Source organism: Eubalaena glacialis, chromosome 2 (assembly GCF_028564815.1).
Source record: "Eubalaena glacialis isolate mEubGla1 chromosome 2, mEubGla1.1.hap2.+ XY, whole genome shotgun sequence".
NCBI classification, from domain to species: Eukaryota; Metazoa; Chordata; class Mammalia; order Artiodactyla; family Balaenidae; genus Eubalaena; species Eubalaena glacialis.
In genome coordinates this window covers 149,235,306-149,303,225 of record NC_083717.1, presented here as the reverse complement: position 1 = coordinate 149,303,225, position 67,920 = coordinate 149,235,306, and the positions used below count along the sequence as shown (strand labels likewise).

The window sequence follows — 67,920 nt, the reverse complement described above, 5'->3', positions numbered from 1 at the left end:
CCTTTCTCTTCTTTGTTCACACAGCTCCTGGGGTTCAGCTTTGGAGTTGGCCCCGCCTCTGCGTGTAGGTCGCCTGAGGGCGTCTGTTCCCCGCCCAGAAAGGACGGGGTTAAAGGAGCAGCTGATTCAGGGGCTCTGGCTCACTCAGGCCTGGGGGAGGGAGGGGTACGGATGCGGGGCGAGCCTGCGGCGGCAGAGGCCAACGTGACATTACACCAGCCTGAGGCGCACTGTGTGTTCTCCCGGGGAAGTTGTCCCTGGATCACGGGACCCTGGCAGTGGCGGGCTGCACAGGCTCCTGGGAGGGGAGGTGTGGATAGTGACCTATGCTTGCACACAGGCTTCTTGGTGGCTGCAGCAGCAGCCTTAGCATTTCATGCCTGTCTCTGGGGTCCGCGCTGGTAGCCATGGCTTGCACCCATCCCTGGAGCTCGTTTAGGCGGTGCTCTGAATCCCCTCTCCTCACGCACCCCGAAACAATGGTCTATGGCCTCTTAGGCAGGTCCAGACTTTTTCCCGGACTACCCCCAGGCTAGCTGTGGCGCACTAGCCCCCTTCAGGCTGTGTTCACGCAGCCAACCCCAGTCCTCTCCCTGGAATCTGACCTCTGAAGCGGAGCCTCAGCTCCCAGCCCCCACCCGCCCCAGCGGGTGAGCAGACAAGCCTCTCAGGCTGGTGAGTGCTGGTCGGCTCCGATCCTCTGTGCGGGAATCTCTCCGCTTTGCCCTCCGCACCCCTGTTGCTGCGCTCTCCTCTGTGGCTCCGAAGCTTCCCCCCTCCGCCACCCGCTGTCTCCGCCCGTGAAGGGGCTTCCTAGTGTGTGGAAACCTTTCCTCCTTCACAGCTCTCTCCCCAAGGTGCAGGTCCCATCCCTATTCTTTTGGCTCTGTTTTTTCTTTTTTCTTTCATCCTACCCAGGTACGTGGGGAGTTTCTTGCCTTTTGGGAAGTCTGAGGTCTTCTGCCAGCGTTCAGTGTGTTCTGTAGGAGTTGTTCCACATGTAGATGTATTTCTGATGTATTTGTGGGGAGGAAGGTGATCTCCACGTCTTACTCCTCTGCCATCTTGAAGGTCTCCCTGTGCCCAGGCTTTTGACAAGGCTTGTTTCCTCAGCCCTCAGGGCTCAGCTCAATTGTAGGCTCTTCAGAGAGACCTCCACAGACACCGTCCTATCTAGTTACCTGCTAACTTGCTTTTTTTCTTCAGAGTATGCAGCATAAACAGTAGCATCTTATTTTTTTAATTTACTATTTATTGTTAGTCTTCTCCACTCATCCAAGTGAGTTCCACGAGCACAAAGATCTCACATGCCTTGTTCCTCTACCTCTAGCACCAAGCACAGCAGCTGATCCATATAAGACCTTCTAAGTATTTGTTGAATGAATGGATGGTGTTCCGGGGGTACAAACATGAATAAGACAGAGTCTTACCAGTTTTCCTGACTCACTTTACCCAAGCCAGACACCTAAGAGCTATCCTGGACTCCTCCTCTCCATGATCCAATTTGATGAAGTCCTTTGGTCCTTATTGTTTCTCAGCTGGATTACTGTAATAGTATCTTTATCCTGATTTTTCCACATTTAGTCTTCCCCACATTTCAAACTCCAGACCATCTTCCAAACTTATATATTTATTTATAAGTGATTGGCATTTTCTCCAGCTAATCCAAGATTAGTAAAATGTGATTTCTCATGCAGATAAAAATAAACATGAGTTCCAATATTTCCCCCACATTCCACTTTGTAGACTGCTACATTCAAAGCACCTCCAATACTGACATTTCCAAAATGCATATCTGATTATATTGCTCTGTTTTAAATTACTGCAGCAATTCTTCAGTACCTTTAAGATTTGATCGTATGAATTTTATCCTTTGTTTTGTTAATATGGTGTAGCACATTGATAGATGTGCATCTGTTGAACCATCCTTGCATCCCTGGAAAAATTCCACTTGATCGTGGTGTATGATTCTTTTAATGTATTGTTGAATTTGGTTTGCTAATATTTTGTTGAGGATTTCCACATGTAAAAGAATGAAGTTGAACCCCCTTCCTCACACCATATACAACATTTAACTAAAAATTGACTATAGACTTAAATGATAAAACTCTTAGAAAAAACATAAGAGTAAATCTTTGTGACCTTGAGTTAGGCAAAGCCTTCTTACACATGACAACAAAAGTGCAGTAACCGAAGAAAAAATAGGTAAGTTGGACTTCATCAATATTAAAAACTTTTATGCTTCAAAGGGCACCACCAAGAAAGTGAAAAGACAGCCCGTGGCATGGGAGCAAATATTTGTAAATCATATATCTGCTAAAGGCTTTGTATCTAGAATACAAACACTTACAAATCAATAACAAAAAGTCAACTCAATTTTAAAATGGGTCAAAGATCTGAATAAATATACAAATGGCTAATAAGCACATGAAAAGATGCTCAACATCATTAGCCATTAGGCAAGTGCAAATTAAAACCACAGTTACACAGTAGAATGGTAGTTACCAGGCACTGGGGTGAGGGGGAAATAGGGAGTTGTTATTTAATGAGAGTAGAGTTTCAGTTTTGCAAGATGAAAAATTCTGGAGATCTACTGTGCGACAATGTGATGTACTTAACACTACTAAACTATACATTTGTAAAGGGTTAGGATGGTAAATTTTATGTTATGTATTTTTTACCCAGTTAAAAAATTTTGATACCACCTTACACCCACTAGAAAACTGGAACACTATACATTGCTGGTAAGAATGTAAAATGGTGCAGCTGCTTTGAAAACAGTTGGGAAGTTCCTCAAAATGTTCATTGTAGAATTTTGATATGAACCAGCACTTCCACTTGTAGGTATATACCCAAGATTAATGAAAACATATGTCCACATAAAAACTTGTAGCCAATGTCCACAGCAGTATTTTTCATAATAGCCAAAAAGTGAAAAAAATCTAAATGTCCATAAACTGATGAATGGATAAACACAGTGTGGTATATCTATGCAATGGAATATTATTTGGCAATAAAAAGAAATAAAATACTGATTTATGCTATAACATGGATGAACCTTAAAAACATTATGCTAAGTAATGTTCTGTGGCCAGTCACAAAAGGCCACATATTGTGTGTGATTCCATTTGTGATTCTACATGTGATTCCATTCCATGCAATGTCCAGGACAGGCAAATCTATACTATAAAGAAAGTAAATCGGTGGTTGCGTAGGGTTGGGGAAACATGGCAGGGATTGGGGGTGATGGCTAATGCAGACAGGGTTTTTTGTGTGGGTAATCAAAATGTTCTAAAATTGACTGTAGGGGTGGTTGGAAAACTTTTTGAGTACATTAAACCCTTGAATGGGGGAATTGTATTGATATGATATTTAAACTATTATCTCTATTAAGCTGTTAAAAAGAAAAAAAAGGCAAAAACAAAAAAGGCCATGCAGCTTTTGCCTTGTTCACTAAAAACACTTACTCTTGGAATCCTGAGCCCCCATTTAAGAAATGACTATCCTAAGGCCACCTGGCTGTGACAAAGTCCAGGCCACATGGAGAGGCCACAAGTGTCCTAGCTTGGCCCGGCTTTCAAGTCATCACAGCCCAGGCACCAAATATGTAAATGAAGAGCCTTCAGATGATTTTAGTCCTCTGGACTTTGAGTCACTTTAGTCATTTGGGTCTTCCCAACTAAGGTCCCAGACAGGCCCATCCCTGCCATATCCTGTCCCAATACCTGACTACACAATCTGTGAGCATAATAAAATGGTGATGGTTTTATACAACTCCATTTTGGGATGGTTTGTAAAGCCCACGCTTCTGGTTTTCCTCCTATCTCACTATCTACTTCTCAGTGTACTTGTTTCCCCCAATCTCCCTGAATGCTGGAGTATCCCCTCAGTCCATGGACCACTTCTATTCCTGTGCTCACGTCGTCAGTGATCTCATGCAGACTCATGGCTTTAAATGCCATGCTGATGACATGGCATCAAGAAAAGATGAAATCTATCAGCCAGATCTTTCCCCTGAACTTCAGAGTACTATATTCACCTGCTTATTTGAGATCCCTACTTGGATTTCCAACTGACATCCAAAATGGAACAAAAACAAAATTGCTCTTTTCCTCCAAACCTACCTTTTCCCAATTGTTTCCATCTCAGTAAACTGCACCTCTCAGCCTTGCAGTGGTTAAGGTGTCTTTGTCTAGATATACATAGCTCACTTCCTGGCCTTCTACAGGTCTCTGTTATCCTGGTGAGGCCTTCCTTGACCATCGTATTTGAGGTAGATTCCTCACTTCCATCCTTCACATTCCCGACTCATTCATCCCAGCTTTGATTTTCTCCATAGCACTTAATCTCCACCTGATATATGATATTGCTTACTAATTTGTCTCTCTCTCTACTAGAATGTAAGGCCTATGAAGGCACGGGTTTTTGCCTATTTTTTTTTTTACTGCCGTATTCTCATGCCCACACAACGTGTAATGTCTTTGGCACTCGGTAATTATTCAATGACTGAATGAATAATTAAATGAGTTCAGGGAGCAAACAGAGATGAGATCAATAACACAAGCAGCGTTGGCCTCAGATGTATCAATATATATAATATACCTCCTCTTTCGAGGAAGAGAGAAAAGAATGTCTACTGGCTTTGAACATTTAAACATAAGAAAGCCCAGAGAAAAACAAAGTAGTAACAGTAATACCTGTCACACATAGAGCTTACTATACGCTATGCCCAGGTCTAAGCACTTCACATATATTAACTGGTATAAAACTCTCAACAGCCTATAGTTAGGTTCTATTATCACTATTTTTATAGATGAGGAAACTGATCAGAGTGAGTGAGGTTAAATAATTTGTCCAAGGGACAAGTGGCAGAGCTGGGAAAAAGCCCAAGATATATGACTTTGGGGGTCTATCATCTTAACCTACCTTTTGAAGCTTCTTTTCTGAAAGTGAGACAGCAGTGGTGGGGTACAAAACTTGACAAGAGTGGAAGAGAAATAGCTATTGGGAGTTCGGTAGGGGGTCCATTAGGAAAACAATAAAAGGATTGTTGAGCAGCAGTGAAGACCTGGAAGCAACTAAGCAGAGAGGCTTCATGGTGGACTCCATAAATTGGTTAGACCACTTGACCTTCTGTGGTAACAGCAGGAAAGAAACATAGTTGAGGTAAGCCAAGTGTGTGGGTTGCTGGGGCAGGTAGAGTGGAGAGGCCAAGAAAGCAAGCCAACATGGTAACACATTTGAAACAGTTGAGCCAGCAACCCAGGAGCAAGTTCATGAATTATTAGAATAGACTCAGGGACCCAGGAACTAGAGGTCATGATGACAAGAGAGAAACGATTCAGGAGAAATATAATATAGGGAGATATGAAAAGAGAGGGGAATTCAATGTTCAAAATCTAGGTAATGGAGTTAGGGAATTACCCAGTGGAATAGGGGCCATCTGAGGCAGGATTGAGTAGAAGAGGCTGAAATCACCTCCACCCACCCTTCCTAAACCCCAGATTACCTATATTGATGCTACAAATTCCCACAAGCCAAGACAAAATTTCATTCCACAATTAACGAGAAGGCTTAAAAAATACAATAGACCCAGTGGGAGACAATTCATGATTATCTGTGATGTGATGAGATGATTTGTGTTGTGTCCTTAAGCAAGTTTTTAAGTTCCTCCCCTAGAGCTGCTTTCGACATTAAGAACCCTCATAGGTACCAAGTTGGGAAGAAAGGGTCACTGAAGGAGGAGGTGGCTACTCACCTATCAGGTCTGCTTAATGTATCCCTGGTTGAGATTTTTGGAAAGTACCAACTACTCTACATAAAGCAAATGTTTTATCTAATGATCCATAAAATAAATTAAATAAAATGCTTTTGTAGATGTTCTCACAAGATGTCCCTTATTCACTGCTATTGGCAAATTCTGCCATAAGCCTCTAAGAGACACTGTACTTGTTTTTACTTGATTACTTACCAAATTCCTCATATTTATTACTACTGAGGTCAGGAAAAACAATTCCTTTAGTTGCAGCAAGGGGAGCTAAGGGCAAATCATCTTTAAGAGTTATGAAAAATAATGGGTGAATGGATAAACAAAATGTGGTATATACATATAATGGAATATTATTCAGCCTTAAAAAGGCAGGAAATTCTGATACATGCTGCAACACAGAGGAACCTTGAAAACATTATACTCAATGAAATAAGCCAGACACAAAAGGACAAATATTGTATGATTCCATGTATATGAAGTACCTAGAATAGTCAAATTCATAGAGACAGAAAGTAGAATGGTGGTTGCCCAGGGGCTGAAGGGAGGGGTAATGGGGAGTTACTGTTTGATGGGTATAGAGTTTCAGCCTGGGATGATGGAAAAATTCTGAAGACGGATACTGGTGGTGGTCACATAACAATGTGAAAGTACTTAATGCCACCAAATTGTATACTTAAGAATGGTTAAAATGGTAAATTTTATGTTATGTGTATTTTACTACAATAAAAAAAGTTATGAAAAATGGAATAAGATTGCAGGTGGAATCTATCTCAGATGAGAAAGCAACCATGTATCTAGGACAGTTTAGGTACAAACAGGTCTGTAAAGGGAAGCTGGATGGATAGGATGGGCAAAATGATCCCTGAGTATTCCCCCAACTGACCTACAAAGTGAATTTCCCAGATGAACTGCTATACAGCTAGCCAACTGCAGCAGGGGCTGTAGCTTTTGACCGCCCTGCTTCCAGGGATAGAATTAGAACAGGGCCTTAGGAATTACTAAGATAGGGATGTGCTTCTAATAAGCCATCAATGCTTCTGTTAAGGACAGATACTTTGAGGTCAGGAGCCTTGTCTGATTCTTTGTAGCCCAGACTCCCAAAAGGTATCTGGCCCCTCGAAGGTATTTATTACATAGCTATTGAACATAGATGAAATTTGATTTGGTTTATAAAATGGAGAATAGGTAATGTCTTTTTGAGAGTGCTATATTTGATGGGAATGAAATAGTATTACATAAACACAGTGATACAAAGATAAGGCATTATTCTTTTTTTTAAATTTTTATTTATTTATTTATTTATTTATTTATTTATGGCTGTGTTGGGTCTTCGTTTCTGTGCGAGGGCTTTCTCTTAGTTGTGGCAAGCGGGGGCCACTCTTCATCGCGGTGCGCGGGCCTCTCACTATCGCGGCCTCTCTTGTTGCGGAGCACAGGCTCCAGATGCGCAGGCTCAGTAGTTGTGGCTCACGGGCCCAGCTGCCCCGCGGCATGTGGGATCCTCCCAGACCAGGGCTCGAACCCGTGTCCCCTGCATCGGCAGGCAGACTCTCAACCACTGTGCCACCAGGGAAGCCCCAAGGCATTATTCTTAATACAAACAGGACAAATGAGGCTTGGAAATCTCCCTGCATGTCACAGTTTATTTGCCATGATCTAATTTCTTAGTGAGTTAAAGGTAATTTCCACTGAAGAAACAGGAAGCTCTGATTTACTTTTTTCTTCTTAGTCATCTTGGGAAAAGTGGGGAATGGGGCTTTTTTGACTATCAGGTTACTCAACTCTTAAGAGGATGTAACAAGGGATGAACAAAGTGATTTACTATTCAGAAGGACACGGGGTTTACTTAGAATAAAAAACACCCTAGAAGAAAAGAGTCACTTGTTTCTTTTAGTGATTTTTCTGGCTCTAAACCCCTTCAGTTTTGGATGGGTTCGTGTGCAGGAGGAACTCTAAGGTAAGGCATTGAGAGCCTCGCAGATCTTCCCTGGTAGGTCACATCCAGCTACTCTAACCATATTGGACAATACATTTAATTATCCAATAAATTTTATTATCCATGTTTTATATGTCTGCTTCCTATAAATGAGTATCATTTAAGTCTATGATACACTGAGAACAGTCAAGAATTGTTTCTTGCATTTATGATTTAAGAAGCTATATTTAAAAATTAAGACTTGTGTTTATGTGACTATAATTATAAGGAAAATTAGAAACCGAACAGCTGGATATTTATAAAAACGGATATTTCAGGAAAGGATTTAAAGTTAGAAGCCCTTTCCAACTCTTCTGTAAACCAGGGAACATACAATTATTTTAAGAAGGATTTCATTTTTACCCAACTGCATTCTAGATTTTGTCAAAGGAAAAACATTCAGAAATCTTAAGACTTTTACTTCCTCGAATTTTAGATGGATTGCTTTTCAGAATTTTTCTAATCAACATTACGTGAAATCCTCTAGCTGATAAAAGGTCAAATGTTTACATTCTTCTCAAGAGGTTGAATGAATTTTTATGCATTGACCCAGAATGGGATTCCAGTATTTGCCATACTGAACAGCAAGGAATAATTAATTTTCACCATCCATGTACCGTACAAATATGAAGTTAAAATAGAATTTTCACTGATGGTTAACACTGTAGATTCCATGTTATGATTAATTCCAAGAACACAAGAACACTGCATCTTCAGTGGGAAGTGTACTTCTCAGTTGTAAAAACATCCTCAGAGACTTTTCAGTTTGTCTTTACCTTGCTCTTTTTGACTGCAAAGTGCAAAAGATTCCCGAACAAATTGCCTGCACATTGGGCACTGCTGAAAATACTTAACACAGCCATCACACAAGCACGTGTGTCTACATGGCAAGAGCACCCAGTTCACAGTCCCATTCTGGCAAACCACGCAGTCCTTGCTATTCTCTTCTGGAGGCTCCACTTCACTTTCAGATAGCCCAGCCTTTTCCAGCAAACTTTGGTCTGTGTTTTTTTCCTCTGGAGAGGAACTGCTGGAGGGAGTGGAATTATTATTTGCCGACATGAAAAGTTGCTGAAAATCAAAGAAACAAATGTAAAGATATTACAAATGACAATTATGCTTCAAATCCGGGGGTCATAAGACGTGCTAAAAATTTATGAGCTAGCAAATCCAATAACAAATAATAGCTAACTTCTATGACAACTAACTGAAAAATATTATCTCTTTATAGATAGTCATTCTTTGAAACTCTGCAAACAAAAAAGACAGAGGATAAAGACTAGAGGGTACAACTTACCTTAAGATCATGAAATTGACCTTGAGCCAGGAGTAAATATTGATATAATATTCTACAGGAGAGTTTATAAGTCTTATCAGGAATATGAATTACTGACACCATAGAAATCTAAGATAAAAATTGAACAACAGTCAGTACATACCTCCTTACATTATTTCACAGATATGTGAAAAATACTTCTCAAATAAAAATAAGAGGTTGATAAATTAGAAAACTTACAATAAGTTCCTTAAATCACAGTCACAAAAGAGGACCCAGTTACATATTTTTGCCAGAATTATTTTATTTATACTCAAATTTACAAATTCAATGTCATCTCAACAAAAATAGCAATTAGTTTTTATACAGCTGTATAAATTGACTAAAATTTTCATATGGAAAAATAAAACATAAGAACAGCTAGGAAAGGGGCTTCCCTGGTGGCGCAGTGGTTAAGAATCCTCCTGCTAATGTGGGGGACACGGGTTCGAGCCCTGGTCCAGGAAGATCCCACATGCCACAGAGCAGCTAAGCCCGTGCGCCACAACTACTGAGCCCACGAGCCACAACTACTGAGCCTGTGCTCTAGAGCCCACGAGCCACAACTACTGAGCCCGCACACCACAACTACTGCAGCCCACGTGCCTAGAGACTGTGCTATGCAACGAGAAGCCACTGCAATGAGAAGCCCACGCACCACAATGAAGAGTAGCCCCCGCTCGTTTCAACTAGAGAAAACCCACGTGCAGCAACGAAGACCCGATGCAGCCAAAAATGAATAAATAAAATAAATTAATTTAAAAAAAAGAATAGCTAGGGAAATATTGAAAAGAAAGCTATGAGAGGGACTAAGCTCAGTCAGATATTAAAGCATACTACAAAGCCTCTAAAATTAAAACAGTGTGGTACTGGCACATGAATAGACAGATGGATGGAACAGAATAAACAGTCCAGAAACAGACATAACTATATATACAAATATGACAAAGGTAGCATCTCAAATCACTAAACAAAGAGAGCCTTCTTAATAATAAAAAGTATTGGGGCAACTGGATAGCTGTTTGGAAAAATATAAAATTAGATGCATTCCGGGCTTCCCTGCTGGCGCAGCGGTTGAGAATCTGCCTGCCAATGCAGGGGACATGGGTTCGAGCCCTGGTCTGGGACGATCCCACATGCCGCGGAGCAACTAGGCCCGTGAGCCACAATTACTGAGCCTGCGCGTCTGGAGCCTGTGCTCTGCAACAAGAGAGACCACGATAGCGAGAGGCCCGCGCACCGCGATGAAGAGTGGCCCCCGCTCGCCGCAACTAGAGAAAGCCCTCGTACAGAAACGAAGACCCAACACAGCCAAAAATAAATAAATAAATAAAATTTAAAAAAAGAACTTAAAAAAAAAAAAATTAGATGCATTCCTCATTCCATACATAAGAATAAACTCCAAAAGCATAAGAGATCTAATTGTGAAAAATAAAACTATACAAGTACTAGGGAAAACATGTGAATTTCTTTTTAGTTTTAGTGTAGAAAAAGACTTTCAAACCATGACCCAAACCCAGAGGCAGATAAATTTGACAAACCTAACTACATAAAAATGTAAAATTTGCATGACAAAAAGCACTATAAGTAAAGCCAAAAGACATATGACAAGCTGAAATATATATTCACAATGTATATCACAGACTAGGGGTTAATATCTCTAATTTATAAAGAACTTTTAAAAATTGAAGAAAAAGCAAATAAAAATCCTATAGAGAAAAGGGCAAAAGACATGAACAGATAATATACAAAAAGATAAAAACATGGTCCTTAGCCATATTAAAAGATGTTCAATTTCACTCACAATATGATAAATGCAAATTAAAACTTGACTGAGATATAATTTCTTTCCCATCAGGTTAACAAAAATTGAAAAGCTTGTCAGTACACTCTAAGGATTTATTAATTTGGCAGTGGCTTCAGAGGCTTTTAATACTAAACCAAAACGACAGGATTGGTAAAAGATAGTAATGTTATCACCTACTACTAACAATCCTGCCATTTAATTTAACATTAAAAGCCTCTGAAGCTACTATCATGCTAGTTATGAATATATATATAGTTGTAGATTTACATTTGATATGGAAAAGATGTTTAAAACATACTATTAAATGAAAGCAGATCCCAAAATAGTATGGACAATTTGATCCTATTTTTGTTTCAAAATTACATACATAAAGGTCTAGAAAGATACAAATATTCACAGTGGTTATCTTTGGATGATAGAATACAGGTGATTTTCCTTTTTTCCCTTTTGGCTTATCTAGATTTTCTACTTATATTTCCTGCCACAAACATGTATCATTTGAGTAGTACAGAAAACAAATATAGTATAATTTAGTAAAAATGAAAAAAAAATTTAACTCAAGATCTTGCAGTGACAATCCCTACTTTCCTTATCTACCTAAAATAACAAACTGGTTCCTAACTACACAATCTGAATGTAATTTATTACTGTTACAATAGGAGTGAGAGAGTTAAAAGATTTCTTTTTTAGATTTAGAATTTCTGACCCCAGATAAAATACTGAAAAACCAAATGCCCAATTTGCTTTTAAAATTAAGAACAGAGAACATTCATACAAAATATACTAATATGCTTTAGTGCCAATGTTAGGCCCCATCTGAGAGATAAGAGAGCGAGAAGCAAGGATTAACAGGAAAAAAAGAAGGGAACCTACTGATAAGAACAGAAGATACAGAGAAGGACCCAGGCAGGGAGGTGTATACAAAGGACCTGAGAACCAGGTACTTTGTCTGCCCTGTGGGAATAAGCCTCCCCCAACCACAGCTGGGCCAGTAGACTTCATTCCAGTTGCATCAGGGACCTGAGAGCAAATCTTTCCCTGTTTAGAATGCCACTGAACTGTACACTGAAAAGTGGTTAAAATGGTCAACTTTATGTATTTTACACCCCCCAACACCAAACACACACACACACACACACATACACACACACACTCTCACACTCCTTCTCTGTTTAGACTGAGGAGGAAAGTTAGAAAATAAGGAAGAGTCTGAGTACTCAAGTTGACAAAGAGCACCAGCAGCGAGAGGGAAAGGAACCACAGGGGAAGCTGACAGGAAGGTGACAGATCTGACCCTTTCTGTTTCGAATGAAAGGAAAGAAGTAGGGGAGCTTAGAAGAGATGGGGGACACAGTGGTGAGAGAAGGGCTATCTTGCCCAGGTAGGCAGAGTGAAGGACAGAAAGGCTGGACATATCAAACACCAACTTAATAGGTCTTATTTATCTTCAGCTGAAAAGAGTGGGAGGGCCAAAGGGAGGGAGAGGGGAGACAGCCAGAAGAGCTCTCCTATGGACTATTCAGGAGCTTGGCTGTGAGGCTCTATGTGGCTCACTAACATTGCTTGGTATGACTTTTTTTTTCACTTATCAAATTTACTGAGCACCTATTGTGTTTCAGGCACTCTGTTAGGTTCTGGAAATACACTGCTGTTAGTATGACTTTTATTTGGAAAAAACAAACTGATTTCAGCTCAATGGAACTTCAATTTGATAAAATTAACCCTGCTCCCCAAAAAACTACAGAGGCATAACTTATTGAGCAGGGTCTAGATCTTGCAATCAGGGTGTGCACCTTCCAAAGCTCAATGTGTGCTGGTTTTGGTGAGATACTCCTGTTAAAAACAAAGCATACTGCCACAGGACTACAAAGGCTCAGAATCAAGCCCTGGTTCCATCTCTTATTTCCTGAATGCCTGGGAGTTTTCTTTAGTCTCTTTCAGTGTTTATAAGACAGATGCCCTAACACACAAAGTTGTTGGAAGGAATAAATATGTTAATGGTAGCGAATGTACTTTGTATATTACAAAGTGTCATAAAAATGTTACCATATCTTTATTCATCAACATATCTATTTCATGCACTTCAGAAAAGTAGTAAATTGTGTATAAAGCCATTCTTATCATGATAGGATTTCACCAAAAGTTTATTTCACGTACAAGCTTCTACCATACTTATAGGAATGTCAGGCTCAGGGCCTTTTAGATCTCTAACATGCTTTTATCTTCCTAATTGGGATAAACTACCAGACTAAAGAAATAATTAGCACACAATGAGAAAAGGAGATTACAATAATTACTGAAAATATAGGGGCCAAACACATATAAGATGTAGGTGCAGCAGGGGCTATGATAGAAACAAGATGACTGCAAGCATGCAAAGAAAAGAGTGGATACTGTCTTAAAATCAAGCCCTTCAGATCATTACAATGCTTATTTATTCAGTGCTAAAAATGCTAGGAATAAACATGCTTCCTAACAGACCTTTTTCTATGTGGCAAAAATGACAGAATATAGGATGATGAAATTAATGTAATTCAACTCTATCTTTCATTTTCTAAATAAAATCATATTCTTGCAATCCATATGGAAAAAAACAAGTCATGCTCTGAAGGAGCATTACACATATAAAACGCATACAGGTGTACTTCCCATGTATTCATTTTCCAAAAAAAAAATGTGTCCAGGCCAAATGTATATCCTCAGAAATTAAAATAAACCTTTTTCTATTTCACCAAATAATTAAGACCCATCATCCAAAGCACTTAAAAGTAATGTTTCCAGAATTTTAAAATTACTTACAATATCATAAATTTCTCGGTTATCTTCATCAGCTAGGGTCAACAGCGCTACCAATGGATAGCGAGATCTGGGCACTGTACCAAAGTCTTCAATTTTAGTATCTTTTGGTAATTGGCAATATAATTCTTCTTTGCTGTCCTTTTTAATACTTTTTGAAGATGTAAAGATAAATTGCCACTATAAGCAAAAATACAACAATATACCAAAGGGGATAAATAATAACTTAGCAACACTATTTTATCCATAAAAAGTCTAATGTCTAAAATTTTCATGTGCTAAAGGATATATCAGATAAAAGGATACAAATACTGCTCTTGATAGAGATATTCACTATACAGAGCATCTTCTAATGCTTGAGGAGTGCTTATTCGGAAGCAATAAAAGTGCTTTTGCAGAGCTTCATATAATTTTTGAACACTGCACCCCCAGTAGCAAGTAAGGAGGCTATCTTCAAGGCAATCTGTTGTCAAAGTTATGCCAGCTGTGGAAAACAAACGAGACAAAGAGAAGAAAATTACCTAATGCTATTTCTACTACTATTATACATAGCCAGTAACAAAAGCTTCCTTTTGGATGCTGGCCAGGCTGACGGCAGTTAAAGGAACTCATTAAAGGATATGTGCCTATAAATGAAGGAAATGGTCTCTAAAACAAAAGATATAAAAACTTCAATGTCTACACAATTTTGAAGCGCTGTCAGTAAACTCTAATTTACATTATTTTATATTTATTCTTGGAAGTTATAAAGATTTTTTTTTGATGACTTCAAGACTCTTCCCACATAAATTTAAAAAACTGAAATACAGTTCACTATTGATAACCTACCACTCTAACAGTGTATATAATCCTAACTACAAGAAGTAATAGAGCTGTCTCTAAAAGTGGATGCATACAACCCATGCGGTCCAGAAGATGATCAGTGGAGTAGGAAAAATATTAAAAAGAAACTGAGCCTTACTAACATTAACATACTCATAGACAACACTGATATACTCTTGTCACACAGTTAATGTCCCATGTAATATGCAAAATATCCTAAGGAAAGAGTGGAGATTCCAAAACATGGAGGGTTTAATAGTGATGCCCTCATTCATTTGTTCGCTTTCAGCATAATAAAATATATTACAATTTAAGTAAACCTGATTAAGTGGATATATAAGTTATAAGTGGACATCCAAATTATCTTATATAGTTTTGCCTATTTACCTAACACTTACATAGGACTTACTATGTGCCACCTATATGATTTTTTCCCTGGCTCATTGCAGTTGTAGCAATATTAAGTTCAAGGGCAGCAGCATCCAACGTCTCATACTGCTGGCAGTGCAAGCTGCAACATCTAGTGCTCAGTGGCCATGGCGTACTTACCAGAGCAAAAGGGCATGGTTTTGGTCATTGTTCCTGGCTGAACAGCCTTGGTCTCTGATTCTTGCTCTCCAAACCTACTGGCAACTCTGTAAGCTACTCAATGTCCTTGGAGTGATTTCTGTTGTTTGCAAATAGGAATTTTTATTGATACATTATGTATTTTTTAAAAGGTGATCAAGAGTATGAGTTGGAAGGAGATACACAAACACAAGCAGATGCTCTACAGCAGGGGTCCCCAACCCCGGGCTGCGGACCGGTACCGGTCCACCGTAGCCTGTTAGGAACCAGGCCGCACAGCCGGAGATGAGCAGCAGGCGAGAGACAGAAGCTTCATCTGCCGCTCCCCATCGCTCGCATTACCGCCTGAACCATCCCCCCTGACCCCCGCTTCCGTGGAAAAACTGTCTTCCATGAAACAGGTACCTGGTGCCAAAAAGGTTGGGGACCGCTGCTCTATAGGACACCAAAAATTGAGCTTTTCACTTTTCTTCTCACTATTCAGTAGTATGTACACAGAGTCTCAGATTCCGAACATGTACAGCAGCAGCAACATAGAGCAATTTCTAATCACTGTTAAGCAAAAATCTTAATTGGCAGGAATTTCACATAGGTAATTGGAACAGAATTTGATTTCAAATTTTTAAATAGTGCCCAACATCAGGTATTAATTCAAGAATGGAAAATTCATTAGCTATTTTTCTTGATTAACTATTGAATAGCTGAAGAAGAACACTCTATTAATACAAATTTTATACATATATGTGTATGTATACATATATATTAAAATCACACAGGGCTTCCCTGGTGGCGCAGTGGTTGAGAATCTGCCTGCTAATGCAGGGGACACGGGTTCGAGCCCTGGTCTGGGAAGATCCCACATGCCGCGGAGTGGCTGGGCCCGTGAGCCACAACTACTGAGCCTGCGCCTCTGGAGCTTGTGCTCCTCAACGGGAGAGGCCGCGACAGTGAGAGGCCCGTGCACCGCGATGAAGAGTGGCCCCCGCTCGTCGCAGCTGGAGAAAGCCCTCATACAGAAACGAAGACCCAGCACAGCCAAAAATAAATAAATAAATAAATTAAAAATGCATTAAAAAAAAAAAATCACACATACTTTCCTCTATGTCACTAAAGAACCACAAAACATGAGGCAAGGAAAAAAAGTTGGAAGTAGATAGGACAGGAAAAAATATAAAAGGCATATAAAAAAAAGTAGAAAAAGAAAAAAAAGGAACCCAGAAAATGATTTAGTATTATTGTATTACTTGGAAAAATGGAAAAAAATGTGAAAAGATGTATGTTTAGAGCACTAGTTATATCAAAATGCTGGAACCCACCCAAATATCTATCAATAAGGGATTAAACGAATAAAATATGGAATACTTTATTTTTTTTTAACATCTTTATTGGAGAATAACTGCTTTACAATGGTGTGTTAGTTTCTGCTTTATAACAAAGTGAATCAGCTATACATATACATATATCCTCCCTCTTGCGTCTCCCTCCCACCCTCCCTATCCCACCCCTCTAGGCGGTCACAAAGCACTGGGCTGATCTCCCTGTGCTATGCGGCTGCTTCCCACTAGCTATCTACTTTACATTTGGTAGTGTATATCTGTCCATGCCACTCTCTCACTTCGTCCCAGCTTACCCTTCCCCCTCCCTGTGTCCTCAAGTCCATTCTCTATGTCTGCTTCTTTATTCCTGTCCTGCTCCTAGGTTCTTCAGAACCATTTTTTTTTTTAGATTCCGTATATATGTGTTAGCATATGGTATTTGTTTTTCTCTTTCTGACTTACTTCACTCTGTATGACAGTCTCTAGGTCCATCTACCTCACTACAAATAACTCAATTTCATTTCTTTTTATGGCTAATATTCCATTGTATATATGTACCACATCTTCTTTATCCATTCATCCGTCGATGGACACTTAGGTTGCTTCCATGTCCTGGCTACTGTAAATAGTGCTGCAGTGAACATTGTGGTACACGACTCTTTTTGAATTATGGTTTTCTCAGGGTATATGCCCAGTAGTGGGATTGCTTCGTCGTATGGTAGTTCTATTTTCAGTTTTTTAAGGAACCTCCGTACTGTTCTCCATAGTGGCTGTATCAATTTACATTCCCACCAACAGTGCAAGAGGGTTCTCTTTTCTCCACACCCTCTCCAGCATTTACTGTTTGTAGATTTTTTGATGATGGCCATTCTGGAATACTTTATAATGAAGTACTGTAACTCTTAAAAAAGAATTGAGCCATATCAAAATATCTGCATGTACTATCGTGGAACAATCTTCAGAATATATTGTTAAATGAAAAAAGCAAGGTGGAGGGAAGTATATATAGTATGTTACTGTTTATCTCACAGGAGAGAATATCTATATATATGGGTTTACTTACACTAAAAAAAGAACAATGGAAGGATAAACGTTAAAAAAAATAAAAAAACTCAACTTACAGAACATAGAAACCTACCCAGTGTGTTTGCTTTGTAAAAAGAATCAGAGTTCCAGGGATTCAGAGCTGCATACAAGACTTGTGTACAGACTTTGTACATCTGACTACAATAGGGAGTGTCAGAGTCTACTCACCACTGGATATTACTCATACTTTAACATAATATGTCTCTGAAATTAATAAGTTAACAAAAAGAACTACAGAATCTATAAAATTCTACTCCCTACAATCTTTCATGAACTTTTCCATTAATAGACTGACAAGAGAACGTCTCCCTTTAGTTCTTCCCACTTCTTTGCAAATAGAATTCCCATTCTTACATTTTCTTAATCTTCTATAATTCAGTGTGAACACAATGGCATCTTAGATCTCTATTGATCTAACAGGTCAATAACAGATCATTAACAAAACTGGGACACAGCCATAAACCAGAAAATTCAGAAGCCAAATTAAGCGAGACAGCATGGATGTGATTTCTCTCAACCTGCCCTTATGTGCCTAGCTGTAACAGCCAAGTAAAGCACAGCACAAGAGATAGCCTTGCAAAAAACTGCAAAAAAAAAGGACTACAGTCAAATGAGTTGAGCCATTAAAACAGGAGAAACCCCAGGGCAGAAAAGCCACAAACCTTGAAGAAGCAGTCCTGAGAAAGAAGAACTATATACAAGGAGATCATGCATGAGGATAATAAAACCGGAGGGAGTACTGGGAGCTGAAAATTTTAGGTTGTAGGGAAGAGAGGTTCACAAATTCCTCCAAAAATGCTATGTGTGTCATCTTGCACAAGGCAGCTGTTTACAAAAGGACAGCAGAATTCCTGAACCACCACGGTTCTGCACATTTTAATCAGGAATGTTTTCTAAACAAGTTAGTTTTCTCTGTCCTATCTTGAAATTTGTTCTTCCTAAGTGCAAAATGTCAGAATGAACCCCTTATCCACCACTGGGGGAAAAAAAGGTCCTTAGTTCCCTTTAAGTCAATTCAACTCAACTAATATATCCTGAGTACTTACTTTTTTTTTTTAATAAATTTATTTATTTTATTTATTTATTTGGCTGTGTGGGATGTTCATTGCTGTGCACAGGCTTTCTCTAGTTGCGGTGAGTGGGGGCTAGTCTTCATTGTGGTGTGCGGGCTACTCACTGCGGTGGCTTCTCTTGTTGCAGAGCATGGGCTCCAGGCGCGCGGGCTTCAGTAGTTGTGGCACATGGGCTCAGTAGTTGTGGCTCGCGGGCTCTAGAGCACAGGCTCAGTAGTTGTGGCGCACGGGCTTAGTTGCTCCGCACCATGTTAGATCTTCCCAGACCAGGGCTCGAACCCGTGTCCCCAGCATTGGCAGGCAGATTCTTTTTTTTTTTTTCTTTTTGTTGTTTTGTTTTTTGTTTTTGTTTTTCAGCAGCTTTATTATGATGTGCTTATAGTGATTTTCTTTGTATTTATTCTGCTTGGGGTTTGTAGTGTTTCTTGAGTCTGTGGCATTAGATCCTTTATTTGTTTTGGAAAATTCTTGGTTATTGTATTGTAAAGTATTACTGTTACAACATTCTCTCTCAGCTTTCCTTCTGGAACTAATGGGGGGTGTGTGTGTGTGTGTGTGTGTGTGTGTGTGTGTGTGTGTGTGTGTAATGCTCTTTTTTATCATTATTCCTGAAGTATAGTTCTTCAGAAATCCCTAACAAAAATCATCTGATACTTGTCAAATTCTCTATTCTTTGGAAGAATGGGACTCAGAATTTTGGTTCCATCTGTCCTAAGAAATTTCAAAAGCTCTGTTTAACTTCTCAGCCTCTCAGCTACTGTTTTCTGCTCAGCTTCTCAGTCTCTTAATTACTCAATTATAGACAAAGAAAAATACCAAATGTCAGGCTAATGGCAGGTGGACTCTTTACCACTGAGCCAACAGGGAAGTCCCTGAGTACTTACTTTTAATGTCATTAAAGCTTCTACCCTGGAGACATGGAAGCATCATAAACCCACATACATTAAATAACAACAAAGCAATCCCAACAACTCATGCCTAGTAAACAGAGCTAAACAACTAAGATTAAAACTGATTCTCTGCTTTATTTTCAAGTAAATCAGGTCTCCAGATGTTCACCCTTCCTCCTCTATGTGCCAGGCATCTTAGGTACAGCAGTGAAAATAAAGACTTGCATTTTTAAACTACCTATCTACACATCAAATGAAATAACCTTTTACAATCTCACAATTATTGCTCAGAATATTATTTCAATGTTATGGTTAGACACCTTTAATGACAGCCACCATTCCACAGTTTAAACAAATGAATTTTATTCTACTGAGGACAATTCCCAGCAAAACGTTCTTCTTATTTCCCCATAGAAGATAGATAAAGAATGACATGCACTGCAAAACTACAATGAGGTACCACCTCACACCAGTCAGAATGGCCATCATTAAAAAGTCTACAAATAACAAATGCTAGAGAGGGTGTGGAGAAAAGGGAATCCTCTTACACTGTTGATGGGAATGTAAGTTGCTGCAAGCACCATGGAAAACAGTATGGAGGTTCCTCAGAAAACTAAAAACAGAATTACCATATGATCTAGCAATCCCACTTCTGGGCATATATCCAGACAAACCTATAATTCAAAAAGATACATGCACCCTTATGTTCACAGCAGCACTATTCACAATAGCTAAGACACGGAAACAACCTAAATGTCCATCAACAGATGAATGGATAAAGAAGATGTACATATATACAATGGAATACTACTCAGCCATAGAAAAGAACGAAATAATGCCATTTGCAGCAACATGGATGGACCTAGAGATTATGATACTAAGTGAAGTAAGTCAGAAAGAGAAAGACAAATACCATATGATATCACTTATATGTGGAATCTAAAATACGACACAAATGAACCTATCTATGAAACAGAAACAGAATCACGGACATAGAGAACAGACTGGTGATTGCCAAGGGAGAGGGGGTTGGGGGAGGGATGGAGTGGGAGGTTGCGGTTAGCAGATGTAAGCTTTTATACATAGAATGGATAAACCTACTGTGTAGCACAGAGAACTATATTCAATATCCTATGATAAACCATAATGGAAAAAAATATTTTAAAAAATGTATATATATGTGTAACTGAATCACCTTGCTGTACAGCAGTAATTAATACAACATGGTAAATCAACTATATTTCAATTAAAAAAAGAGGGACTTCCATGGTGGCGTAGTGGTTAAGAATCCGCCTGCCAATGCAGGGGACACGGGTTCAATCCCTGGTCTGGGAAGATCCCACATGCCGCGGAGCAACTAAGCCACAAGCCACAACTACTGAGCCCGCGTGCTGCAACTACTGAAGCCCTCACGCTTAGAGCCCATGCTCCGCAACAAGAGAAGCCACCACAATGAGAAGCCCGCGCACCACAACAAAGAGTAGCCCCCGCTCGCCGCAACTAGAGAAAGCCCGCGCGTAGCAACGAAGACCCAATGCAGCCAAAAATAAATAAATAAAATAAACAAATTTTTTAAAAAAGAATGATATGCATTAGTATTTGAAAAATTAAAATACTTCAGTAAGCATGCTACAAGTCTGCACACTTAAAATTTTTTTCACGTACTTCAGTAATGCTACTGTTAGCATCTAGTGTGTTGGACATAGCAGAGAGGTCTTCTACTTACTGGGTATCTTTTCATTTGCTTCTAACATTTACAGGGTGGGCTCTATTTGAGACTTTTTCTGCATGAAAGACAGACTGATGGATTTCCTCACACATTCTAGCTCACAAGTGTCCTGTATTTGTTTGCTCATGATGTAACAGTTCTTCTTTTTCAGTGTTTCCAGGCTTGTGGAACTGTGCTGCAGGAAGGACAGCTTTGTGCTGGTGGATTTTTTTTATTGGCAGTCCTGCTCAAGAGCCAGATGTGACATTATAGCAGGTCTAAGTACGTGTCCATAGAGGTTAGCGATCAGGAAACCACCACAGTTCTGCACATATTAATCAGGCATGTTTTCTAAACAAGTTAGTTTTCTCTGTCCTATCTTGAAATTTGTTATTTCTAAGTGCAAAATGTCAGAATGAACCCCTTATCTACCATGAGGGGGAAAAGAGGTCCTTAGTTCCCTTTAAGTCATAGGGTAATCATACAATATTTATAGGTAAGGAATAAGAAAAAGAAATTTTGTACTTTTTCAATGTAAATCAAGATTTACTTAAGGTTGGACTTCCCTGGTGGCACAGTGGTTAAGAATCCGCCTGCCAATGCAGGGGACACGGGTTCAAGCCCTGGTCTGGGAAGATCCCGTATGCCGCGGAGCAACTAAGCCTGTGTGCCACAACTACTGAGCCTGTGCTCTAGAGCTCGCGAGCCACAACTACTGAGCCCGTGTGCCACAACTCTGAAGCCTGCGCGCCTAGAGCCCATGCTCCGCAGCAAGAGAAGCCACAGCAATGAGAAGCCCGCGCACCATAACGAAGAGTAGCCCCCGCTCACTGCAACTAGAGAAGGCCCCCTCACAGCAATGAAGACCCAATGCAGCCAAAAATAAAAAACAAATAAATAAATTAATTAATTAAAAAAAAGATTTACTTAAGGTTGATAATCCCAATTGACTATGTACACTGATGACAACTGATTCTAGAAGTTAGAGGCTGGAAGATGACTAGACAAGAAGGTCACAGGGGCCAAGGGAGAGGATGTCAAGAAGGAAGGCCTGGCCAACTCTGCTAAACACTGCAGAGAGAGCGCTAACTCAGGCCAGAAATGCGTCCCCTGGATTTTACGACTGCGGGGGACCAGAAGTGGGGGCTGAAGTGGTAATTAGTGACCTTGGAGAAGGCCATCTCAGTACAGGGATACAGGCAAAAATCAGACTGCAATCATCTGAGGCGTAAAAGGGAACGAGCTAAGAGGAGAAGGCAAACACAAACCACTTTTAAGAAGCCTGGCTGCGAAGGGAGGAAGAGAAAGAGGACAGTGGCTAGAATAAGATGACAAGTTGAAGAAGTTTGGGGTTGTTTGTTTATAAGGTACCAGAAATGTGAGCAACTGTGAAAAACGATAGGGTCTTAGCCCAGAAATCCTTGTAGAGCTACAGAACTGTGTGGAGAACTGCCTACTCTATATCTCTACTTAACTGTCACAGAAGCATTTCAAAGTCCACAATTTCAAAACTGAATTCATTACCTTTCTTCCAAAACCTGTTGTTCCTCCTGCACTCCTTACCTTGGCAATAGGATCTGTCTATGGAGGACCCACGCAAAGAACTTGAATTTTCCTTGATTCTTCTCTCTTACCTGTCCCACCCTATGTTTTATACATAACAAACTACTTATTGTTTCTCTAATGTATTATTCTGTTTATAACTCATCGCTGTGCTCGTGCTTCTCTCTCTACCTAGAATTTCTCCCAATCCCAAAAGATAAACACCTACTTATCACAAAACTCTACTCACCAAATAAAAAGCGGGGGGGGGGGGGGGGGTGGGGGGGAGAAAAATAAGACAGAGAGAGACACACACACAGCACGTTCCTCTTTATGAAGCTTTTCCTGTATATGCTTCCCCAAACTTAACCCTTTTCCTTCTTTCTTTTACTCCAGTGGTTCCTAGATAATCTTGCAGACAATTTATTTCCCCAAGTACAGAAATAAATAACCACCATTTATTATTACCATTTAATATCAAAATACCATAATTTCAGATGAAAAGATGGCTGTTCTTCAGAAGGGTAGCAACCTTACATTAGCTATACTTATACTACACTGCCTTACTTTTCTCACTGCACTGAAGAACCATGAAAATGGCAGTGTCCTAACAGACTTCTTATTAACACCTGTGATACTTTATTTTTTCTCATACAAATGCCTCTATTTACTAGTTGATAAGCTCCTTAGGAGCAAGGTTTGTGAATTATTAGTCTTTGTATCTCTGGTACGTAGCATAGCTCCTGGAACAGAATAGGGGCTCAATAAATGTTTGTTAAGTCTGAGGAAGAGAAAGCAGTAAAGAAAGAAAATTAAAGGGCTAAGAAAGGGGCATAGAAAGAGAGAAAAATCTTTGGAAAATAGCCACCAACTTGTAATTGAAGCTGAAGATGGATTGGTGATATCTAAGCCAAAAGGATTCTTGACTTGTCTCATTTGCTTTTTGAAAACTCTTGTGTTGAACTGGGTCTCTTCCGAATTTCTCAGAATTACTGGAACATCCCAACCAAACCTGAAGAAAGGTAAAAATAAAGTAAGACATAATTTTAATAAATATTGAAACTTTATGTGTAAAGAATGTTGTGCTTTATTAGTTATTCCTTTTAACATAAGTATCAGAAAAATAGATTCAGTTACTCAAAATTTTACATTATATTGCAGAATTAATCCAAAATTAAGAGATATTAGAGGTCCCATAGAATTGCAATATATTGTTTGGCTGGCTGAATCAACATACTCTTGAAAACAAAGAGTTCTACTGTTAATTATTGTTGATTACAAAGGAGTGCCATGATTACAGATAAAATGTACCTAATACAGTAGCAAAAAGATAGAATTACTGAATTTTTTAAATGAAATGAAAAGCAAATACATATTTAATGTGCAGACTATTTGATATTATTTATGGGACAAGAGAACTTTTAAACACCAAATATAGCCCTTCATTAATATAACATATTCTCTACTTTTAAATTTCATGTAAAAATGTGATAATGAACAGACTTAGAGGGAAAATGGAAGGGATAAACTCAATTCCTTATAAAAGTAGAAAGCAGCTGAGTTTACTCGGTTTAAACAAAACAACTTAAAATGAAAACACATTAGTTAAACCAGGGGACTTTAGGTTAAGATAGCACAGTTAGATTCATACTTTAATGCACTCTTTTCTCGCCACACACTTAGCAGTGATAGACGAAAAAAAAATAAAAAGAGAAATCAGAAGGACCGCACTGAAGTGAGTAAACAAACAGCAGGTGTGTTTAAACAAAGCAATAGTACTGCTCAGCAATGAGAAGGAGTAAATTATTACCACAACCACATGGCTAAATCTCAAAAACAACATACTGTGCAAAAGAAGCCTTACATAAAAGAGTACATGCTCTATGACTCCACAATAGGAAATTCTAGAGCAAGCAAAACTAATTTATGGTAGAAATAAAATACAGAACAATGGTTCTTCTAGGGGTGCAGGAGTATGGACTGACTGGGAAAGGGCACAAAGAAACTTTCTCTGGTGATGGTAATGTTCTTACCTTGACTGAGGTTTGAGTTGTACAGATGATGTGTTGGTAACACTTAAGATTTGTACATTTCACTGTATATAACTCTTACTTCCAAAGAAAAAAAAATAACTACAAAGAAAAACAAATATTCAACTCTAGCTAAAAATATGCAATGCTTTAGTACTTATGGATGAAGAGTATAACTTACTTTGAAGTAATCAAGAAATTAACATGGATTGATGGGTAGATAGAGGAATGGATGGATGGACAGATATGTAACAAAGACATTATAGTGAAATGTTGATTGTAGAACTTAAGTGATGGGCATATGTGTGTTCACTATGTAATTCTTTTAAGTTTTCTGTGTGTTTGAAAATTTTAATAATAAATTGTAATAAAAAAGAGACAGCTGGGTTAAAAGACAAATCTTTATGGATCTGAAAAGGAAAAGAAATACAAAGTAATGAGTAAGGCTGATGCCATGGTTTGATGGGTTCTGAGTCTGGCAGCAGGCAGTGGCAACTAAGCCTTCACACAGTAAGAGGTCTTACAGGTTGTCCACTCAAGACAAGGGCCAGAGCCAGGTTCACAACTTGAATCCAGGAGCTGGGTTAGGCTTATATCAATATGGGACAGAACTTTCATTATAAGACCTACTCCCTGATGAGGGGGTCTAGAAATCTGGTTAAACAGCAAGGATGAGGACAAAGGAGGGGGGCAGGGGACTTCCACTAAAATTTAGGTTGCAAACTAAAATTTCAAAACACATGAATAAATCTAATGCCAAGAGAAAGCCAGTAAAATTAACAAATAAAATAAAATTTCACTCTAAATGATTTTAATTTTATAGAACAGTTGGATAAGGCTGTTCTGTTCCTGCTTTAAAAAGCTAAAAAGCAAGCCTCTAACAGATCAAAGCATTCCAGCTAAGTTAAATGAATCCCAAAACAAAGTTCAGGAATATTTGTATGAATACAAAAACATCCAGCACCCAATAAGGTAAAATTCACAATGTTTAGCATCCAATAAAAAAATTAACAGGCATGCAAAGAAGCAGGAAAATATAACCCATAATGAGCAGAGAAATGGTACAGATACTAGAATTAGTAGATAAGGATACCAAAATAATTTTTATAACTATATTCCACATGTCAAGAAAATAAGTAAAGATCAAGCATATAATATAGAGACATGGACGATATAAAAAAGACCCCGATCTATTTCTAAAGATGAAAAATACAATGTTTTGGGTGAAAAATACACTGGATGGGATTAGCAGCAGGTTAGATATTACAGAACAAAAGATTAGTAAATTTGAAGACACAGCAGCAGAAAGTATCCAATATGAAACACAAAGGAAAAAAAGGCTGAACAAAAAAACAAAACATCAGTGAGCTGAGGGACAAGTTCAAGCAGTCTAACATACATGTGACTGAAGTCTGCAGCGGAGGGGAAGAGACAATACAAGAAAATTACAATACCACTCAGGAACATAAATGTAAAAATTCTTAACAAAATTTTGGCAAATTAAGTCCAACAGTATATAAAAATATGTCGAGACCCAGCAAAGTTTATCTCGGGAATGCAAGGCTGGCTTAACATTACATTAAAAATGTAATGTAATTCACCATATTAACAAACTAAAAAAGAAAAACCATACAATCTTCTCAATACATGCAGAAAAAGTGCTTGCTAAAATCCAACGTCTAGTCCTGATAAAAACTGTTGGCAAACTAGGAATGTAAAAAAAGAACTTACTCAACCTGATAAAAGGAGGCAATAAAAAAAAAAAAGTATAGCTAACATCATACTTAATTAAAAACTGCTTTCTTCCTAAAGTCAGAAACAAGATACTTAACAGCCATGTATCCTTAAGCAATCACTCAACCTCTATGTAACTGTTTCCCCACCTGTAAATGTCTATAACAGGGCTTGGCACTATGTAAGTGCCTACAATGATAACGTTGATGATGGAGTGGACTTAGGGGTTGGCAGAGAGAAAACACAAATCCAGTAACTTCTCCTCTTTGATTCTCAGAATCAATTACCCCACAGCTTTTGTCTCCACTGTTCACCATTGCCCCAGTGCCCTTTAGAGGTCAAGTCAGGCATACGGAGTGGCAGGACACAAGATATAACCTTCCTGTTACAGCCATAACACCTTCCCTTTCTTTCCTTCGTCCCTTGGAGTGAAAAAAAGCAAAGAAAAAAACACCACTCTATGCATACTCCTCATTATATTCCCTGGCCCTTTCCTCATTATTTAATTCTCCCACCCTTTTCTTTCTTTACCCATACTGCCTTACTCTTTATACCCACAGTACCAGCAGTAAAAGCTAGAAGTTAGATCTCATGGTGTTCATTTCTACTGTAGGTTCAAGTACTGTATTTCAGGTACATTATAATATTGTACCTAAAAATTTCAATTAAAGAATCCTTTAAGGCAGGGGTCCCCAACCCCTGGTACTGGTCAGAGGCCTGTTAGGAACTGGGTCACACAGCAGGAGGTGAGCCGCGGGTGAGCGAAAGAAGCTTCATATGCTGCTCCCCATCGCTCACATTACCACCTGAGCCATCACCCCACCCCTCCCTGTCCGTGGAAAAATTGTCTTCCACAAAACCCGTCCCTGGTGCCAAAAAGGTTGGGGACTGCTGCTTTGAGGTATAGAAGCCAGAAACCACAAAAGGCAAGGCTTTGGGGAAATATCTGGAAGCAGCCCATTGTGAGCATAAAATTCCTTTGTAAAATGCTTTTTATACTCCATAATGTATTTGGTTTTAATATAAAAATATTATTTCTCCAAATCCTTACATAAAATCAATATTGTAGGAGGATATACCATATCTGCTCTGTGGCTTTGGATACACCTCAGAGTGAAACAAATAATTTGACATGTGCAGTGCTGCTTCTCTTTAAGCGTGCTTATCCAACACTGCTTGGCCCAGCATTACATCAACAGCTGGCAAAGCACATCTGTTATTAAAAGAAATTCCTCTCTCTCGATTTTTAATTTCTCTGCCTCATGCTTAATCTTGGGTCTACATTTTCTAATATCCTAAGGTCCTCGATTTAACATCTTTTAAAATCGTTGTTATGAATCTTGCTCAATCTTTGGCCTTTTTGTATTATATAACCTTTTTACTGTGAAGGATAACATACATATAAAAAAGTACACAAAGTACTTTTCTGAATAACAAAATAATTGTTATTCAGGTTAAGAACCAAAATAATACCCTCAGAAAGTCTCCTTGTGTCACCTCCCATGTACTACCCCTTCCTTCTCTATCTTGATTTCAATTACTATAATTTAGTTTACCTGCTTTTGAACTTTCATATAAGTGGAAGCATGTTGTGTATACTTTTATTTCCTATTTTATCACATTATGTTGAAGATTCATTCTTGTATCTGTACTTAAAGCATTTTTGTGGCTGTATAGTATTCTATTGTACAAACATGCCATAATCTGCTTACTCATTCTATTCTTAATGGACATTTAAGTTGTCCTCACATCTTGGCCATTATGAATAATGCTTATATGAACATTTTCATAAGAGGCTCTCAACGCACATACATGTACATGCATTTCTGTTAGCAATGGAATTTCTCGGCCATAAGGTCTGTGCTTCTTCAACTTTGGTGGATAATCTTAACAACTGCTCTATGTGGTAGTATCAATTTACACTCCACCAGCAATGAATGAGGGTTCCCCTTGCTCCATATCCTTGTCAAAGCATTATTAGCCATCCTGGCAGGTGTGTGGTGGCACTGCATTGTGGTTCTAATTTCCATTTTCCTGAATGCTAATGAGGTTGAGCACGTTTTATGTTTATTGCTGCTTGGATATCCTCTTTTGTGAAAGCCCTTTGAAATCCTTTCCCTGTTTTTCTACTGGTCTGTCTTTATTTTTCGTATTTATAGAAAATTCTTTATATGTTCTGAATACAAGCCCTTTATTGGATATATGTTCAGTTCTTCTACACCTTGCCTTTTCACGTACATAATAGTATGGGGTTTTGTTTGTTTGTTTGTTTGTTTACATAAATGGAGAATGCTTTTTGTGTGTGTGATTTATTTTTGGCTGTGTTGGGTCTTCGTTGCAGTGCGTGGGCTTCTCATTGTGGTGGCTTCTCTTTATTTCGGAGCACGGGCTCTAGGCACACGGGCTTCAGTAGTTGTGGCACGAGGGCTCAGTAGTTGTGGCTCGCAGGCTCTACAGCACAGGCTCAGTAGTTGTGGCGCACGGGCTTAGTTGCTCCGAGGCATGTGGGATCTTCCCAGACCAGGGCTCGAACCCAGGTCCCCTGCACTGGCAGGCAGATTCTTAACCACTGCGCCACCAGGGAGGTCCCATAATGGTATCTTTTGATGAACAGGGTTCTTAATTTTAACACACAAGTTATTAACCTTTTCCTTTAAGGTTAATGTTTTTGCTCTTTGGCTTTTCATTACTGCCTTATGTGAATTATGGCCTAACACTGCTACACTTCTGAATTACCATCTCAGACATTTTTGTATTCTTGTCCTCTTAGAGTAGTCAGCCAAGCATGGCTAGTGCAGCCAGCACTCAGTCAGGGCTCTGGGTCCTTATTTGACTTTGCTAGCCTTGTTCCCTTGATAGCCTCATGCTTTGAAGGGAAAACAGGGTGTGAGGGGGATAGAGTTCACTGTGTAGCAGAGTGACATCATAGCCTGACCACACCTCTTGTCCTAAACATCATGCTTAATGTAGTCTAAGATCATGTCAGCTGACATACTGATGACTCACGTTGAGCTTTCAGCCTAGAATAACCCTAAACCTTTTCACATATCTGACCCATCGTGAACTTGCTCTTTTGCACAAAATCCTTTTTTGCACAAAAAAACTTTCACAGTTTAAATGTATTTCATGTGGACCAATATTTCTATCTTTAATGTATTACTCAAAAGCCAATATGCAGAAATGATTTGGAATAAGGTTAAATGCTAGAGACTGTCTAAAGAGCAATCCATAATTGGTGCTGCCAAATGATTCTATAAAATGTTAGTAAGTAGACTCTGTGATGAGCTTCTGGCCACCATCCTACATCTGGCCTTTTTCACATTTTTAGTCAAAAGCATGAATAAAGACACTGATGCCCTGTGTATCGGATCATGGCTGATATGACATTAGAAGAAACAGTAAAATAGAAAATTGAGCAATTTTCTTTTCAATCAAATTCCATTTTTATCTTTTTCTACTCAAAGTCATTTTGGCAACTGTTAGCAATAGAATACCAACTAAATAAACATTTCTTAACAGTATTACTTTCTCTTTTATATAAACTCAGCCTCCCACCCCTTTCTTTTCCATTAAGAGAATTTTCCATTCTCTTTACTGTTAAAATTTCATACTTAATCCTCCTGGAATTTTCTATAATTCTGTTTTTTTCCCATTTCTAAAGTGTTTGTTGCACTTGTTCATACTGCTTAAACTTCCAGCACAGCAGTAACCTGGGGACTTCCAATTCTGTCCACACTTTTTCATATTGTCTGTACACTGTCTTACCCTGCACACACTTCCTAAGCTTCCACCCAGCAGCTGAATCAGAAGAACTGACCTCCTTTCCTTGTTGGAGTCTCACCGAGTCCCTCCTGAAAAAAATTTACTTTGAGGCTAAAGTGTCAAGCTCAGCAGTAAACAACTTTTATCACCCCTTCAGCCTTGAGTTCTAAAGCCAATTAGAAAACACACAGGCAGCTGTTAATCTGGGCAGGGGTGGGGATGGGGGGGAAGCTTCTCTCCTGTGCAATCTCCCCAAGTTGGCCTCACTTGGCTAGTTGGATACTGAGACTGGATCAGGATATAAAAAACATTCTTGGGGGAATCCTTGGTAGAGGAGGAGGGTTGTTTCTGCGCAAACTGATGTGCTAACAGACTTCGAGTAAATTACTCAATCTCTAAAATTCTGTGCCTTTAATTGTAAAAAGAAGGGTTAGAATAAGTTATCTTAAGGCCCTATTAAGGTTTGAAATGCCATTTCTAAGAGCTTTGTGTTTTCTTCTAGATTGTTCCAAGAAATTTCTTGCCAATAGAAGGGTCATATATTTTGTACCCTAAGCAAATACAAAATAACGTTATATTCTTTCCCGAAGAAGGAATCTGTACCTCATCACACACACACAACCTACTGCATTCGACAAGTAAGATGAGAAATAGTCAAGGTCAGTGTATCAGGAAGGGTTGGCAGGAGACAGCTATTTCGACACAAAGATTTTAATATAAAGAACTATTAGAGTACTGGAGGACTGAAAAGGCAAGAAGGGGACACTGAGGTACCCTAGCAAGAAGCAGTTATCCCTCCGAAGGCTAAGGAAACAAAAGGGAGAGTGGGGATTATTACAGTTTAGAAGCTGGGAGAAGGAATCCCCCAGAGCTGGACCCAGACTTTTCCAGTAGGAGTGCTGGCCAGCTGGTGCTCATATTTCTGAAGGAGTGCAACAAGGCTGTTTCTAGGTATGAGGAAAAACTGTAAACTAAAATAAACTGCTGCTACTCAGGCCAACTGTCACTGCCAGGGTGATGCCAGTGCTGCAGGAATGTAGACCAGCAAAAGGAAGCAAACGGTTAACAGGAAGTCCAACCTTATTAAATATAGAGCACCTCTGAGTCCAAGTTTCAGTCAACCAAGTATGAGTTAACACTTTAGAGTCAGAAATTTTTTGAGAATACACCCAGATAAATAAATGTAATCCGCTCTATTGTTAAATTCTATCCTCCTTGGCCTAACCTACTCACACTCCATTCTCACACATGCTACCCAAATTCGCAATGATATAAATTAGCAAACTTTTGTAATTCTTTTAGCGGCTAGGCTATTTCCGACTAGGTCAGATTTTTGTCCCTGTCCTGAGGAACATGAAGAGATCTGGGCCTCGTGGCAAAAGGTAATAGAGGTAGGTCTTAAGTATAAACACCCTTTGCAAAGCAACTGCCCTGGGAGAGGTCATAACAGAATCTTCAAGCAAGAGAAGGCTAGTTTTCTCAGACACGGAAAGCGGGCTGCTTCCACCAAGAAGGAAAGCTCAGAATGACTGGGGTTTCAAGATTCTCAGCTCTGTCCATTTAGATGTTGCCATTCCTAGTTTCAGGGGCTACTCTTTTCTAGTCAGTGTCCTAAACGAGACATTGACAAGGCTATGTAATTCTAACACCAGCACACATAAAACTGTGTTCAAGTTTTAGCTTTGTGGCTATATGAAGTAAAGTGCTATAAAACCATAAAAACTCTTGATTCTCTAAGACTTGATCTGAGAGTTTAAAGACATGAGCTTGTCATTTCCTTTCTGTAAGTGTTAAGGCGCTTGGTCCCCCAAGGCACGCACTTCAGAAATCGTTTAACCACAATCACACAAAGGTAGCACATTGATTGATTATGAGGCCAACACATGCCATGGATTACTAGAATCTTATTTCCCATTGGCAAGTAGCTGAAGAAATGACCAAACGCAAATCCCATCTTTGAAGGTCCCCCCCACCAACCCAGGATCCCTTTCTGAGTAACGATTTCTTATATATCAGTCCAGTCAAGAGACCAAAACCACACCAGTATTTTAACAGATAATTTAATGTAAAAATATTGCTAACCAGATGTTGAAGAACTGCAAAGGCAAAAAGGGGACACTGAGCATCAAAGAAGTAGTAACAGTGGGAAGCAACTATCACATCTAGGACAAGGAACAGAGCAAAGAGGATTGCTACAGCTTAGAAATTTGGAGGAAAGACCCCCATGCACGTGGGACTCAGATCTGAGGAAGGGATATTGAAATCTTTGAGGGGGTACAATGAGGCTGGTTCTAAGAGAGTGGAAAACTATAAACTGCGACCAACTGTTCATGCCAGGGTGAGGCACCATCACTATGGTGAGGCAGAGGAGGACAAGAATCAAACAGGAAGCAGCGAGTCCTTTTGCCCTCCTCTAGCCTTCCACTCCCCTTCCCCTATAGGCAAAGCCTCATTGAGGCAGCAAGCTAGTAAAGAAGAAACGTGGTTTAGAGGTTCTGCCCCAGATTCACAAAGCAGAGTATATAAGGGTGGTATGAAGCCTAGAGATGATAGCTTAATAATCTGCAGTCCAGAGGAAGCAGAGAGTAGCTGCAGAGTCAGGTTCACTGATCATTTGAAACTATTAAAGGATGTATATGGCATTTTGGTCTCCTTTCTGCACAGTGCCTGGTAAAGAGCAAGAGCTTAATAAATGTGAGCTATTAGAGCTCACAGAAACCATCACACAGTTAAACAGAGATACCATACTTCCAGCTGCATGATTCTCTGCTATTGCCACTGGGATTCCAACACCAGGTGCTCCTGTTCTTTCTCCATTCCCACACACAGTGCAAGTGGACAGGGGAAAAGTGGAAAGAAACGCAGAGCAGTACCGAGGTAAGAACCATGACAGAGAAAACAGATGACCAACTGAAATTATATTTGGGGAGGTTAAAAAAAATGACAAGCATAGTGAAAAAGCATAGTGGATTAATGGGTTTACCTTCTGCCTAGAGAACTATTAGATAGTTGATTTGATGAGATCTAGATGGTTTTCATTGTTTCTACTCAATGAATCTGTAGCCGTGGCTTAGGGCAGCAAATAAACACTAGTAAAAAGGTTATCTAGATGGGCAAAGCTAACCCAGATGGAGAGAATGGGTGGGTTAGGCTCAAGATAACTGGTTAGGCCCAAATCAGGATGGAAGTGAGTGGCACTTACATGGTCTTGTGTCCTCAGCAGTGCTTAGTTCAGACTTTTGAAAGTTCTACAATTACCTGGGTTTCCACCCTTGTAAAAGTCATACTTAAATGGAGTGTTTAGATAATCATTAAGTTTTCAAACCAAGCCAAATTTGGCAGAGCCAGGATTTGAGCCTAAGTCTGTCTGGCCCCAAAGTCTGTCTCTTAACCACCACAAACATGAGGTTCCTAACTACCCTTCACCCACAGATGCCACCATCATTATCAATATGGTCTTCACTCATTTTCCTCTTACCAGTACTAAAGACGGACATCTGAAATACCTAATTAGTTGAATTAGGCCAACTGAAAATTAATTTTAAAATAATTAGGCCTATTGAAAATTAAAATTTAAGGATATAATGTAATTATCAACTAGTTACTTATTTTCCTTAATGGAGGAAAATTAACACTCTTGAAGACAATAACACTAACATTATAGTCAATAAAAATCCTGTGTTAAGACAGCTTTTCTCATTTAGGCAACATCTTCCTAACTCCAATTACAAACTTTCTTGAAATGAACAATAGCAAGAAAGTCTGATGGGTCAAGAATAACAAATTGTGTAAAACTGGTCTTATTCTTCCCCCACCAACCAACAAGGAATTTTATGATCTACTGCTGATAGGGTGGAAAGCAGTGTAAAAACATTAAAACTTTACTTAGTTCCTAAAGATGGCATATTTTCAGAAATTGACCAGGGCTTTCTTTAACCTAATCACCTATATGTACTCAAGGGTATTTTTAAACTCATTTTACACAGCCTGCTCTATTCGCTAGCATGTCTTCTCTGACTCTCTGCTCATGTATTCTCTGAAATGCTTTCTATTCTCTACTATACACCTTTAACTCCATTTATTTTTCAAAATACTCATTCTTCAAAATCCAGCCTATGTCTCTCTCCTCAATGGATGGGGCCTGTAAGATGGTTTCAAATAGCTGTATTTTTAAGGCTTCCCTAAACATGATACAATGGTATCTCCTCAAGAGAGAAATTTTAGAATTTCTGAGCTAGAATTGCTCAGGGATGTGCTAATAGTCTACTCTCCTTGTCTCCAATAGGTAAAGTGCCCTTACCCCTTAGTGTAACTAATCTCTAAGGTATCTTCCAGCTCTAAAATTATGTCTTTATGGTTCTATCGATCTAAATATTCCTTCAAAAGGTGTGAAATATGTGTAGAAACCATTAAATTCTCAAACGGTAACAGAGTTCAGTCAGTTATAACTTACACTGGAAGATCTGAGGTCAAGTGCTCAGTTCAGGTCAGAACAACAACGATCAGCTCGGTTTACTGTCCACGTCTGTGGACTGTACCGCGGATGACGGGTTCACTCCGGGCACACAGTAGGCCCCAATTCCGGACAGAAGCCTGTTGTACAACCTCTCTATCCTAACACCAAGACCTGGCCCTTACTGGTTGCTTTATCGTCTAGAAACAAAGCTGGGTGAAATACCTCAATCCGGCACCACCCCCAGATGCGCGCAGCGACGGGGACCGGACGATGATGCGGAGCAGTGATGCAGGTGTGGTGTCCACCTTGTTTTCCTCCCGGAGCCAGTCGGAGTCCTGGGCACCGGCTCTCCGACAGCCCCAGGTGCCCCAATCCAGCAGCCACCCAGCTCCTCTGCCCCCTGTTGCCCGCCGCGACCCCACTCCCTGGCTGTTCGCCCCGTCGTCCCTTGCCCCTGGCCCTGGGGCACTTACCATCCCAACACCAGGCCGGTGGTCACGATGAAGCAGGTAAAGACCACCGCGATGTAGAAAAGCGGCGAGTACTCGTAGAGCGTTACTAGAAACACCGCAGCCATCAGGGTCTCCTAAGCTGAGCCGGGCTCCAGCCGCCGAGCCCAGTCTAGCCCAGCCGGGCCCTCTCGGCCAGGGTAAAATCCACTACGGTGCCCCGGAGCGGACAAACTTTGTAGATCCGCACTAGCCTGGAGCTTCGGCAGACTAGATAAGGATAGCCTCGCGGGCTGCGGGAGCCTGCGTGCCAATCACGAGGCGGCCTGCAGGGCTCGCCCCGCCCCTCCCGCTCCCGTCCAGAGTTATTGGCTTCGCAGAGGGGCAGGGCCCCGACTCGCACCGCCCCCGGCTCACGGGCTTGGTGTCCAGCGAGCGTCTTATTTCGTGGTCTGTCCCAGCGGTCCGCGGTTGTCTGCGGCAAAGTCTGAATACATGTTGGTGCCAACCCCGCCCAAAACTCAGGTAGTGTTTTCTGATGCCAGAGAGAGGAGGCACAGTCCGAAATCCACGTCACAGAGTCAAAATCCTGAGATCCTGCCTATTAGATCTGAGGTGGTTGTGGGAGGAAGAGGGCGGCCGGCATCTTAAGTTCTACAAAGTAAAATAACCCCACACCTACTCTTGTTTTATCTACAAAACTTACAAATAGGCACTGTACGAAACACCAAAAAGAGTCTCACAAGCAGTTTATAGGAGCCTTGTCAGCCTTTTCAAGTTGGATTTAATGCTAGAGGAAAATTAGCATTGGGTGTCAAGATTCTCAGAAATAAATCAACTGTCCTCCCATATCCCTTTCTTTTTTTCCTCCCCTATACTCCTCAAATTAGAATTAGATATTTGAATGTTTTTTGTATTAATTTTCACTTTAATAATAATTTTAAATATGTATTATGTGTATGTGTATATATGTGCATATATATACATATACATATATACAGTTGACCCTTGAACAACGCAGGTTTGAACTGCACAAGGTCCACTTATAGGTGGATATTTTTCAATAGTAAATGCTATAGTACTACACGGTCTGTGGTTGGTTGAATCCGTGGTTGAGGTATCGCAGATACCAACTAAAGTTATACCCGTCTCTCTCAACACTTCCACTGAGATCTCATGGGTTTGCGTTTGGTCCCAAGGCCACACCTAGCTGCCACGGAGTCAGGGAAACGCAGCATCCCCGCTACAGATCAGGGATTTGTTACCACGGAAGAAAGGGACAAAGGACCTAGAGATAGATAACTAGTAGTCCCTCCACACTCCCAAATCACCAGTAAAATTACTGCTCGAGGAAGATGAGCTAAATTTGTCCTGTGGCTTCACCTATCCTTTGGTGAATGACAATGTATTGGGTATTCTCTGGAGTAGTGCTGTGTGAGAAGCTTGGTTCAACAACATAATTTTTTAAATTAATTAATTAATTTATTTTTGGCTGCATTGGGTCTTCGTTGCTGCGCACGGGCTTTCTCTAGTTGCGGCGAGTGGGGGCTACTCTTCGTTGCGGTGCGCGGGCTTCTCATTGCGGAGGCTTCTCTTGTTCAACGTAATTTTTAATGGCTACATATAGGATTTGTGAACGTATATAGTTTATTTAATCAGCCCTCAATTGTTGGACATTTTTTTTATTATTACAAACAACACTGCAGTGACATTCTTAAAGCTAAATCATTTCCTTGGGATAAATTTCTAGAGGTGGAACTTTTGGTTCAAAAGGTATGTATGTCTTAAGCCTTTGAGGAAACACCGTTCTCCAGAAATGTACCAATTTATGTTCCCTCCCTTTTATCCTCGGTTTTGTCATCATTTTATATTGTCACTTGACAAAATCTTGGCTAATGTGAAAGGCAATTTTTTTTTAAATAAATTTATTTATTTATTTATTTTTGGCTGTGTTGGGTCTTTGTTTCTGTGTGAGGGCTTTCTCCAGTTGCGGCGAGCGGGGGCCACTCTTCATCGCGGTGCGCGGGCCTCTCATTGTCGCGGCCTCTCTTGTTGCGGAGCACAGGCTCCAGACGCGCAAGCTCAGTAGTTGTGGCTCACGGGCTTAGTTGCTCCGCGGCATGTGGGATCTTCCCAGACCAGGGCTCGAACCCGTGTCCCCTGCATTGGCAGGCGGATTCTTAACCACTGCGCCACCAGGGAAGCCCAGAAAGGCAATTTTATTTCAATAAACAGTAAAGAATTTTCATAATGAAAACAAAAATGTAAGGAGTTCCAAGTGAAAGTGGTATATTAAACATATGCCTATAAGTTTGCTTTCTCCCAAACTCCACTAAAACTACATCAAAGGGATTTTAAAAATAAATCAACAAAAACAAGAAGAACAGGAAATAAAATAACAGCAGCAACATATTGGAAGATGGAAAACAGATGAACAAGGATATTTCACTAGCCAGGCTATTAAAGCCAAATCCCAAACCAGCAGTGGAGAAATAGACCCAACCTGACTCACACCAAAGAATTCTCAGAAAAAAAAACAGGAACTGACACAAATTTAACACAAGCCCTTATTTTCCACTTGGATAACTGCTACAACCATTGAAACTTGTAACTTTATTTCCAACATAGATTCTTTCTAGTACATTCTACACAGTTCTGGCAAACATTTTTTTTTTAACACACATATATATTTTTAAACACATGTCTTATTTCACTTCACTGCCAAAAATTCTTGGTTGTCATGCTATATGTCCTTGAGAATGAAGTTCCAAGTTCCTTATTTAGCATACCCATCTCTCCATGACCCAGCTCCCATTTACCTCTTACTTATTCATTCAGAAAATGTTTATTGAGGGTCAGATATGTGCCAGACACTGTAGAAAGCAATAGGGGTACAATAATAAGCAAAAAGTGACACATCTCTGTTCTCATGGAGTTTATCATCTAATGGAAAAGACAAACATTAACCAAAGAATCTTGAACAAAATATAAAGGCAAAATTATAAGTGCTATTAAAAATAGGTACATGGAGCTATGAGAGTATATAATGGGGAAATGGGGAATATAAGGAAGATCAAGGAAGGCTTCCCTAAAGAACAGATGGTTGACCTGAGAGCTGATGGACAGAGGTTTACCAGGCAAAGGGACAGGATGGGACAAAAAGCATTTAGGACAGAAGCTACAGCATGTGCAAAGGCCCTGTGGTGGGAAAATCATAGCATACCTGAGAAAATGAAAGGCCAGCATGGAGAGGGAGGAGGAACATGCTATGAGATGAAAATGGAGACATAGGTAGGGCCCAGATCATACATGAGTCTTGCCATTTTAGCTACTCAAATAACCTAAGAGCAATGAGAAGCCACTGATATGACTGAAGAAGAGAGTTTTATGGACTGAATTGTGTCCCCCCCCCCTCAAAATTCGTATGTTGAGGCCTTAACCCCGCAATGTGACTGTATTTGAAGATAGGGCCTTTAAGTAAGTAATGAAGGTTAAGTGTAGTCATAAGGGTGGGATCCTAATCTAATAGGACTGGTGTACTTATTTTTTAAAAAACAAAAAAAGACAGGACACCAGAGATTGCTCTCTGTGTGCACGTGTGTACAGAGAAAAGGCCATATGAGGACACAGCAAGAAAGCAGCTGTCTAAAAACCACGGAAGAGAATTCTCTCCAGAAAGACTGCTGGCACCTTGATGTTGGGCTTCTGGCCTCCAGAACTATGAGAAAATTTCTATTGTTTTAGCCACCCAGTCTGTGGTATTCTATTATGGCAGCCCAGGCAGACTAATATAGGGAGTGACATTCTATTTGTATTTTGAATCAATCACTTTAGCTATTGTGTAGAAGACTTATTGGAAGGAGGCTGGGATGGATATAAGCGAATATGGAGATACCAATTAATAGATTCTTTCAAAAGTCCGGAGAAGAAATATTGGTAACTCTGATTAGGAAAGTGATGAGGACTTGCAGCGAAGTGGATTATTAGTTAGAAGTGATTTCAACTGTGAGTGACTAAATAAATAAATAAATAAATAACAGTATCTTACTTGAGATAGAAGTTTATTTCTCTTTCAGGTGAAAGTCCAGAAGTAGGTAATGCAGGACTGATATAGTGCTTCACAGTGCAAGGGACCCAGGCTTCTATTTTGCTCCACTATGTGTAGCCCCCATTCCTAAGGTCACCTCATGGTCCAAGATAACTGCTGCAGCTCCAGCCACCATGTCCAGATTCCTGCTAGCAAGAGGGAGGAAAAAGAGGAAGAATGAGACACCATTTCAATTTAAGGAAACTCTAAGGATATACGACACATTCTGTTGGCCAAAATTTAACTGGAAGGGAGGCTGGAAAATACAGTCTTTGTTCAGGGTGGCTGTGTGTCCAGCTAAAACTAGAAGGCTCTATTACTTACAGAAGGAGGAAACAGTTTGAAGGAGAGAACTCTTGTCACAGAAGAAGTATACAGGACCTAATGATGCATTGGACATGGGGCATGAGAGTAGCAGGAGTTGAAGTTTCTGGCTTCTTCTACCAGATGAGTGGATGTAGCTGTCATTCACTGAAATTAGACCCTAAATCTCCAATCTCTCACCACTCATCCCTGTTCCCCTTCCCTCATCCCCTCCAAATACAAATCTTAGACCTATTGAATTACCAGTCTTCTAAAATACATTAGAGATGCAGGTATGTGAGGCCTGAAGCACATACCATTTTGGGGGCCCATTCTAGGAGGGTGAATACAAAATCACAAATACGAAATTAACTGTAAGGCCTTGGAAGGGGCCTATGCAAGCAAGTGGCCCCCAAACTTAAACTTCATTCACTTTAGGGTGCTTTAAGCCTCACCTTTACTTTATGTATCACCAAGAACAAAATTGTAAGATGCTACGATTGCTAGGTGCATCCTGGTTTCAGAGAAGTTAAAGTGTTGGGGGGAAATGAATTTTGAAATCAGTGAAAGAAACTATTTGCAGATTTCAGAATTGGCCATTGTATTAGTCAGGGTTCTCCAGAGAGGGAGGGAGAGAGGGAGAGGGAGAGAGGGATTCCCACAGTCAGCTCAGCCATCTATAAGCTAGAGGGCCAGCGAAGCTGGTGGAGTAATTCCCGTCCAAGTCTGAAGGCCTGAGAACCAGGGGAGCCAATGGTATAAATCCCAGTGCAAAGGCAGAAGACCGCTGTGCCAGCTCAAGCAGGCAATCAGGAAGAAAAAGGGGGCGGGATGGGGGGCGATATCCTTCCTCTGCCTTTTGTTCTCTTCAGGCCCTCAACGGATTGGATGATGCCCACCCACATTGCGGAGGGATATCTACTTTGCCAAGTGCACTGATTCAGTGCTCTTCTCATCCAGAGACACCCTCATAGACACACCCAGAAGTAATGTTTAATCTAAGCAATTCGTGGAGAAGTCAACACATAAAATTAGTCATCACAGCTCTGTACATGTGCTCTTCCCTTTGCCTGAAAAGCCCTTCTTCTTTCCTCTTCCTTCTCCTGGAGAACTTTTAGCCATTCTTAAGACTCAGCTCTGAAGTTCCCTTCTCCGGGAAGCCTTCCTGGACACTTCCCAACTCTTGGGGAGATGCCTCACCCATAGCACCCAGTGTGGATTTATATGGGGTCCCTGTGACCCTGGTGAAAGCATCTGCTCACTAGTCCATCTGGCCTACAGGTCCCCAGCTCCCTGTGGGCAAGAATGACACCTAATTGATGTGTGTGCCACCAGCACCTAGCTTATGTCTTGTAGCCACTCAACACCTGTTTACAGAAGAGGGAGAGGGATAGGGGGAGGGGGTTCTTCTCCAGAAGGTAACCTGGCAGCACAAAATACCTATATTAGGCTAAAAAAAGGGTAACTCTCAAATAAAAGGAAAGAATGGCTCTTCTTTATTATCTATAACTGATGTAATTTTGCTCTAGAATAACCACCCCACTGAATAGTGGAAGGGTGAAAGGGAGAGGACAATGGGAGCTTAAACTTATCAGTTAAAGTTATCTTAGTCTCTTCAGGTTTAACTGCCCCTTTTGAGTAGTTGGTCTCTTTCAGGAAAATTCTCAGTCTCTCCTCCCTCTTCTCTCGCTTCTCCCTAAGATGGTATTCAATTGTACAGGGTATTCGTGTGATCTCACGGTAGGGTTGGGAAAACAAAGCCTCACTCTGCACACCTTTGAGTCCTCAGTAAGGTGATGCAGGTTTCATCTGGCCTTTTGTGGCCACGGGCTAGCAACCACTCCTGAGATCCAGGGTTCTAGCCATCTATCTCTGGTTGTAAAGCCCTCAAGCACTAGCTTAGCTGGTTTACCAGACTGTTCACCATTTCCAGTGGTACTTCCTTAGGGAACTATGAATGTGTACCTCCTCCAACTTGTACCCTGCAGGCCACTGAGAACCTCAAGATACCAAACTAGGCCCCCTCTGCCATTGAACACTGTTGCTCCTGAGTCGTATTCAAGGAGGCGCAAAGCTAAATGCAAGGCCTCTCCTCCTTTCTCATAGGAAAAGTGGACTGCCCATTCCAATCTCCTCCTGCTTTCCTACACCCCCTCCCCGCCCCCCATTCTGAAACTTCAGCCGGGGAGCCCTGCCAGAACAGGCTGGCTATGGCTGCCTGTCATACTTCCCCAAGCCCCTTCTTCTTCCCACGCTGCTCCAGATCAGAAGGGAGACTTTCTCTCCTTCCTACCCTCAGCAGGTACTTTCCTTATGTCATAGCCTCAGTGTTCTCTACCATATGGCGTATATCAAATGCCACTTTTAATTTTGCCAAGGTCTGGATTTTCAAATGTTAATGGAGCTTTACAATTTTATAAAACCTTTCTCCCTTGGTAGTGTCTGGCTTTTTCAAGACTACTGTGTTTCTTCGGATTCAAAAATCCTATTTTAGTAGTCAAAAGCTGCTTGCTTTCTTTTGCATTCCTGACATCACAGTTCTGTTTATCCTTTTGAGGCTAATAGATACTTCCGGGTGACCAAGGAGAAGGTCTCATTAGAAATGCTAAAAATATCAACATGTTTTTAAAAATTATTTCTTTTATACATTTTTCTTGGAGCTGCCAATCCCTTCATTCATTTTATATGGACTTTCTATCTCCCACATTATTTCCTGGAAGGTCAAATTTATCTCCGTTTTGGAGACACCAAGCGGAATATGATAAGCATCATGACTTTGAGTTTCAAACTTTGAGACAATCACTGCACAACAGAATTGAATGAATGTGCAATTTGGGTATGATCTCATAGATGACACGAATTGCGAAAAATCTTATAGTCCTTTGGCAGAACCTAAACTTTTGTAGCCCATCGAACCTCCAAGTCCCTCTAGTAAAAAAAAAACTTTCATGGTCTTCGATGTTGGGCTTCTGTCATGTGTATGTACTAAGTGTTAGGAGCCCACCTGAAGCCTGCTCCAACTGAGCCGACACTGATGACTAATGTGGTGCTTAGTCTGTGGCCCAAAGCTTAAGGCATTCACCTAGAACAGCCATTCTCAACTGGGGGTGAATCCTCACCTTTGGGCCCTGACACCATTTGACAATGTCTGGCCACATTTTGGTTGAGGGGCTACTAGTGTCTAGTGGGTAGAGGACAGGGTTGCTGCCAAACACTCCCCAATGCCCAGCGCAGCCTACCCACTGCAGGGAATTATCCAACTCCATATGTCAATATTTCTGAAGCTGAGAAACCCTTATACAGAAAATTCTTATTAGTTCTGAGTACTTCTCACCAAATCACTGTTTCCACTTTGGTCCAGGCCATGTACTCCCTGGATTACTACAATAGTCTCCTGGCTGGTTTCCTTGCTTCTCTATTTCCCACAGTTGGTTCTTCTTTTTTTTTTTTTTTTACTTTTTAAAAATTTAAGTTTTAATTTAAATACAGAAAAATTCATTATGTCCGGTGTACAGTTCCTATCACCACAACCAGGATACAGAATGGCAGCTCAATCTTCAACGTCTTTACTATGCTGTTTGGGTCTGTCCCTCACATGAGCCACTCTGGGCTTAATCTGAGTCTTGGCAGTGGTTTATATTGTAGTTAAGCTCTCTCTCAAAGTCTTTGCCATGCTCCTGTGGGTGTGTTCTGCACATGTGGAACTTGGGTATGTGCCCAGTGTCAATCCCAGTCTCTCCTCTTCAGGATTTCCTCTACACCCTCTGACTCCCAGAGGCCCCTTTCCCCGTTCTTCTGGCCTGAAAGATGGGGAGCTTCCAGAATATTTGCCCTCTACACCGCTGTGTCAGTCTGCGTGACTGAGCCTGTCCTTCAGGTAAAGTGACAAGAGAAAAGGGAGAAAAAAAATAACTGGGATATCGCCATCAATTTTTGTATAACAGGGACCTTTTTTCAAATTCCTCTATGCAGAAAAATGGATTTTTCTCTCAGGGTTTTAGGTGCTTGAGCCCCTGCCCTGCTGTAACAGTGCCAAGTTGATTGGTGTTGCCCTCAGGGCAGGGCTAGGAGAAAAAAAAGGGAGTTTCCTTCCACACTCTCCTTTCCCAGGGGCCCCTTTTCACCATCCCCAGGCTAGAAGGAAGGGTTCCTTTTGGAGGTTTTGCTGTCGCTGCTTCGCTGATTCAGACCACTCTCAAGTCAGGCAGTAAACGAGGAAAAAGAACTAGAAAACTTACCAGCACAATACCAGTCATTTGTCAAGTTCTGAGTTCCTGCTGTGTAAGGCCTAAAATTAAGGTGTAATATTATATGTTGTCTTGATATCTGGTGAAATCGGGAATGACCTAACTGCGAGTTTCTATCCCCACTCCTCTCCCACGGACAAGGTCCCCTAGCCAAACAACCCTCCTTATCAAGGGGACCAGGCACAGTGCCTGCTTATCCCTGAGTACCAGGTTTCAGTTTCCTTCCAGCTTGTGGAATTATTCAAATAAGCCTGTCACATCCTCCCGTAGGACCAGGGGGCACCTCACCCTCTTGATGCTACAAAGCCTGCCTCCCACAGCCTCTAGTTGTTCACTCTGTTCCCCAGGGCATGGCATTTGGTGTTCCCCTCCCCCAGACTGTGAGTGTATGTGACTAAAAAACTGCTGTCAATTTCACCTGTCCAGTATTGGGTGTTGTGTGTTCAGCCGTCTCCATAATCCTAGGGCGAGAATCCCTCCCTCACAAACAGGATGAAGAAGAGGTGATCAAAACACTTCCTTTCTCAATCCACTAGCTATTTTGCTATTATTTACTCTTCAGAGTCCTCTGGTAGTTGTTTTTCATATTCTCTCCAGAGCTTTTAGTTGTAATCAATGGGAGAGAAAGACTGCAACTTACTTACTCCATCTTGGCTGGCTCTGGAAGTCACTTTATCCCTACAAACACAACAGAAGGATCCTTTTAGAAGGACACTGAAGTCAGAATGATTCTGCTAGGGGCTCCCCTGGTGGCGCAGTGCTTAAGAATCCGCCTGCCAACGCAGGGGACACGGGTTCGAGCTCTGGTCCGGGAAGATCCCACATGCCACGGAGCAACTAAGCCCATGCGCCACAACTACTGAGCCTGCGCTCTAGAGCCCGCGAGCCACAACTACTGAGCCCGCGTGCCACACCTACTGAAGCCCGTGTGCTTAGAGCCCATGCTCTGCAACAAGAGAACCCACGGCAACGAAGAGTAGCCCCAGCTCACCGCAACTAGAGAAAGCCCGCGCACAGCAACGAAGACCCAACGCAGCCAAAAATAGATTAAAAATATAAATTAATTTTAAAAAATTGTTAAAAAGAATGATTCTGCTAAAATGCATAACAGGTCACGTCACTCCCCTGCTCAGTCTCTCCAATGGCACGTCCTTGTGATTATTTACAAGGCTGTACAGAATCCAGCCCTCTAATCCCTCTGACCACACCTACAACTCACTCGAGTCATTTGACTGCTGTTTTGTCCCCTGTAACAACATGCATGCTTCTGCCTCAGGGCCTTTGCAGTGCTATTCCCTCTGTGTGGGATGTTCCTCCAGATATCAACATGCTTAATCCGCACAGTTTCAAATCTTTGTTCAGACATGACCTTCCTAGTGAAGACTAGGACGACTTCCCTATTTAAAATAAAAATCCCTCATACCCTGCACTCCCAATCTCCCTTTTCCAATTCTTTCCCCCAGCACTGATCACCTTCTAACTTATAATATTTACTAATTTACTGTGCTATTGTCTGTTACCTCCTCCCCCCCATTAAAATGTTAGTTCTAGGATGGTAGGGATTTTAGTCTGTTTTGGATCTTGGCACCAGGACAGAGCCAATGGGTCCTCAATAACTATTTGTTGCATGAATGAATAAGTAAGAATATGTAAATAATAGAAACACTTTAGCATGGCTGCCAATACAGAGAATGGAGGACTTAGAAAAATTCAGGCCAGAAAAGATTATTCTAATTCTGATCTTCCCTCGATTTTTAATTAGAATACTCCTTTCCTTTCGACCCTGATCTTGTCTTGATGTCAAATGCTTCCCTGAGATAAAACACATTTCAGTGACCTCAACACAGCTTAGTATTTATAGGTTCTTGAGTTTTTAACAGGGGCTACCCAGGCAGAAAAGTGCTAGAAAACAGTTTGAACTTTTCCCCCTCGGAATAACCCAAGCCCAAACAGCATTCCCAAACCTCATTTAAAATAGATGTAATTTTTTTTTCCTGGTTCAAAGAATATTCTACAGACTGAGTTCAAGTAAAATTTCTGTACATAGTCTATATTCATTTTACACCTCCCACATAATAAAATAAATCACATTTTCATCATTGTCCTTTTCTTGTCAGTGTACTACGCTGCCCAACTTCTCTGGGTCTAACATGAGACCAGCCCATTTCATAGCCATTAACATTTGGGAAACATTAAAAGAACAACATGAAAGAGGAAAACAATGGCTTTACTATTTACCAGGCGAAATGTCATGTATCTAAATGTTAATTTTCTCACTTTTTCCTCCAATTCATCCTGTAGGTGGAGAGAAGAGATGGGAAAAGATGGGGGTGGGGGAGAATCTTTGTTAAAGTCTAATATAACTGTTCATGGACCGGTAAAAATCATTTTCTCTTCCACTATTTCTTATATGGTACTACATGTCAAATTTACCAGTTCCCTTGTCATAGTAAAAAGTATTGGGGCAGGGGGGCAGATCACTAAGAGAATGTAGTTGAGCTGTGGAATTTCTTGTAGCTAATCCTTCTAGTTTTCTAATTTATGAGAAAACATAGGTATTGTATCAAATTAATTTATATATTTTGAACTCTGATTTAATGCTACTTTTAACATGCTAACAATTCATTAAATTTAATATTAAACACAAACTTTAAAAATTCTAATAATTCAGTCTAATACTAATGAAGAAGGATGGAAGTGGGAGCATGTTCTGGAATTTTCTTTTTCTTTGCTTCTTTCACTCTTTTGGCAAATATGAATTGAGCATCTACTATGGACGGGGCATCATGCTAGAAGTTGGGGATAAGCTGTAAACACCGTGAGATCTTGCCTCAGGCAGCTTCTTTCATTGAAGGCACCTGTATGAATTCTGAGTTCGAACCTTAGTTCTTCTAAACTACTTTCCCCACCACATTCAAAAGTAAACTTGCTCCAATAAGTCGGCACCTCCTACAGAAACTTCTTAATGCGCGATTAGACAACGGCTCATGAGAGCACTCATCTAGACATCAATCATCATTCAATCATACTTCAATAAATAAACACCATTGAGAAAAGAAATGTATTAACCAAGTCCCAGAAGCTGGTGGGAGTCGGGGGTAGGGTTCCGGAGAGGGTGGGAGGGAAGCCAGGGTTAACGCACACATTTACCACTGAAATCGTTGACTCAATCATGTCACCAGGAAATTGATCTCAGAGCTTGAGGAAAGTTAAAAGAAAGCAAAAACTGGCTTTAAGAGTGTATTTTGGCACGGTCGCCCACTCCCAATCAGACAGGGCATCCTCCCCTACAGTAGTTGAAGAGCAAGCGGGCGTTCGCGTTTCGGCTAATTTTGAGCCGCGCAGCCCGCCGTCCACCGTCACGTGCCGGCCTGCCGCTGCCGCGTAGCTTGGTGGGGGCGACTCTGCCAGGCGCCGGGCAGGAAGGGAGGCGGCCGTCGTGCCATTCTTAAAGGGACCCGAGGGAAGGCGAAAGGCTGCTGACGGCCGGAAGGAAAATGGTGAGTTGCTGCCGGGGAGGGTGGGGGCTGGCCGGAGGGTTGGGCCAGCCCGCCGGGCTTTCCTGTTTGCCAGAACCGGTCTCGGCGGGCAGCTCCCGGGGTGGGTCGGCGGCCGCTTCCGGCCCGGCTGCTAGTGGGTACCCACAGTCTGAGTTTTGGCCTCCGCCCGCGGACGCTGCCGCCTCGACTAAGGGCAGCATCCTCCTGCCGGGCCCGGGGTCGAACCGCCCAGCGGGCTTGGCGACTAGGGTGCGGCCAGCGGGGGTGGGTGATTCTCACCGGGTCCTTCTGGATGGAGGGCTCTAGCTGCTGCTGCGCTGAAGGGTCGGAGGGGCCGGGGGTCTGGCCCAGCCGAGGGCTCCCCCAAACGCCGGCTTTTTTCCCAAGGGCCCGGGCCAGGCCCAAAGGGCCGGCGGACGCCGAGCACTTTCGGCCTGGCCGCCTTTGCGGGGGAGGGCTCGAATTCTGACTCCATTCTCCCGGCCTCGCCTTAGTTTCTTTTTCCTCCTTCCCCTGGCCTGCCTCTAAGGATTTCCCCTTATCCTTGCTTTCTTTGAGTTATGGCAGTTGGAAATCTTTTGACCCAGTGCTTTGGCCCTTGGCCTTAAAGTAACTGTCAAAAGCTTAGTTTTGCGTGGTCTGGGGGTTCTGGCTTCCGTCTCGTATGGGTTCGACCCCGCGCTCAAAAATAAAGTGGAGAATTAAATTAATTGCCCAACGAGGATCTCCTGGATCTTTCCCATCGGGTTTTAAAATATGTTTCTCGTGTCTTTAACTACAAGCAAAACACAAAACTCCCACTGTTCTATTCTCTGATCTCCCACTCATTGCTCAACCCACTTCCATCGAATAGATCTTGTCTTGGTCACTAAATCGAAGGGGCTCACTCTTCAATTCTCATGTTTCCTGACCTTTCATCTGCATTCTGGGTGTTGATCAAGCTTCTCTCTTTGAAGCATTTTCTTCCCTCGTGCTTCCCCCTTGGCTTCTAGGATACAGAACTGGTTTTTCTCCTATGTCGTCTCCTGTTGTTGGTCTGTCTGTGTCCCATGCATTTCTCCTTCCCTGTACATCACAAGTAGGAGTCCTCGGCTCCATCCTAATGCTTCATTTAACATGCTGTATTTTTTTCTCCTTCGTTTCTTACCTACACTCATAGCTTCAATTACCACTTACCTATATGTAGATGACTTGTGAATTTGTAGTGCAGACCTTGCTTCTGAGATCCAGCACAGATATTTATATCCTACTATTTAGTTAACATCCCCTGGGAAGCTTTTCCCCACTTGAGTGCCTCAAAGCCCCCTCAGTTTGTCCAAAATAGAACTCATCTCTTTCCCCTCAAACCTGGAGTTCCTCAGTGTTCCTTAACTTAGTGAAAGGTAGCACTGTTTAAGTCTTACACAAGCCAAAAAGCTTAGGAGTCACCTTTTTTACTGATCAACCCCTCCCAGTATTGTCTGTCACCAGCTCCTTTGTGGTGGTTAAGTGTGGGCTAAAGTCAGGCTGTCTGGCTTGAATCCTGGCTCCCCTAGTTGCGTAACTTTGGGGAATATACTTAACCTCTCTAAATCATAGTTTCTTGCAAATTGGGCATAATATAATACCCATCTAATGGGATTGTTTTGAGGATGAAGAGAGATCCATGTAAAATACATAGCACAGTGTTTACTCATAGCGTTTAATACACGTTAACAATTATTAACAGAATTCACCTACTTCTCTTTATCCTCATCAGTCTGTCTAAGCTACTTTTCATCTCTCACCTGGACTAGCCTTGTCAGTTAACTAGTCTTGGTCTGTTCAACCAGGTGCTCTGCCTGTTTCCTGCATGCAATCTGATTACTTTCCCTGTCACCACCTACTTAAAACACCTTAGTGGCTTCCCTTTGCTCATAGGATAGAGACCAAAATACTAAGTATGACCCAATGGGCCCTATGTGGTCCAGCCCCTGCCAGCCTTCTCTTGTATGTGTTACAGCTCGTTCTCTGTGCTTGAGTCACACTGGCCTTTCGTTATCTTAGATGTGCTGTGCTCACTTTAATCAAAGGGTCTTTACATAGGCAGTTTTGGTCCTTTAGATGCCTTTCAGGCAAGTCTCCTGTAACCGTGCTGTTGTCCATTAGTCATAAGTTCTCATAGCATCAAGTTTCTCTCCTTTCTAGCTCTTATCCTAGCTACAAACAAGTGTATATTTTTTTACCTGATGATTTTGATGTACGTCTGTTTTCTAATAGACTTTATAAGCTCCTTGAGAGGCCCATAGTTTTAATCTATTTATTTTATATCATTGTATCCCTAGCACTTAGCACGTGCTGACACTCATTAAATGTTCATTGTGTGGATTATCCAATAAATGACCACTTGAGTTCAACTCTCCACTTTGTATGTTAATATTTACCATATAGTGTTGTTTTCAGGGTGTTATACTGATTTTTAAATGCTTCTATTGACTGGAAGCATTAGAGTTGGCTGAGCCGTGGTCCTTTTTCTTGTAGGAAGGAATTTTTGGCCTTATTAAGGTATTGGGAGGGGTGAAAATGAAAAAAAAAAGCAATATAGATTAAATCACAGCATGTTTTTCACTTGGTTTACTATTCTTAGAGTGTCAGGATTGCACAAGCAGCTCTGGGTATCAGAACTGTAAGATAAGACTCGTGACAAATTGCTCTTTGCCTACAAAAATCTAAAGTATTTATTAGTTTCTACTAATGGGTTCTATCTTTGGTTGATGAAAGATTAGAAATTCTAGTTTTCTGATTTATATCTCTTTCTTGAAAGATAGGAAAAAATAGACTAGGCTTGAATACTGCTTTCAGGAAGCTCCATATGACTTAGCATTTCTTTCTCTAAAGAGAAGTAAAAGGATGGACATACATGACTCCTACAGGAGCCTAATTTATTGGATAATATGTATTGGTGGGATGTACTTTCTAATTGTATAAATAGCACATCCTATGGTAGATCATAACTTATATGTTACCAGTGTTATGAATTTAAAGGACAACTTAAAATTGATAGCTATTTACTGTTGTAACATATGCTCTTATTTACCCAACACAGGATGAAAAAGCAGGCTTTTATTAAATTTTCCTTTTAACTTAAAATTTGAAGCCTTAATTCTTTCGGATTGTAATGAGACATGTATTTGGCATTGGTCTCAAAACTCTTTTAATTTTCTGAAGAAGTGGGTGGTGGGGGGAGACCCATATATGAAGAGACCAAAGAATGTGGACCTTGTTTGGAACCTGACTCAATCAAACTCACTGTTAAAAAAGAAAAAAAAAAAAATTAAAACAATAGGGAAATTTGAACTTTGAACTCTACTTGAATAATTCACTGGAATTATTATTAGTTTTTTTTTAGGTGAGATAATGTTATTGTCCTTATGTTTTTAATGGCACATACTGTCATTTTATTAATACATATTAAAATATTTATAGTTAAAATGATTTTGGGCCTTTCCTATATGATGGTCCATGGGGGCAGTATTGAGGGTTTTGGATGAAATAAGATTAGCTATGTGTTGATAATGGTTGAAGCTGAGTGTTAAGCGCATAGGATTTCACTATACTATTCTCTACTTTTGTATGTGTTCAAAGTTTACACATTAAAGAAAAAGATTTCCATCCACATGCTTGCAATCAATAGTGCATTTGTACCACTAAAAGAAGAGTGCTTTTGATAATTTCCTTGCCAGATTTCTGGAGAAGAGTTTCTAATATTTTTTCATAATTTATAAAAGGTTCTTTGAGTGTTTATATTTGTTTCATCTGGTTTTGCTTTCATAATTCTTAATAGCTCCTTTTTTTTTGATCCCTGTAGTCATTTAATTAAGATATAAAATGTAATCGGTCTTTTATGGTTTATTTTTCATACTTTTGCTTCTTTTTATTTTTTCATAGTTGTGAGACTCAAAAATGAACTAAGGCCTTATTAACTCTAAGTGTAATAAGATGATTTTCCTGTTCTTGCTGCATAGTGCAAAAATATTATACTTTCTAACAGCATTGATCCTTGACTTTTCCCTTATTCTTCCCTTCCTCTACAGTTCTGATGAAATTCCACATTATTATGTGTCTAGTCCTTTGAGATATTTAGTAGCCAAAGAGAAAGTATACCCTACATGTAAGATGAACAAATGTGTATAATTTAATAATGTAGATACAAAGCTTGGTAGATTTAAAAGCTCTTTAAGTGTTCATGTGTTTCACATTAATACTTTCACATAATTATGACATTTGTAGGTGTCAGTATACCTTCTTAAAAGTATTAGGTTTTATAACTTTAACATGTACATATGTATATTGAAGTCATGGCATTTGATAACATGATTTTTTTCTTTTCTAGAGTGAGTCTTTGGTAGTTTGTGATGTTGCTGAAGATTTAGTGGAAAAGCTGAGAAAGTTTCGTTTTCGCAAAGAGACGAACAATGCTGCCATTATAAGTAAGCTAAAAGCGATTGTCTCCGTTACATGGTCTTAGTTTGGAGTTTGGCTTTATCCTATAGCTACATCGAATAACCTGAACCTTTAGAAAGTTACCTCCTCCAGTTTTAATTCCCCCCCCCACTTTTAAATTCCCCCCCCACTTGGTCATTTGTAGTGACCCATCCAACTCCATCCTTTAACTTCTCAGGGGACTAAAAATAGCCTGGCCATTCATCCTCAAACAGACACCTTTGCCTACACCTAAAGTGTTACAGTTCAGCATTGTGTTCAAAGTGATTTGAGATCTTAATTCAATTCTAGACTTGAACTCTAGTTTCATGGAGAGTACTTTTAAGTGTCACTGACTTTTGACAGTAGAAAGAATGATTTGTATATTGCCTCTTCCACTGTGAACTGTATGTGATGTTATGCAGATTTCTTTTATATTCTTAGGTAATATTTAATATGTGGGTAGTGATTTAGAAAGATAAAGGAAGGATGAGGGGGTGAGAATGTAAAACTCTATATGCTGTTAACAGAGATGCATCTGGCAGATGTGAATTAATGAGGTGGTGACAGCTTGTTGAATTATGGTTCTTTTACAAACAAATACTACAACGTAGGCATACAGTTCTTAAAAGTGACAATGTGTGTCAGCGCCATTTTGCCACAAAGAGTAAAGCTATTTGAGATCATATTGTGTCTCACAGGATTTACTTTGAAATTAGTGCAAAATAAAAAATTGGATAACTTTTCAGAGTAATGGAAAAGAATACAGGCATAGATTATCTAAACATATTTCAGTTTGGCTTTGGGCTCTGTTGCATGTATTTTAATAGAGATATCACTACTATTTGGTAATTCACTTTCTCAGAATACTCATACTGCACCATGAAATCCTGACTCTGGAGAAGCTGGGAATCTGGCGGTTGTTCTGTCCTGACCCTTGGTCCACGTTTCGCTTGCAATTCTAACCACGTGCAATAAACCAGTCTCAGTCACAATGACCTTTTCAGACCTTTTCTTATCATCTAGGAAGTGCATTTGAGTTACGAAGTTCTTCATATACACAGTAAATGTAAGGAGTTGCCATAAAGTTCTAAATTAGCAAATTAGGTGCTGGGAATTCTGGGTAAAAGCTTTTAAATGCTGACTGCTTGTAGAGTCAAGCTTGTGTTTTATGCTTGTGTTTCTTCCTGTTTTAATTTTGGATGCCAGAAAAAGGGCTAGGACTCTGCAGGTTGGGTAGATCAAGTCACATTAGAATTACAGTTTACTCATACTATATTTTTATTTTAGTGAAAATTGATAAGGATAAACGCCTGGTGGTGCTGGATGAAGAGCTTGAGGTTTGTTGGATCAGCTAAATATAGTTTTATCATTAAGCAATTATTATTGCCCAAAAGATGTCATATTAGTTACAGTTACTTCTAAAGCGCGTTCTAAACCTTTAGACATGATCATTATGCATGAAAAGCATGTGCTAATTATTGTGTAGTGCATTGTCTTGCTAATATAATCACCTTCCATAAAACATTAATGAAATTCAGGGTAATAAGTAGTAGAAGTTAGGGCTATATGTCTGGTAAAAACTGAATCAACTTTATAACTTGCTTCTAAATTGGTTGGCCAGTAATTAAAAACTAAAGCCCTTTAACCAAAGTATTTAGTTTGTCAAGTTAAGTAACTAATTTAGAGTGAAAAGAAATTAACTTTTTAACCCTAAATCAGATATTGTTGTTGCTCTGAGGAGTTGGCTTATCTCACTCAGTATTTCCTGACAATTGGAACATGAGCATAGACTACTCTGCCTCTCAGCCCCATGTTTAGTTAATACACGGAGCTAAACTGAGTGGGCTGGAGTAGGCTTTCATTGCACTGAGGTTTTAATAACCTCAGCTTATGTACAATTTAGTAAAATAAAATTTTATGTTATGGTATAAGGTTATGAATTTATACCTATTAGTAGAATAGGTGCTTGATATATCTCTTAAGAACTTATGGGTAAGAAAATGTTTAAAAGGTGTTTTCTTTATGGTTCCAGGGCATTTCACCAGATGAACTTAAAGATGAACTACCTGAACGACAACCTCGATATCCTTTTCTTAGTGCTTTAGAAAGATTTGTTTTTTGAAGTGGTCACAATTTTATTTATGAAGTTCATTTGTTCAACTTTTAAAAGACATATTTTACAAAATTTTCTTCTACACCATGATCATGACCAAATTATTCAATAAAATATATGCTCGTATTGGAAAAGAACCAAAAAATTAATATTATTTTTAAAAAGTTCCTTTTATTATTACATGTTTATAATAAAAATTGAGAAAGAAAAAATCCATATTAAATCTATACTTTTAATAAATTTATTTGTGAGAGAGTATAAGATGTTATAACTTTTTTGGGGGGCCCATTTATAATTTTGTGGAAAGATAATGAATAATGAAGGTGTGGCCTAAATGGATAGGATAGAAATTTGCCACCCACTAGCTCCCCTCATGCGTATTTTCTTTCAGAACTTTGTTGATAAGTACTTGTCTCAAACAGAGCAGTAATTTTAGTTTCCTTAACTTGAGAAAAACCTTCATTGTATATAGTTATAAGTATCAACATGATGATGGAAGAGTTTCATACCCTCTGTGCTTTATTTTCTCCAGTCCTGTTGGTAAGTGAATTTCTTTAAATAGTGCATATTTGGTTCTGATCAAATTAAACCATTTTTATACTAGACACATTTTATGCTCGTTTTAAGGAGGAAAAGTGTTGAATAACCTAAATTGCAGTATATGCGCACACACATACACACATCATAAATGCATCCCTAAAAAGAAGTTACTATAAAGCATCATCTCTTAGAACTTGCTTTTCTTAGGATAGATTCCTAGAAGTGTAGTTAGGTCAAATTGTACAGACGTTTTAAGGAACTAGAAATGTAATGACATTTTAAAATATCAAAAGTACATTTTCTTCTGTATTTTAATTTTATTTATAAGTATGTGAACTATGCGTATGATTATGATACATATTTGGTGTTTATCTTTAAAATAGTAGTTACCAATGATATGCCTATAATCTTGAGAATAGTCCCAGAGTAGCTTACATTGGATATTAAAATGGCTTACTGGTATTTAAAGTATCCATTATCACCAGAACTCCCACTGCCACTACCATTCAAGCCCACAATAAAGTTTCTGCTCACTGAACTCCTCCCTGAACTTTATTATTTGTATCATTTATGTAGCACTTAAAATATACTGCAGTCTATTTTTTAATTAATATGTAAACAGAGCGTAACCTTTTTTCAGAGTCAATCTCCTGACACTACTGACCCAACAACATCCCAAAACCTACATATATTAGGCCTCTGTAAAATTGATCTTGATATTTACCGTCAAAACTAAGTGCTGAAAAGTTTTAAAGTATTTGCAAGGCTCTAAAAGTCAAGATCTGTAGAGATCTAGCCTCATTTATTTTTGCTGACCTAAAGCCTTGTTCATTAGTAATATAGCTGTTTCTCTTTGTGCAGGCAGTATGCAGTGTAAGACTCTCAAAATACAGCCTTTACACATTTAGACAGAAGTTTTTGTAAACCTGATAGCATAGGAAATCCTAAATGTGTCATTTTTATAAAGTAAATAATGAAAACTCATCACTTTTTCAAAATTTAAGTCTCATTTCTACTCTGATCTCTCTCTTCCAGGATGTAAGCCTGAACAACAGATGATGTATGCTGGGAGTAAGAATAAGCTAGTCCAAACAGCTGAACTCACCAAGGTGGTATTTATATTTGACTAACTTGAGACAATTTTTCCCCTTTGTAAATAGAGCAATACCCAGGTAATCTGAAGAGTTAAGTATTTCTTTATGTAGATGAAAGTTATTTAGAACAGAGCAGTAAACTAGAGCTTTTTATTAGTTGGAAATAGAATGATAGAAGTCTTTAACCAAAAGTGTGTTTTTGGAATGAAAATTATAAGTTGATTACAAGAACTCATATTCAAAATATAGGCAGCTTTAGAAAACTACTCAATCTATTGAGAATTTTTCATCTTCCATAATGTAATTTCTAGTAGATAAATGCAGCATTTGAAGCTTCTCTGAGCCCTTTACCATAGACTAAATGAAACAAATTCTGTGCAGGAATTCCATACTATGCAGTTAACTGTATTGTTTCCAAATCTAAAATTAAATTTTTAAGAATATGTGTTAGCTTTATTAAGTTAGAACATTCTGTTTCATATGAGACACCTGCTTCAAGATTTAACATGTTCCCATTGTTTTATGGCATTTTTGAAGGTTAAAGGTAAGAGTGGTACTTGCTTTCAAACTTTATTTAACTTCCATGTATTAGTTTGAGTTGAAAAAGTATATACATTTAACGTTTTGAAATAGAATTTTACATCACTGGAATGGTATTAAATAATATTTCCTTTCAGGTTTTATTTTAAGGAGAGCATCGGGGTTTTCCCCTTGGGTGCTTAATTATCAAGCCAGGCGATGTTTTTAAGTGCCCTCTGCTTTTTCCCTTTAGCCCACATGATTGTCATTGATACCACCCACTTATAGACACTACTTACCCTCATGTGTACCACGGGAACATGCTGGAGTTGCTCTAAGGGGATTGGGTGGGTAGGAAGGAGCTCTGTTAACAGGCTCATGTCTGTTCTAATCCTAGGCATGCCCTAAAGTGCTGGCATTAAGGCATTACAATTTACAAGTTACTTTTACAAATAATCTGATTGAATCCTCACCACAACTCTGTAAGTTGATGGTGAAACTCCTGTTCTTAGCTGGGGAAACTGAGGTTCAGAGGATGAATGACTTGCCTAGGGTTGTATATTAGTACATTTCAGAGCTAGGATTCAAACTTTCATCTGGCCTCAAATCCCATCCTTTCTGCTGTATTACATTGTCTTTTTATAGCCGTTATACTTTGGGCCTGTGTGTGTTCAGATTCTGGCTAGAGATTTGTGGCTGTGGACCACTAATCTATCCTTATAAAAACACCTGGTATTTCCTCCACCTGTGGAGGATCAGCACCGGTCCTTCCAGTTCCTAACTGGATTGATTTTAAGTGTGTATACTTGGCTCTCTCTTTTAGTGGGTAATATTTACAAAACTACTCTTTTGGAACATTTGTAGATTTGTGCTTTTAAGAGTTTTGATTTTATGCTGTCTTGATTGCTAAACTTTGGTAACTGAGGCCCTAGCACTTAAAGAAACGTAAAGGTATATCTAATTTACACAGATTAAGTAATGACCAACATGAAAGGAAGGAGAATTTGGTATTTAATACTCAAATATACAAAATATTTGATTTTTTTCTTAAGGTATTTGAAATAAGAAATACCGAAGACCTAACTGAAGAATGGTTACGTGAGAAACTTGGATTTTTCCACTAATGTGAACTTCTGTGTTTCTAAAGTATTTATGTATTAACCTGACCATACTGGAACCAGACATAAATACTTATTTATGCCTAAAAATGCACTGTTATTTACAGTTTGTTACCTGCAGTAAAGAAAAATTCTTCATTTGTTCAAAGTTTGAACAAAGGGGAAATCATCTTCATAGTAATGAAACTTTGTAAAGTGTTTCCTTATATTTGTAATTGTTAGGTGGACTACTTTCTCTCCAGGGACTTTTTGCACTCTTGTGACTAATTTCTATAACTTATGGTTCAGAATTTGTTACTATTTACAGACACCATTGGAAAGTGGGTATTAGATTGTGATAGACAACAGTTGCCTCCTTTTGACAAATACTGGATATTAGCAGTTTATATATGAAAATAGCATATTATCACTTGTCAAATCTTTGAAATCAATTTGGGATGAAAGACTTGAGTGACCCAATTTTGAGCCATGAATAATAACTTACTATAGTATAATCTGCATTACAAGCATTTTTTTCATCAATTCCATGCCTTCTTAATTTTCTATATCCTTTTAATCAAGTCCAGAAACTTTTCATCAATCGCTTGTTCTTAAGGTCTGGAAGTTAGATTTTATAATAAAGTTATGACTATTAGGTTCTCTTCTTATGGAAAATAGCATTTTAGTCTTAGAAATTGATGGATTGTAACTAATTAAGGGCCTCATTCCTGGTTGTGTCATTTCTAGATAGTTTTGAATCTAGGTTAATAACACTTTATTTATAAAGCACCTCTTAATGTTGTCCTGTGAATACTAATTATTTTACATGTGTTAATACTGTGCCTTTGATTTGTTAGCTTTAAATTTAGTTTAAGACTTTTACACTGCCAGTATTCCAGATTTGGTGAAATTAATACTTTTGTAAAGGGTCCAAGTAAAACAATTTTCTAATATGTGTATCTGAAGTTTGTAATAAAATCAACTTGATATTTTAAAAATTCCAACTATCTACTGGCATTGGTGAATATATGGCAGTTGAGAGTTATAATTTGGGGCATATTTGTGATTAGTTTTGTGCCATAGGAAAAAAAATGGTTATCTTAAAACCTTGGCCATAGTTAATAACATTAACACATCAATAGAAATCTCATCTTACATCCTAAATGTCAGAAGATATTCTAAACTGGACACCTGTCTTGTTAGATGATGGCATCCTTGGCATTTTTAAAGCAAGGATTCTGATATATAGTGTACTTTAAAAACATATGAGTAACTGTTTAAGATTATCTTGACATTAATTTGACAAAAGGTCTTGAGACTCTAAAGACTACCCAGATTTGGTGAGTGAATTCTTATGTTAAGAATATCTTAATCATTTCAGAACTAGCAAAGGCTTTTTTTTTATGTTGGCGTATCTCCCATTCATATGTGCTTTGTATTTTTTTAACGTTTCTGTGCCAACTTTAATAAAGAGGTGAAGATAGTTGGAATTTTCACATATTGAATCTTCTATTCCAACACTGTTTGGCTTCACTAATCTAAAAAACAGGAAGCAATAGGAAGTTAGTTGGAGATGAGGAAGTGCTAGAGGGGGTATTTGTTTTGGTTAAGGAATGGGAAGGGTTCTTTATTCCAATTTCCAGAGAGAGAGAACTTCACCCAGGAAGTTTAAGAATTCTTTAAACAGCTATTTTGATATTGGAGAATAATGCTTATAATTCTGCAGAAATGCAAATGTAATCCAAGTGACTGGACACTTCTTCTGATGTTTTTGAATGAAGGAAATGAGATTTTGTTTCATCAGGCTCACAGCAATAAGAGAATCTAGGGCTGCAAGAATGTATTTTTTAGTGAGGTTCCTTATTTTGTCTTTCACGTTTTAGTTGTTTTTTTTGTTGTTGTTGTTGTTTTAATTTAATTGGAAGGTCCTCCATAATGTCAGATAATATTGACCTCCATACACAGAACTCTTAGTTCCCCTGTTCTCTAACAGGGACAAAGAGCTGTGATAAACCATGCTTTTTTGAGTTTGTCTGACTCCTTATCGATAACATGTATTTTTGCAAGACAGTAGATGAGGTTAGGGGATCAGTAGAACATTTTTTTCACTTCCTTGGTCCTATAGGGAGAGTATTAGATTCCTTGTCCTAGAGTGTTCTCTGTTTTTTATATATATTTCCCTTTCATCTAACCAAATTTTGCATTGTTCTAAGTATATTTCCTATTTAATCTCTTTTTCTGCCTTCTCCCTAATAGTAACTCCAGATTTTGTAATTCCAGTTTTTACATTCCTTTTCTGGTACAGCCATTCCCATTCAGCCTTCAAACTTCATCTTTCCTTTTTGGCAGCAGCTTTTTTCCTGGGAACCTCCTTCATGGTCTTCTAAGTCACCATTAGTTTTGAAATTGTTGGCCTTGTATAAGTTCTGCATAGCATCTAATGTTGTCAAAATAGAACTGACTCGTAATCATAGCATGTTTTTTAGTATGGTTTTTGTGGCAACATAAATGACATATGAAGAATACTGTTCTCAGGTTACTATGCTGAAATTCCAAAATGTCAAAGAGTTTTGAATAGTATTCACTTTGTTCTGGTATTGAAGCAATTATGTTAGGAAAAAAGTTGTTTGACTAGCTGTTTTTGTTCAATTGACTTCTAAAATAAATGTTCAAATTGTCTATTTCTAAAAAGTTTACTAAATGCCTAGTGCAGTTAAACATACTCTTGTTTAAGAGGGTGTTGCTGAATTTTGTATTGTCATTACTAAATGATCTTTGTAGCAAAATGTCAGCACTTTTCTCTCCCTTTTTGTCTCCTATTTTCAGGAGTCGAACGTAGCCATAAACTGTATCCTGGTCTGACACTTTAAAAATTTTCCAGTTAAAGGAGTTTATTGCCAAATTAAATTTGGCTGTCTTTGTTCCCCACTCATATAGACAGTAAGGAAGGCGTTCTTAAAAATATGTCTGGACTACCTTAAAACACGAGCAATGTCAGTAATCCATCATTAATCCATAATGTGGACTAGTGATGAAAAGATATTTTCATAAGAGTTTCAATGCTGATATTTGGTGGAAGTAGAGAGTAACTCGTAATCTATCAATTCAAATATTCTTAGTACGGTTGCTTTCCCTGTTTGTTCAATAGACTGATAATACTGGAATCTACAGAATTTGAGCCTTTACAACTTATGTGAAGAAGTATCTCAAACATTTCTGGACGAATCTTATTTTGTATTTCTGGAAAAATGTAACTCTTTTAGGCCACTTAACATCAGTGCTCCCAAGTTGAATATTCTTGAGAAACTTGTTTCTTATTATGCCATTTGACATTTCAAATCAGTGATCATCTTCCTATGATATTTAAAACAACTACATTAAGGTTGTGATAGAAACTGTGTTTTCTTGCTTTTTGGAGTATAGTTCATACACGTGTAATTACTTGAATATTGTTTGAGATCACTAACATGCCAGGGTAGTTCCCACTGATTTAGGTGGTCCAATGTAATCTCATTCAGGAGGCTTGAAACATTAATGGTTTAGTCTTGTGAATTTTAACAGTTTCCTGTCATCGTTTAACAAAATCAACAGCTGGCACAACTTCTGAAGCTGTGGTTTCGGTCTGTGCGAGTTCATATTGCATGTTTATTTTGGACAGTCTTCTGTTAAGCATGGTGCTTGTACTGGTTTAAATAAAATGTTAACATGAAAGGACTTCTAGCTTTTCATTGTTTACTCGCCTCCTTTCCCTTTTGGAGTTACTATTACCTGCCTGGCTCAATTGTGGCATCTGTGTGAACCACACAGATTCAGTTGTTTACTTTATCTGGAAAAACCGAGAGGCAAAATAAGCGGATCACTTGGCAAAAGTAGGAAGGGGGGAGGGAAAATATAACGAGATTATAAAAATTTCTAGAACTTGGTCTGATACTAAAATGGTTTGTAGGGGCAGAGGGCATTATTTCAAATGATGAACCCTTGCTTTCAAAGGGAAGACTGTAAGTTAGAGGGTCTGTGTATTTTGTAAGAAATCAAATTAAATGGAAGGATCTTTCATTGAATATAGTTTATCACCATTTATTAAACGTCCGTTAAAGACCCATTCTGCCTATATCACAGACTGTTGTCCGTGGTTTGTGTGTCGTGGGTATCTCTTGAATACAAATCAACAGTACTTACATAGTATTTAGACTTTACCATATACTTCTTGTGATTGACTATGTAGTAGTCACAGTTTGTTTACAGTTGTGAAAGGAGCTGTTTTTGCCTTCCTATATTCAAGAATCTCACAAGGAGAATTGGCCAGAGGAAACATCTTCCTTATTTCTCAAATTTAGCCATTTAGCTACTCAAACGGCCAGCTCCTAAATTTTTTCACCTTCATTGTCTTTTTGTCCTTTTCAGTTTTCAGCAGCAAAAAGCATTTCTAATCACTTACCCTCAGTGAGGGCCCACTCTCATTTGCATGAGGGCGCACCCTGAGTGGATACTCTCTCCTTGTGCAGTTTATTTTTAGCTATGTTGGGAAGCCAGTTAGATGAAAGATCTTATCGCTGAGCGTCAGGGAGTTCTCTCATCCTTTGCTTGAGATCTGCCCCTAGGCTACATGAAAGCTCCCTGCTGAGGTAACCCTCTTTTCCAATTACAGGAAAGAAAAAGCAGAATGTCTAGGTTGCATCCAAAAGCCACCTTGTGGTGCCCCGACAAAGCAGGGGGAAGGCTGTGTGTGTGTGTGTGTGTGTGTGTGTGTGTGTGTGTGTGTGTGTGTGTGTGTGTGTGTGTGTGTGTGTGTCAGCGAGGGGGGCGGTGGTTTCTAGACACTGTTACCTACACAATTGAGTATAGATTCTGTTACCCTGGAATTAAGTCCTGCCGTATTGTGACCTATTCCTTACCTGTAATGGATGGCGGATCCCAATACACCACAGACTTTTGTTAGGTAGAAATACCCCTGCCACTGCTCCTTGCTGAAGGGGCAAGCCTTTAGGCAGCCATGATTTGTCCCACATGGCTGTACTTTCCTGTCTGCAGCTCCCTCCCCATCATCAGTACACACAGGATCTCTCCCAAGGGCCACCAGCCTCTAAGATGTTGCCTAACTGGTACCAAACACTGAGCTGGGCCAATTGCTTTCCCAGTGTCAGTCTTGTTACTTTATAAAGAGGTACAATTCAATTATAGTTCAATTCCTGATATTGGGACGATGATCTCATTCTCTTGAATGAGGCCATTAGCAGTGGGAGCTGAACTTGGAAGAACGCTATTAGATGGAGAAGAGGCCAAGTGCAACCTACAGAGCAGAGGGAAAGAAGATGCCAGCTGGGGAGGTATAGAATGAAGCAGGTGTGCAGTGAGCAGCTGAATCATGTTAAAGATGGAGCCCTGAATTGAAGGGCCACCCTCCTGGCTTCTGGGTTCCTAGAGCCTCCTTTGATCCAGGGCCACTCTTCAGAGTCCCCCTCTTCCTGAGGCCTGGTTGGTTGGTCAGCTTTTCCTGGGTTCCTCTGCGTGTCTATCCTTACTAGAAACCCTCCCTCCATTACTTAAGTCAATATGGACATGTCTGTTCATTTGCATAAAGTACCTAACCCCAGTGCTACCTCTGGTTTCATCTGCCCCTATTCCCTACATTTACACTATCTCCAGCCCAGCTTTTATACAAACATGCCCTGGCCCTATCCCTCACCAACAGAAACACCTCTTCCCCATGCTGCTGCCGCCTGCCAAAATCAGTGATCTTCAAAAAGCATCTCAAATGCCATTTAAACCATGAAGTCTGCTGTTTGTTGGACTAAATATAGCATCTTTTTAAAACACACACACACAAACTTTACGGCCAGGAGCCCATCGCCCAGGTGCACCCTCAGGACAAAACAACCCCCCCCCGCCCCCCGCCCCAGCAGTCCCCACGGGGCCAGTTCCTTCCAGCCCTGTGGCTGTCTCCATCCCTTGAGACCTGGTAACTGGCTCTGACAGAAACAATCTCTGCTTGATGGCAGTATGGCTCCATAAATGCCAACTAAGCGCCTAACTCTAAGCAACAGGTAGAAAAGGTCTACCACTCCGAGAAATCCAGTGACATTTTTGGTTATCTCTTTTCTTGTCTCTGGAGGAATTCTCTGGCTCCATAGCTTTTCTGGTCGCTCTTAAGAATTATGGAATTATGCTCAGTTTTTCAGGTAATACAAATTCTAGTCTAGTCTAATGTCAAAACTTCAACATCTTACTTTCTTTAAAGCTCCCTCCCTCCCATCTCCCTTTCCTCTACTCCACCTCCTTCAAGCTTGTTTCAGGCTGGGAAACCCACCGTGTGATGTGGGGTGTGGCCTGTCCCGCATTATTGCCCTGCTTTGCTCCTCCATTCACTAGTTGTCTTTGGGCCCTTGGGGATTGGAGGAAAGGGGCAACATAAGGGAGCAGGAAAAGACTTTTTAACCTGGTACAGATGTAACCTGGAGTTGGTGCCCTCTGGCGTGGCCAGTGTCAAATACCAACTCTTTTCCCCCATGGAATGATTTCGTGGGTTCCTTGCCAATTCCCCCAGTGGGAGCTTTGGCTGCAAGACCCTTGACTCGGGTCATGCCTCCTATGGCTGGTGACTTTACAACCGTCCCTCCCAGCCCTTGGCTTCTAGCAGTCAACTCTGTTACCCTCCCTTTGTTTCTCCAATCTGGCATTTTGAGCAGGGCCTGCAAGAATCACGTGTCTTTGCCTTGCTGCCGTCAGGGACAGTACAACTCTCTCGTTCTGCCATCAGGGTCAGCTCTCAGATCGAGCCCTGCATACCTCTCTGATCTCATTTTGTCCTATTCTAGCCCACTACACCTGAGCCAAGCTGCCTTATTTTTGTTCCTCCAACAGCAAGCTCAGTCTTTCTCACTAGCTGTAGCTTCTTCCTGGGAAGATTGCCCACTCTCCCCTCGGCACACCTCTCATCCCATCCCCTGCAATATTCCTGTGGCTGGCTCCTTTATTCTGAACTGAGCTTAAATGGTGCCACTCAGAGGCTTTCCTATCATCCTTCCTAAGGTGGCAACACATTGATCCTCACATCCCATCTGTTCTCATTCTCTGCGTAGCACTTAACCACCATCTGATATTTTTCTAATTTATGTAACTGGTCTGATGAAGGATTCCCAAACGGAATATTATAACAAATTTTTGGTTGTTTTTTTAAAAACTGTTACCTCTGTTCCTTGTCAAGCCTCTCTTTTTCCCTCTGGTTAGAAAGCTTCCTTAATGATATATTTCCATAACACATCAGTTGCTTAGTTGTTAAAAGTGCCTTTTCTGTTACTAAGATTCAGTTCTGTTCCTTTTAAAAATTCCGTCTCAGATTTGATTCAAACCTTTTCTCCCCATCAGCACAGGCTAAACTTGTGGCTGGCGGTGGTGGGGAGTGCCCGTCCTCAGTCCCCTTGCAGTGCCGCTCTCACTTATCCCCTTGGCGTGGGGATGGGGAAGAAGGACCAGGAAAGATGTTAGCTAATGCACCTGCCCAGGGCAAGCTGACTGTTCTCCTGGAGGGGTTTCTTTCTTTGAGCATCCATCCCGTGCTGCTGGTGAGTAGGTTACTTGCTTCTGGATGTCATTGCTTCTTTATTTAACACCACCTGGCTGTGGTTCCAAGAGTGGGACAAGTATTCAAACAATGATTCTTTCCTAGGGGTCATCTTTCGGATTTTTAGATGTCTTTTGGGGGTTTCTTCATGATTACTCTTTCTACAAATTTTGTTTTACTGGATTAATAAGTATCATTTCCCCCCATTTTCTTAGTTTTTAATGTATTCATTGCTATTTTTTGCCCAAATACCCCAAGAGATTAATAAAATGCCTAGAGCAATTCTTCCCAATACTTCAGCACATAGGAAAAGCTGTCAGTTCCCTTTTTCTCCTTGGTGCCCTACTTCCCTGCCTCCCATCTTCCCTCTAAATCTGCACACACACTGGATGCTCTATAGGTATGAGGCCAGATGTCATCCTGAAGTTTCCCCCTCTTGCTCCTTAGTTGGAGCCCCTCGGTTGGATCCCATGTGTTCCCTGTCTTGTTAACTCATTACGTTGAGGCTCATGGCACATGGGAGGAGAGCTTTTGTGTTTCTGAAAATGTTTTTCCTCCATACTCACAGTTAATTTGTGGTTTGGCTGGTGTGCCAGATATTTTTGTTTGCTTCTCCAGACCCACTCTCTGCCCTTCTCCACCCTGGTCTCTGCCCTCAAGGAGGCTGATGTTTAGAAACTATATCAACTGGCTCCTTTGCCTTCTGATTTCTTTTAATTAATTAATTAATTAATTAATTAATTAATATTTTTGGCTGTGTTGGGTCTTCGTTTCTGTGCGAGGGCTTTCTCTAGTTGCGGCAAGCGGGGGCCACTCTTCATCGCGGTGCGCGGGCCTCTTCACTATCGCGGCCTCTCTTGTTTAGGAGCACAGGCTCCAGACGCGCAGGCTCAGTAGTTGTGGCTCACGGGCCCAGTTGCTCCGCGGCATGTGGGATCTTCCCAGACCAGGGCTCGAACCCGTGTCCCCTGAATTAGCAGGTAGATTCTCAACCACTGCGCCACCAGGGAAGCCCTGGTTTCTTTTTGATTTCAACCAATCTCTAAGAAGGATAGGGCGTGAGGATAGGGTATTTATTCCCTCCATCACTCCATTAGGGCTTCCTCCACAGGCTATGGCCCTCCACTGAAAGTCATTCCTGCACTCAAGGTAGTTCTCTCCACATGATCTGCTTTTTCTGAATCCTGGTAACCCCCACCTCCTCTTCATCCTTGGGCCTGGTGATGGGAACAGCAAAGCTCTGAGGACTCCAGCATCCCTTCCCACTCTTTAGTAATAGCCCTTTTTCAAAACCCCCTCAAATTGTTTGAATTTAGAGTGCCATCTCTTTTCTGGGTATTAAATTCTAGGATGGAAATCAATTTCCCTCAGAATTTTAAGGTCATTGCTCCTCCACCTTCTACCTTCAATGTGCTGTTAAGAAGTCTGATGCCCGTTGGACTCCAATTCTTTCATAAATTACATTTTTCTTCTCTCAGGAAGCTTTTGGGATCTTCTTATTTCTGGTGTTGTGAAATGTCTCTGTGATGAGACTTGGTATGGATCTGGTTTCATTCATTGTGCTAGATATCTGATGGACCATTTGAATCTGGAGATTCATATTCTTCAGTTTGAGGAAAATTATTTCCCATTATTTATTTGGTACTAATTAGGTACAGGCTTAATTTATATGATACATACACAATCATAGTTGCCAGCAATATTTGTATTTGTATACATATTGATATTTTCTCTTTAAACCTGTTTTCTATTCTAGAGAAGAATCTCCAAACAAAATCTCACCATGACTTAATTTCAGTACTAGCTCTTCATGTAGTTTGTAGATATGAGCTTTTATTTTATTTTATTTATTTATTTTTTGGGTGCATTGGCTCTTCTCTGGGTGCACGGGCTTTCTCTAGTTGCAGTGTGCGGGGGCTACTCTTCGTTGCGATGCACGGGCTTCTCATTGTGGTGGCTTCTCTTGTTTCGGAGCATGGGCTCTAGGCATATGGGCTTCAGTAGTTGTGGCACATGGGCTCAGTAGTTGTGGCTCACGGGCTCTAGAGCACAGGCTCAGTAGTTGTGGCACACGGGCTTAGTTGCTCCGTGGCATGTGGGATCTTCCCAGACCAGGGATCAAACCCATGTTCCCTGCATTGGCAGGCGGATTCTTAACCACTGCACCAGCAGGGAAGTCCCTAGACATGAGCTTTTAAATTGTGAATGTTCTGTTCTGTGTGGCATGTTTTACTTATATAGATGTAATAGGAGGTGTTGATTAATAGGAGGTTGTTGTCCTTGCTCTATGATCAACTAAACTAGAGCTATAAGACTACAAATGCCAATGGGTTAACTTCTATCTGGAGATTTCCTAAAAGGTGGCAAGGCTATTCTAATGCTTTCTTTCTCCCTTGAATTGCCCTTATCATCTCATGTAAGCCCAGGAACCAAGGATTGGTGGCTCTTCTCCAGTTTCATCTGCATTAGCTCTTAACGTGCAAGTACCTCTCTTTTTCTGAGATCTCCAAAGTTTGCCATTGTTCCCAGGCTGCCTGGAAGTGATATCCTTGACCACCTGTAAACCTGGAACCCTGTAAGTCTAGAACAAACTCCAGATCAGTTCCCAGTGAGGAATATGAAGTGGATTCCATATTCCCATTAAAAGATAAACAGAGGCACGTTAAAATTAACAAGAGTTTATTTGAGCAAATGGTGATTCAAATCAGGCAGCACGAAACTGGAAGTGATTAGGAGCTTTCTAAGGGAAGGCTTTTATAGAATAGAGGCTGAAGCAAAGCAAGGAAATTATTTGACTGGTTATACGTACTTAAGCAGTTGCCTTATTTGGAAGAGCCTAGCTGACTGTTTGAGACTGGTTGTTCTAGCCAGAGCAATTAGGCAAGAAAAAGAAATAAAAGGCAACCAAATTGGACAGGAAGAAGTAAAATTGTCTCTGTTTGCAGATGATATGAACTTAAACATGAAAACCCTAAAGACTCTACAAAAAAACTGTTAGAACTAATGAAGGAATTCAGTAAAATTGCAGGATACAAAACCAAGATAAAAAATTCAGTTGCATTTCAATTCACTAAAAATAAATTATCATAAAAAAAGAAAACAACCCCATTTACAGTAGCATCAAAAACAATAAAATACTTAGGAATAAATTTAACCAAGGGGGTAAAAGATCTGTCCACTGAAAACTATTAAGACATTGATGAAAGAAACTGAAGAAGACACAAGTAAGTGGAAACATATCCCATGTTCATGGATCAGAAGAATTAATATTGTTAAAATGTCCATACTACCCAAAGACATCTATGGATTTAATGCAAT

At 40.0% G+C, this 67,920-nt stretch overlaps 2 protein-coding genes across 4 annotated transcripts; one reads left to right on the top strand and one right to left on the bottom strand.

Annotated features, from left to right (window-relative positions):
* Nucleotides 1-8,312: 8,312 nt before the first annotated feature.
* Nucleotides 8,313-35,328, bottom strand: CGRRF1 (cell growth regulator with ring finger domain 1). Of its 2 annotated transcripts, XM_061182582.1 has the most exons (6): nt 35,123-35,328; nt 23,540-23,679; nt 13,970-14,147; nt 13,667-13,814; nt 9,043-9,150; nt 8,313-8,816 (listed from the first exon to the last, which is right to left on the bottom strand). In XM_061182582.1, exons 1-6 carry the CDS (start codon nt 35,224-35,226, stop codon nt 8,496-8,498), a joined length of 999 nt encoding a protein of 332 aa, XP_061038565.1. In that variant the 5' UTR covers nt 35,227-35,328; the 3' UTR covers nt 8,313-8,495. The 2 variants fall into 2 exon arrangements, with proteins under 2 accessions (XP_061038565.1, XP_061038566.1); XM_061182583.1 differs by lacking the exon at nt 9,043-9,150.
* Nucleotides 35,329-47,124: 11,796 nt separating this feature from the next.
* On the top strand, nt 47,125-60,741 carry GMFB (glia maturation factor beta). 2 transcript variants are annotated; one of them, XM_061182580.1, is made up of 7 exons: nt 47,125-47,235; nt 51,587-51,683; nt 52,966-53,015; nt 53,711-53,760; nt 54,249-54,331; nt 55,367-55,440; nt 56,997-60,741. In XM_061182580.1, exons 1-7 carry the CDS (start codon nt 47,233-47,235, stop codon nt 57,066-57,068), a joined length of 429 nt encoding a protein of 142 aa, XP_061038563.1. In that variant the 5' UTR covers nt 47,125-47,232; the 3' UTR covers nt 57,069-60,741. The 2 variants fall into 2 exon arrangements, with proteins under 2 accessions (XP_061038563.1, XP_061038564.1); XM_061182581.1 differs by lacking the exon at nt 56,997-60,741 and having other exon boundaries at nt 53,711-53,761; nt 54,248-54,331; nt 55,367-55,390.
* The last annotated feature ends 7,179 nt before the right edge of the window (nt 60,742-67,920 follow it).

Excerpts from the sequence above, each read along its gene's own strand:
- CGRRF1 (XM_061182582.1), bottom strand. The coding sequence starts at position 35,226 with ATGGCTGCGGTGTTTCTAGTAACGCTCTACGAGTACTCGCCGCTTTTC. Across the intron at positions 14,148-23,539 it reads ATCTTCAGCTTCAATTACAA|CTGGCATAACTTTGACAACA; the intron begins GTTGGTGGCTAT and ends TGTTTTCCACAG. Across the intron at positions 13,815-13,969 it reads CTCTATCAAGAGCAGTATTT|TATTAAAAAGGACAGCAAAG; the intron begins GTATCCTTTTAT and ends ATCTTCAAAAAG.
- GMFB (XM_061182580.1), top strand. Across the intron at positions 54,332-55,366 it reads TATTTTCTCCAGTCCTGTTG|GATGTAAGCCTGAACAACAG; the intron begins GTAAGTGAATTT and ends TCTCTCTTCCAG. Across the intron at positions 55,441-56,996 it reads AAACAGCTGAACTCACCAAG|GTATTTGAAATAAGAAATAC; the intron begins GTGGTATTTATA and ends TTTTTTCTTAAG.